The sequence below is a fragment of the Pinus tabuliformis genome, chromosome 6 (genome assembly GCF_031772625.1).
Source record: "Pinus tabuliformis cultivar Carrire ecotype Pingquan chromosome 6, CPIR1, whole genome shotgun sequence".
Classification (NCBI taxonomy): Eukaryota; Viridiplantae; Streptophyta; class Pinopsida; order Pinales; family Pinaceae; genus Pinus; species Pinus tabuliformis.
In genome coordinates, this window is record NC_142292.1 from 480,769,044 (window position 1) to 480,841,132 (window position 72,089).

At 36.3% G+C, this 72,089-nt stretch overlaps 1 protein-coding gene and 1 pseudogene across 1 annotated transcript; one reads left to right on the forward strand and one right to left on the reverse strand.

Annotated features, from left to right (window-relative positions):
- Window positions 1-47,127: 47,127 nt before the first annotated feature.
- On the reverse strand, window positions 47,128-51,486 carry LOC149259384 (eukaryotic translation initiation factor 3 subunit A-like; annotated as a pseudogene).
- Window positions 51,487-63,668: 12,182 nt separating this feature from the next.
- LOC149259385 (uncharacterized) lies at window positions 63,669-64,127 on the forward strand. Its single transcript, XM_089454052.1, has 2 exons — window positions 63,669-63,954; window positions 64,039-64,127. Exons 1-2 carry the CDS (start codon window positions 63,669-63,671, stop codon window positions 64,125-64,127), a joined length of 375 nt encoding a protein of 124 aa, XP_089310178.1.
- The last annotated feature ends 7,962 nt before the right edge of the window (window positions 64,128-72,089 follow it).

A 72,089-nucleotide genomic window follows, 5' to 3' on the forward strand; every position in this document is an offset into this window, starting at 1 on the left:
TTTTTATTGGTGCTCAATTTCCATATGGTTGTGAGTTGATTTACTATTTACTAGATCCATTGGTTGGAACAAACACTATAGTGCCTTGGAACAGCTTGGGTTGAGTTACTAGTCTTGGAGCCTTGGTTGAAAAAATGTTCTAGAGCCCTCAGTGGGTTGAGTTAGTAGTCTTGGACCTTTGGTTGGAGAAATTCCCTTGGAGCCCTGGAAGGTTGTGGGTTGAGTTACTAGTTCCTGGAGCCGCGGTTGGGACACTCTGGAGCTCTGGACATGTTGGGTAGAGACCAATTTAGTTGGTGTTAGTGATGTCCGACTGTGAGGTGGAATCACTGGTTGAGGGTTGAGGTGGTTTGGCCTTTAGAAGCCCTAGTTTGGTTTTGGTTGGTTTATTCCATGAAATCCAACATTCATGCTTGGAATATGGCATAGAGATGATTGGCTCAAAGAGAGTTTTGGTTTATCCCAATCTATGGTCATGTGGTATGTGGAAGTCCCTAACTTGGTTGGATTTGCATATGTTAATAAGATATTTTTTCCTCTTGTATGTCTATGAGTAATTGTACTTGTTATTATGTGACTTTGATGGCTACTTTATCATGGTGTATATTTTGTTTATTTATTGGTTATATTCTAGTTATATGATTTTTATTTACTATGCCTCTTGATGTGTTTTGATTTTTTTTATGAATGGTTAATGAACACATGAGATAATAAATGTTATTGTAGCTATTATGGGATGGAATTAGACCTTCTTGAAAATTCTCAGATAAGTATTAGAACCCTATGTTTAAATATGCATTCATGACGTATAGATTACATGTTCGACATATGTTTGACAAAATGATTGTCATCGTTAGTCCTGGATAGATGAATTTTCTTATAGATTTTTGTATGAATGGCTTTGTATTGATACTATTTGTTGTTTTGGAAAGTCTCATAAAGTTCTGGGAAGTGGTTTAGAGGCTAGCCCTGAAAAAGTGGCTCAGATTCCAGGGTTGTAGGCTCAGAACTAAGAAATTAGGACCTAGTCATCACCTTGCAGAATTAAGCATGTGACTAGGGGCCTATAGTCTCATCGATGGAGTGTTATGTCGATGGATAATAGTCTAGGTCAGTAAAATAACTATCCAACTCTGGATTTGGGCACCTGGAGTGGTTGTCTAGCTCTTGGGGGTCCTGTAGCTCCTGAGGAAGGTGAGTAAAATTTCATTTTATTGATTCCACTCCCTTAATGAAGCTAGGAGGTTCGGTCATATCATTGTATCTCTCCCTCTCATGTTTACCTCAGCAGGCCGGTGAAATTGGGTAAATATGAGAGGGGATGTTACAAAATGGTATCAGAGCTTCTAGGTTCAAACACTTGGACTGATGGGAAAATGTGTTTGTCATGCATGCATTGTGATAATCATTATTGCAGTTTGTGTAATCATGGTGCTCACATGTTAGCTGAGATGGAGCAGGAGAAGCTGATTATTAGAGTGAGGTTGTAGCATTGGACTTGAGGGTAAGAGTAGATCATCTTAAAAGTTTGCATTTTGGGCATGCATGTATGTTGGTTAATGATTGTTATAAGAATTATGATTAATGGTTGTTATATACATCATGGTTATGTATATGCCTATCATTTTATTGTTGTTATGGTTACATGCATGAAAGATGTTAGTTGATTAGTGCAGTCATAAGCACATGCGTCAGATAGTCATGCATGGTAGTTAACTTGTTATATGCATTGGGGTCATATGCATGATGATTATGATAATTTCATTTATGATCTAGATATTATTATGTATCATGTTAATCTGGATTGACTTGTGCAAATGGTTATGGTTATTATATTCAAGTACGATTCTATATATTTGTGACATTGTGTTGTACTAATATGGTATAACTTGTGCAGATGTGATAGCCTCCCCTGAGATATATTGTGGTATGAGTTTAATTATGTTGTCTATTTGGTTTATCTAACATGGTATTTTACATGTTTGATTGTTTGATTAATTGCATGATATGAGTATGTGTCTATAAGCTTTCATGAAGGAATGATCTTGTTTTGAGATAGTAGTACTAACATAATATGTTCTTAGACAACTGATATGTAGTTGAGTGCAAGTGTGTGCTAGTTGTAGTATTATGATTGTTGATTGTGAGTTGATTATGACATGATTGTTATTCTTGGTAAATGTTGATTTAAAATCAATAGATATAATGTCTTGATCTTTGGAACATGTCGCTGATATGTGTGAATAGTTGTAGGGAAACATGCTTGGTATTAGCGTGACATGGTAACAATTGATTTTTTTATATAACTAATACTTGGGTGATGTGATATCTCATAATAAGACTCAATTCCAAGTACTAGTAAAAGTTAAAATAAAGGAATTGGATGAGAATTCCTTTAGCTATGTTTGGAAACTACAATTCCAAAGAATGAGTGCATTGCATGAATACAAGAAGTCTTCTTAACCTTGATTTTGTCTAACATTATGTGGATATGTGCTATATTCATGAACATGTACTTAAAAGGTACAACAATTGGTTTCCAGTTATGAAAGGTTTCATCAAGGAATTGGATTCCCTTAAGAGCTGATATGTACGTGTTCAGTTACAAAGCAATGTGCTTGGCACAACAAGGTGATATAATTGGTATATTTTTTATTTATTTATATATTGACAATTATGTGTTTATGGCAGTATGATACATGGAATTGCATGGAAAAAGAGACTGCCATGAAATCTTGAAGAAGGTTCAAGTTGAGCTTTCCCTTGGAAGCATTGGGAACCCATGGGGATTGAGTCATGGTGAATGTTGAAAGTTTTATGTTTTCGATGCTTTGTGATTTGCTTGTGCTTGATTCACAATATATATATATATATATATATATATATATAATTTTATTTTATCTATTTATTTATTTTTATTTATTTATTTATTTATGTCTGGTGTATGGCCATACCACTTTTTTTGTGGTGTCATATTGATTTTTGTTTTCCATGGTTTTCTTCTTGTTCTTTCCTTTTATGTTTTGAGGGCTTTGGGAATCGGTTGTGGAAAGAGGAAAGTTAATGGAGCTCGAGAAGATATGGATGAAACCCAACAGGTAATATGAGACCCAAATGAAGTCTGGTGCATGAGTAAAGGGTAGCTGAAGGTAATAATATGACAACCAGTTGGATTGGTTAGGTCCATTGGGGTAAATGGATGATGGCAGGACATTCACGAAGAAGGTAACAAGAAAGTTAAAGAAAATCGATTTGAGTCGTCAGATGCCTTGGCTAAAATGGGAACTGTTGTTCTCAAGGTTGTGAATGTTGTGCATGAATACAAAGAGTTATCTTAACCTTGATCTTATGGTATCTAGTAATTGTGTTGTTATCATGATTATGTTGATTTTTATATGTATATACATGTATGTATGAATGTCATTGTATAACAGGTCATTAGTGATCATTATTGTTTTATGCTAGTGTTTACATGTATATATATGTATTTATGTCATTGTCTGACATGGTCATATGGGATCATGCTTGTATAAGAATGATTATTATGCAAGTGAATGGCATAAACAGGTTCCTAGTTTATGAGGAATCAAGTGGGAAGGGTAGCCCTAACATATATATGAGGTTAGTATTGTGTGAATATTATTTGATATTATGCGCTTATACTATGGCTATGTTTATATTTTGGATAGGTAATGTTGAGGGATACAATAGTGGAATGAAAGCAGTGTAATCTGCGACATGCTGGGAAAAACATGGATAGTGGAATGACACTAGAAGCATGGCTTCTTAGTAGAGACAGTGTGGTATTTGGAGGTGAAATAACACTGTTGTGTATATGTTTTACTATTGTACATGTGGTGTTGTGTACATGTGGTGTTATGTACATGTTGTATATGTAGTGTTATTTACAAACGATGCTATGTACATGTTGTATATACGGTGTTGTGTATAGATGGTGCTATATACATGTTGCATATGCGGTGTCGTATACATGTGGTGTGGTGTATACATTATACATATGGTGTTGTGTAAATGTTGTACATGTGGTGTTGTGTACATGTTGTACATGTGGTGTTGTGTGCATGTTGTACATGTGGTGTTGTGTACATGTTGTACATGTGGTGTTGTGTGCATGTTGTACATGTGGTGCTGTGCGCATGTGGTGCTATGTACATGTTGTACATGTGGTGTTGTGTGCATGCAGTGCTGTGTAAATGTTGTGCAAGTGGTGTTGCGTATGTTGTAGGGATTAATACATGCATGGTTATGGATAGAAAAATCCTCTCGAGTCTCCCAGGACCCAAGGCAGAGAGAATTAGTTGACCTGCAACCGTTCAAAGATACATGTACATATTCATGTTAATCTAGAATCGACAAATTAAAAGAGAAGAGTTACCTCTCAATCTCTAGTATATTTTCGCCGGAGATCTCAGTGTGACAAAGCGAGAACAACTTCGCCCACTCCTAGAACATAACCTACACATAGAACATAATTACCGATCAAACGTGAACTATTATCTCAAAACGGGTACTCGAGCCCAAAAACCCCACAAAACATGAAAAAACACCCCAAAAATGAAAATTGTTTATGCCAGAACAATGTTTTTTTAGGGTAAATTTTCAACATTTTTTTTAAATGGAAGTAAAAAACATTTTTGTTTTGAAAAATGGATGAAAAAACACCCTTTAAAAAGTGTTTATTCTAGAATAACAAAAAAAAATCGGGTTACAATTTTGACATTTTTTAGCAATGGAGTTAAAGAGAAAATATTAAGACTTTGAAAAACTGTAAAATTCCAACAATTCTCAAACATGATGTTAAAGATAAATTATCATGTCTCGAATCCTAATAATGCCAACTATTTCCATCCATGTTGTTAAAGATAAATTATCTTTACTCTAAAAAACCTTGAAATTGTAATTGTTTTCAACCATAACATTAAAGATCAAATATCATAATTCAGAAACACCTTAACATTTTCACAAATTTTCAACCTTGTAATTAAAAACCTTCAGTTTGTAACACATTTCAACCATGAAATTATGGACAAATTATATGACTAAAACAATTTTTAAAAATGAACAAGTAAATGAAAGATTCATTATTCCAAGAGTAATTTTTATTTCAAAGGATAAAACTATAGCTCTTTTCAAATTTTAGCCTAAGAAAACTTATCCTATTGTAAGAAAAACCTAAAAACCAACCATCGAAATGAAGTGTTCTTTTTAATGAGCCATTAAAATTTCAACAATTTTAAAACTATCTTATACCAAATGATAACAATAAATAATATCATGGCAATGTCACTGTATAATTTAAAAAATCAACATTAATTTCTAATATTTATTTACTTTTGATCAAAATATCAACTTTCATAGATTGAATATCACATACATTAAAGCATAAAATCCAAAAAACATAGAAATGACCCATAACTTCATGTAAAATCATATGGAAGTAAAAAATATTTATTTCAAGTTACGATGCAAACATCTCTAAAGACATGAATTTCTTTTAATTAAAACATTAAATCTAACAAACATAGAAATGAATCATAACTTCATGTAAGATCATATGGAAGTCAAAATATTTATTCAAGTTACCATGCAAACTTCATTTACAATGTCTTAGACATTTATTCAAAATCATCCATAGGATCTGGCACACCATTAGAATCTAGATCTTTGGGTGAATGACTGGATGTAGATGAAGATGACCCATATTCTTCTCTTTCATCAACTAGAGCCCCATCTGAGTCAACATGCATACCCACCATTTCAGGTTTCAAAAGTCTTCTAGATCTACGACTAGGTTCAACAGACTCCCATCTCAACATTGTTCCTTCTGGTAGCAACTTCTTCAAAATATCTATGGTCTTGAAGCGAAGAGTTCCTCTCTTTGTTAAATTGAAGTCATAGACAAGTATGTCAACATCCTCCAATTTTAATAGGTATGTGTGGCGACAATTTATATTTGTACCCTTTCTTTTTCTCTTTCTGTGAATTTGTTTATCAACTACCATCTTTGGCTTGTACACACCATTGAATGGGTGGGTATTTCTGGCATACCAATGTACCTCAACAACTATAATATCTTCATTTTCTTTAATGAATTTTATAACCTTTGCAACCCAAAATGGATAGCCAAGTGGATCTCCATCTGCTAATATTTCTATCATGAAACCCTCCTTAACATCCTGCACAAAACCCCTGTAAAGGTCTTCCATGGCTTCATGTTGTGCACACGATCTTCTAGAACCAATATAGATTTCTCTTTCCTCTTCCTATTGAGAATTAATAATGCCTTGACATTGTTGTTGTTCAACAATGTGTCTTTCTTCCTGTTCATTTGGCATATTTTAAGGCCAAATAAATGGTCTTCAAAAGTGTATATCAATTTCCTGATATTGAGATGAAATCACTTTGATCATTGAAAAAAGACTCCCACCAAACTGAATCAGCAACATCAAATTAGTCATATGTATCTCTAATACATTTTTTTATTTCTTCCAGACATTCATAATAATTTATCTCTCTCTTATGCCTTCATTCACTATTGAGTTCAAAAACTGATTGTAATAATATTATCTTTGATGCAAATATTGGATGATCTAGAATGAAATTCAAAAATGCTAAACCTGATGACAACCCCTATTCTCCAATAGTTGAATAATTCTTGCCCCATATAAGTGTTTTGCCATCAATTTATTTGATATGAAATTGATGTTGGAATCTAATGTCATTAATTTGTTCAATGCATTTCTCCTCACCATGCGATCCCAAAATAAACCTTCGCATGTCAATAGTTTCTTCCAACACATGAAAAACAGGCTCTGGAATATATGCTTTCTTAATACATTCAATTAATGATGGAAGGCTCCCAACATTCTTCCTCCTCAATGTTATTGAAAAACGACTAAGAATCTAATCAATATGGTCACGAGTGTGCCCAATAATAAGGAAACCAACCTTCACCTTTTTAAAAAATCCCAATTGAACAAGCATGTTTAGATATGTAAAAAGAACTTGATTTTTATTTTCATGGCTTGTGTTGTCCAATTGCAGATACAAAACTTCAGGAAGAATACCAGACCAATGAGAAAGCACATCATGGATTATAGTTATGGTAAGATTTGCATCATTATGAATATTTGGAGCTGTGAAGTAAACCCTTGGCAACATCTTCCCATTAAAGACCATACAACCAACCAAGTGAAATTGAATAAAATTTTCTTCCTGTAAATTTTTTGGTGTGCGGACAAAATGTGGCAGAAGTGTTTTCTTTTGGTCCATACCATCAATTATCAAACCCAAATATTTATTTGGATTATCATAACACTCTTTTTCTATGTTTATACAATTTTTTCTTTCACTTGTTTGCTGATTGTGATGCTCTTGAAGTGCTTTGACAATGGAATCTACACATAAAATAAAATAAATCTATTAATAAATATATTTTCATAGTTGATAACTATCCAATTTTTAAAAATAATGTTATGAATGCATACCTCTTTCTGCCCCTTGAAATTTATCTCTTTTTGATTTAAGAGAAGCACATGTACTGCAAATCCCCATCCTTGTCTTCTTAGGAATACGAACATTGTTGAATTCGTTCCTCCATATCCTTGTAAAATATGAATATGTAATAAAATTACCATCTCCTTCAACACCTTCTGCATATTCTCTGTATAAGTTGTAGATTTCTTGTCTTGAAAAATTATCTAGAATATGTATTGTGTCTTTATTTGACATACACTCTCCATGATTTGAAAAGAATTCTTTCATCCATGACATTGCAGTAATTGCTGATGGTCCAACCTCTCTTTTATAATGTACTTCTGAATAATATGTAGGGTCTTTTTCCAGTCTTTCTTGGATTCTTGACAAACGAAAATTACCAACTGAATGCAACATTTTGAAAGCCTTTCTATAGATCAATACATTCCCAATATGATAATCATAACCTGCCAGTGTAGATTGCATGCAACCCACTAAAAATGATTTTTGCATGCTTTTATTCATTGACAAATATTTCTTCCTTTGCTCCAAAGCAAAATTGAAATCCATATGTTTCAAAGAATCCTTTCGACAACATTCACTTGAAATCAGATCACCAACAGAACTTCTACTTGTGAGATATTTTGTCCTAACCCTTGTATAACTAGAATATTTTGGATTGATATGAAAAGGCCTACTCCTACTCCTAGATACAATATTTGCTTGCAACATCTCCCTCATTTCATTATTATCTGCAGAAGAATTTTCATCATCAGTAGGAGGAATATTATATTGACGAAGATAGTTAGAAAATTCATCACCATCATTAGTTGGAAAATATTCATTACCATCATCACATGAAGGAAATTATTCACTACGAACATCTGCGCTTTTGAAATCTTGACTCAGGCGAAATTCTTCACCATCTTCATCCCTGCTTTTGAAAACCTCCCTTGGAGGACTCAATTCATCATCACCACGACTACCTTTGAAACACTCACTTAGAGAAAATACATTATTGACATTTGTGCCTCTAAAATTGTCATTTGCAAGAAACTCATCATCCTCCCCTTCATCACTGGTGCTCGCATAATCCTTAGGATTATGAATAAGTGGAAAATACGACTCTCTATTCATAGTCAAATTATCATTTTCAATAAATTCTTCATCCTCCCCTTCATCTATGGTGGTTTCATAATCCTTAGGATTAGGAACAAGTGGAAACTTTGAATTTCTATTTAATGGAAATTCTTCATCCTCCCTTGCATCACTGGTGCTCTCATAATCTTTAGGATTAGGACTAAGTGGAAACTTTGAATCTCTATTTACTGGAAATTGTTCATCCTCATTCTCCCCTTCATTAGTGGTGCTCTCATAATCCTTAGGATTAGGAATATGTGGAAACTTTGACTCTGCAAATTCTTCATCCCCCCTTCATCAATGGTGCTCTCATAATCCTTAGGATTAGGAATATGTGGAAACTTTGACTCTACAAATTCTTCATCCCCCCCTTCATCAATGTTGCTCTCATAATCCTTAGGATTAATACTATGTGGAAACTTTGACTCTGGAAATTCTTCATCCCCCCTTCATCAGAGGTGCTCTCATAATCCTTAGGATTATTAATATGTGGAAACTTTGACTCTGCATATTATTCATTCCCCCCTTCATCAGTGCTGCTCTCATAATCCTTAACATTAATACTATGTGGAAACTTTGACTCTGCAAATTCTTCATCCCCCCTTTCATTAGTGCTGCTCTCATAATCCTTAGGATTAGGACTATGTGGAAACTTTGAATTTTCAAATTCTTCATCCTCCCCTTCATCAGTGGTGCTCTCATAATCCTTAAGATTAGGAGGAAGTCGAAACTTTGACTCTACAAATTCTGTATCCCCCCCTTCATCAGTGGTGCTCTCATAATCCTTATGATTAGGAGGAAGGGAAAACTTTGACTCGGGAAATTCTTCATCACCCCCTTCAACAATGCTACTCTCATAATCCTTAGGATTAGGACTATGTGGAAACTTTGACTCTGGAAATGTTTCATTCCCCCTTCATCAGTGGTGCTCTCATAATCCTTAGGATTAGGAGGAAGTGGAAAAATTGACTCTCTATTCACAGGAAATTCTTTTTGTTGCTCTTCATCAATGTTGCTCTCATCATCCTTAGGATTAAGACCAAGTGGAAAGTTTGTCTCTCTATTCATAGTGAAAGAATTCCTATTACATTCATCAAAACAAATAGAGTTGTTGCATGATGAAGATGTCGATGCTAAAGAAAGAAAAACTTTACTCTCAGAAGAATCCATGACCTTCAACCAGAGGATGTCAAATGATACAAATGCACTCTCTCCCAATGACAATATATAACTTAGAGATTGAGAATTTCCATCTAAAGTTCCCCCCCAAATTTTTTTCTTGAAAATTTTCCCTCCAAAGTTTGCCCCCAAAAACTTTCGCTGAATATTTTCCCTCCGAAAATTTCGTTTTTAAATATTTTCCTCCAAAATTTTCATCTATAATTACTTGAAAACATATTACTGACCTTTTGGTTTTGAAAAATTTCACCCTGGTTTCTATTTAAAATATTGATAGAAATTCGAAATAATTTTTCTATTTAAATGATTTAACATTGACTATGTAAGTAAATTAATTTTTATAATTAATATTTTTTTTATCACATAATGAATGAAAACTAACCTAAATCTATTATATATATATATATATTATTAAGTTTAATCCCACAGTCAAGAAACGATAAATCAATCCCACAATCATCGCTATAAAATAAAATTCATTGTTTCTATTCATCACATCACATCAAGTCTTCTGGGTCTTGTTAAAAAATTTGGAGCGATTTTGTGGAGGAGCTGCATTGCTGTAGATATCACATTCAACGAGTGTTTTACGCATTTTAAAGGTTAGTTTTCTTTCTATCTCGACTATTTACCGATGAATTTGTGGAAATTTTGTGTTTTTATGGGAAAAAACACATACAAAACTCTATTATCTATCTATCTATATATATATATATATATAAGGATGAAAATGAAAAAAAAAAAACACATTTATAGGAATTTTATGAGAAAAATTAGGATTTTTTTTTTAATTTTTAGGCTTTTGAAATGAAAAATGTGTGTTATTTTTTATTTTTATTTTTATTTTTTGGGGAACATTAAAATTATTGCATGGAAAAAAATGTGTTCAATTAGAAAAAAAATACATTTATTTTTTAATTATATATTTGTAATTTTTAAATTTTTTGTTTTTGTTTTTGTTTTGTTTTTTTTTTTTTAAAATTGAAATTATATTTATTAAACACTATTAATAACTTTATTATTATTATTATTATTATTCTTATTTCGTTTCTTATTGTAAATTGATTTTTTTTTAATTAAAATATGTATGTTTGAAAATATTCGAAAATTTTAATTTTAATATAATTAAAAAAAATATATTTAGAGGTTTTTTTTTTTTTTTTTTTTTTTTTTTTAAATAAAAATTTATTTGTTATTTGTTTTTTTAATTATTAAAGAATAATTTATAAAAATAAAATTATTAGTTTTTTTTTGTTTTAAATTATTTTTTTTATTATTATTAAATATTAAAAAAAAATCCATTTTTTGTTTTGATTTGATTTTTATTTTTATTTTTTTAAAATTATAATTATAATTTTATAAGTTGTTGTTTTATATTTGTTAAAATTTAGGGTTATGAATAGGCTTAAACCGATTAATATTAATAATTTTTAGAATATTATATATAATAATATTTATTAATAGGGTTAGAAGGGGTTACAAAAAGTTTTAATAAAAATAATTGATTTATTAATAAAGATTAAATTAACATATTATAAGTATTTGGTTTATAATAAAATCCATGGCAAAAAACAAAAGCCCTGGCCCTGACAGATGGCCAATAGATTTTTTTCAACAGTTTTTTGAGCAGATAGGCTCAGAAATTACGGAGGTGGTGGAAGAATCCAGAAGGAAGGGTCAGATATATGCTCCATTCAACGCCACATTTATCGCTCTCATTCCAAAAAAAGATGACCCTGAATCCTTTGAAGATTTCAGACCCATCTCATTATGCAATTGTGTCTACAAGATCATAGCAAAAACTATAGCAGCTCGTTTAAAACCAATCCTGTCCAGATGTATCTCAAATGAACAGTTTGGGTTTCTAGATGGGCGACAAATTCACGAAGCTATTGGAGTGGCCCAGGAGACAATTCACAGCGTTAAGTTAATGAAAAAAAAAGGAGCTGTGGTAAAGATTGACCTATCAAAAGCTTATGACAGAATCAGCTGGACCTACATCCGGATGCTGTTAACCCACCTGGGTTTTAAAATAGATTTTATAAACTGGGTAATGGGTTGCATCAGCAATGTCAGTTTCGCTGTGCTCATTAATGGGGCTGCCTCTCCTTTTTTTAAAGGGAAAAGGGGTCTAAGGCAAGGCTGCCCTTTGTCCCCTTTGTTGTTCCTCCTTGTGGCTGAAGGATTAAGTCAGCTACTGTTAAAAGCCAAGAGAGAAGGATCAATAAAAGGTCTGGAGGTGGCGGGAAACCTTTTTATTACGCATCTCCTGTTTGTTGATGATATACTCCTTTTTTGCAATGGAAGTCTGTTTGAATTCAAAAAGATAAAGGAGGTCCTTGAGCTGTTTATGAGAGCATCAGGAATGCTAGTAAATTATAGAAAATCGCAGCTTATAACAGAGGGCCTAAATAGGCATGAGATTAGCCAGCTTGCGGCCATCCTCCCTCTAGAGACTTCAAAGATGGGAGACCCTTTCAAATACCTGGGGTTTTGGTTGAAACCTGACAATTACAAAAAACAAGACTGGTCCTGGCTAGTAGCAAAGATAGAAGCCAGAATTTCTCATTGGAGCTTCAGATGGCTTTCTAGAGCAGGGAGATTAACTCTGATAAAATCAGTCCTTCTGGCAACACCTGTATTTTGGGCTTCCTTGTCATGGGTGCCCAGAGGAATCCTGGGAAAAATAAGAAGAATTTGCAGCAGATTCTTATGGGCAGGAGCAAAGGAGGAGTCTGTTCTACCTTGGATCGCCTGGGACAAAGTGGCAAGACCCAAAGAATGGGGAGGATGGGGAATAAAAGATTTGAACGCCTTTACAGCCTCCCTGGCAGCAAAATCAGGGTGGAGAATTGTAAAGTTCGAAAACCTATGGACAAAAATTGTAAAAAGGAAATATATTGATCCCTCCCCTTTAGAAGACTGGATAAGGAATCCGGAAAAAAAGGGTGGGAAGGTGTCCACCATATGGAAAGCAATGATTGAGGCCTTCAAAGTTATTGAACAAGGACTGTCTTGGAAGGTTGGAAATGGGGAAAATATTCGAATTGGAAGGGACCCATGGGTGGGCTGCAGTGAGAATTATGCTCTATCCCCGGGTCTGATAAGACACCTTGCTTCTAAAGGCATTGTTTATTTAAACCAGGTAGAGAAGATAGGTTTTTCAACTATCTGGGGTCAAGCATGGAAATCGGGAGAAGAGCTGAATATCCACGCTCGCTGGTGGGATGAGTGGGAGACCTTCAAGCAAGAACTCTTCAGATCAAACGTAAGAATAAAGGACGGACCAGACCAATTGATTTGGGCTTATGCGGACACTGGAAGTTATTCTCCAAAATTTGGATACAAATTCCTCATGTCCAAAAGAGGCTGGGGAGATCTGGATTGGTGGGCAAAATCGCTATGGAAGTTAAAATTTCCAGCAAAAGCAGAATTGTTTTTCTGGTGCATCCTAAAAAAGAAAGTCCCAACTTGGGACATTCTCCAATCCAGACACAAACAAGGACCAGGGAGGTGTACTTTATGCAAAAATGATTTGGAAACTATGGATCATCTATTCATTGAATGTCCAACAACAAAAAAAGTATGGTCAGAGGTGTCAAAGTACATAAATTTATCTATCCAATGGGAAGGGCAGCCTTTAACCGAAGCCTGGCAAAAATGGTGGAACCAAATATCTGATAAGAAGTTAAGGAATATGCCTCCCATCATCTGTTGGGGAATTTGGATTGCCAGAAACAGAAACATTTTTCAGGAAAAAGAAACAGAGGCAGTCCAAATTTCGGTACAATGTTTATCCATATATTCAAATATCCCGGATTCTGAGGATGAGAAGGAACCTCGGAAAGTGGAAGAGGAGCAAATTAAGGAAGGGGTTCCCTGGGCATATTTTGATGGAGCCTCCCAGAACAACAAAGCTGGTGCAGGCATCGTTATCCATTTAAACAATACCCACACTCTTAAAGCATCCATCGGTCTGGGAAGTGGAACAAATAACTTTGCCGAACTATCTGCCCTCAAATTTCTCTTATGCTGGTTGATTCATAAAAACACCCTCACAGTTCAAATTTTTGGAGACTCATTAAATGTAATCAATTGGTTAAATGGACGTAGCAGCTGTCAAAATTATGTTTTACATCCTTTACTTGAAGAAATTCAGCACCTGAAAATGTCTTTTAATCTTATGTCCATCCATCATATATACAGGGAACGAAATGATATGGCTGACAAACTTTCTAAAGATGGTATTGAACAAGCTGTGGGCAGTTGGAGAATAAGGGAGGAAACCAACGGAGAAAGCTACGTCTCGGACCAGCCTCCATATGCACAAAATCTCTAACAAGAAACAGTGGAACAACATACTTTTTTTGGTTTTGTTCTTATAAAATACTGCTGAAACAGTATCCTGGTTTTACAGTCGTTTATGGATGCGAGGTATATGTTTTCTTTTTGGACGCTTTTTGATACAGTAAGCTCAAAAAAGGAAACAGGACAGACTCATGATAATCAAAAGAAGCAAATGACAGTTTGTTGGGGGAACTGATCTCTTCTCAGGAAGAGAAGTTTTACTTTTTTTGAGTAAATTTTGTGCAAGCAAAACTGTTATAACAGCAATAGAGCTGTGTATGTACATGCAACTTTTTATAGCAATAAAAAGTTAGTTTTTTTCTTTGGAAAAAAAAAACCAAAGCCTCGTGGGCTCTACTTATTAATAATATTATTACAAAAAAAAAAAATTAATTAAAAAATTAATTCAATAATATTTTTATAAATTTAGATTCTTTAATTAGATTCCCTTACCCTTTTTGGTCAAAACCTAATTACTAATTTCTGCCCTGAGTCAAACTTGTTGTTACTCCCCAACAACTAGTTAGCAACTCTCTAAAACTATTTATTACAATGCTTGGATTTGGTTTCTCGTCTTGTCGTGAAGATGAACCACACTCTCTGGTTTGAAATGCATCGACGAAAATATCTCTTATGTGATTTTTACCAAAAGATGATGTTATAATTATTATGGACCACAGAAGTCTAAATTCAAAAAAGTTTTTGTTTTGTTTTTATTTTTATTTTTTTATTATTTAAAATTATATATATATATTATTAATAAATATTTTATATAATTTTAAAATAATAAAAAAAAGTTTATATAAAATGTGTAATATAATTTTAATAATAAATTTTCATATAATTTTAAAATAATAAAAAAAATTATATATAAACATTTAATATAATTTTATTAATAATTTTTTTATATAATTAAAAAAAATATATATATAAATTTTTTTATATACATAATTGTTGATTTTAATAATTTAAAATTGAATATCTACTTATTATTATTATTATTTTATTTTTTTATAAAATTTGTTAATTTTGATAATTTAAAATTATATATATATATATATATATATATATATAATTTTGTTGATTTTAATAATTGAAAATTATATATATATGATGGTGCTGCTGGTGGTGGTGGTTATATATATATATATATATATATATTTTTTTTTTTTTTTATATTTTTGTTGATTTTAATAATTTAAAATTTAATATATAATTATATTTTTATAAAAATGTAGATATAAATCATTTAAAATTATTGTTGTTGTTTTTTTTAAATTTAAATTTAATAATTTTTTTAATAATTTCAAAAATATATAAATAAAATTTATATATAATAATTTATTTATAAATTTGTAGATGTAAATTTTATAACATTTTTTAAAAATTACATATAACTTAACTTATTTTTATATTTAAATAACAATTATAGTGTCAATTATTTTATTTTATTTTTTAAAATTTTTAAGTAATATATATGTTTTTTGATTAACTAATTTACATGTATATATATATATATATATTTTCAGGAAGATGGCATTAAGGAAGGTCTCTGTGAGTATGTTTAGAACAAAGACAACAATTCCATCATCTAAAGTTGCAGGTGGACATATTTTGAAGACTCTCGAATATACCAGAACTGAGAAACAACGTAAAAGTCGACCAACTGGGCCATCGAGTGCACTAAAGCTTATTTCTAAATGGATGAATTCACGAGAAATAAATAAAACAAATTGTACATGGCATGTTAAATATGTTGAATCTAATGATAGTACACATCTCTATCTATACTGCGCTATGATTTACCTGGGTGAACCGTATGAGGTGATAGTCAGAGTACGAGACATATGTTTGGTGCCGAATTCAAAAACCGTTTATGTTCTTGCAAAATTACCCAAGTCACATGAAAAGGTTAGATATCGTCTCTCAAAAAACAAGTATGACACATATGAAGAATCTACACGAGTGTGTGAAGGAATCTCATCCAACATTTCAAATAACATTGTAAGTATGCTTATTTATATTTATGTGTAATGTATTATTGTAATGATCATTGAATTTTTTATAAATGATTGATCATTGACATATTGTATTTTCTTTGATAGGATTTTGTTGAGAGTCTTTCAATGATGCTGGAGGGTATTTATTATATGGAACCAAATATTATGCATGTGATCAACAATTTCCATATAGAGTCAGAACAAGAAAAGAGAATGAAGCAAAAATAAACAATCCATGACACTGCAATGGTACATGTAGGGGATCAACAAAGAATCCATACGGTGGGTCAATCTAACAAAGGTAAACATGTTTCTTTTGAAGATGTGGCAGCTGTAGCTCAGCTGAACCTGGTTAGAATTGTTGTTGAAAAGGAGAAAGGAAATAAAACACTGAAAAGAAAAATTCCCATGGATGTCGCTCTTTCACTTGATGGTGATGACATTATTTCTGTAGAAGAAGATATGTTAACTAGGAAGAAGAAGAAATAAAAAATTGGCAAATCTGTTAAAATCATAAGCAATGGTAGAGAACAAAGTGAAAGTTCTAAAGACAACAAATAAATCATAACACCAGGTGTTGATTTAGAGGATGGCATTATGAAAACAAAACAAAATGCCATTCAGAATCACTTGAGGAAGAATAAATTAATTAATGGTGGCAAAACATTTGAGCTTAATGTCACCCAATTCTATAGGTCATATGAAGGACAATCTCAATATCAAATTAGAAAGGCACATCACCTACATGTCCATAATTTGAAAACATTGTTCAGGTACAATCCATATGCACATGTGGTGGATTATGTGGTTCTTGTTGATCCAAATCAAGTTGCCAATGAGGAGGCATTTGATAGGACACAATGTTTTGACTACAAATATTATGTAATTGGAGGGAACCATTCAGCAGAGGCCAAAAGACAATTAATCGAGGAATATCCTGGAAACTATCTTTTTGAAACAATGAAATGCATCATTTATGCTGGTGTTGTATCGGCTATAACCACTCTCCAAAATTTTCCCTTAGCTTCGTTTTGGAGCCTCCCTACCAAATTTTCACAACAGCTTGTCTTTCTTCATCAATTTCACCAGATTCAGTGTTTTTCATGCACAAAGGCAGCCTGTCGATCATAGCTCGATGCATTCCCCTCATAGGTTGATCACCCAGAATTGGTCCAACTGTAGGTTGAGCAGATCCCCCAAGAAATTGTACAATTCTGTAGGGAAACCAACCTTCCCTCTAGAAATTGTGTGATCCTGACTAGAAGCCTACTGGGCTCTAGAATGGTGAAATTCTGCCAATCAACACTCCTAGTAGGAATTGCGCAATTTTCCCGAGTAGGGTTGCTCAGCCTAGAATTTGCGCAAATCTAGGCAGCAGTCAGCCCAACTCCCAGCTAGAAATGCACATTTCCTTCAAGCAGTTGAACAACCTCTTGCATGTGCAGCTGAGTTGACTGGTTCCCTCTAGGACCGAGCAAAACAGACTTGCATGCATGGGCTGCTTCTCCCAAGGCAACATGAAAAGTCATCCCTTGTTTTAGGGATCTATGTTTAACAAGTGGAGGTTACATGCAAGGATCATTTCAGAAACCTCCCACTAAGTTTCACTTTCCCTAGATTTGTGGCACGCGCGTCATAACCTCGATGTTATTGAAACTCATCAACTGGATGATATAGAGCTCATTCCTCACATCAATCTTGCAGCTCTGACATCCCACATCACATCTAGGAGCAGTCGGCAAATTTAGCTCAGCTATTTTGGCGTGAGCCCGCTTCCCATGCTTTGTGTTGTATTTCTATCTCTTTTTGTGTTTTCACTTGTATGATTATTTTTTGCTTGAGTTCTTTGAACGCTTGTTGTTGTTTACATGTATATTAGCTTTTCCTAGCATCGTTTCAGTTTTCATCAACATCTCACTGCTGTCGCATGCATGAAACTGTTTTTCACGAACAGTCGTTGATTCAGTGACTCGCCTCACCCATATGCATGTTGTTCCATTTTTTGAATCTGTCATTCACCATTTTCATGCATTATCGTTAACGTATGCTTACACTTAGTATCAACATGAATTCACATTCACATTCGCGTTCAGTTTCCTTTCGATGACTCTAGCCAACCTTGGCCTGGACTCTCCCTCACTAGACAACATTACGTAATTGTGAGAGGGAAGGCTCTGCCTTCCTCTCCAGAAATGCATATTTTTTCCTAGCAGCTGTTCCCCAAGCCTGCTTTGCTCAATCCTGAGGGACGGTGACTACTGGCAAAGAAAATTGTGTAATGCAGTCACTGAGCCTGCAACCATTGCCAGTTGAGATTGCACATTGCACAATTCTAGAAATCAACAGCCAGACTGGACTGTGTATTGTGTAGTTCCAGCAGCCAGTCAGTCTCCTAGCAGCCCAGACTATGCCTTGTGTAGTCTTGGTAGTCAGTCTCCCGACCTCTCGGCTGAAATTGCGCAACCTTCATGATCAGTGACATAGGTGTGCTGCAAGTCAGTGCTCAAGTTCTGTTTGGTTTTCAACTAACAGATTTCTTTCCATGAGTGTTGCCATGTCTTCAGGTATTGCAGGTCGTCATCTTCCTCTTAGCAGTGCAGGTAAAATGGTTTCCAAGAGGGCAGCATCAAAGACACTATTCAGAGCATGCTTGGAGATGTAGTCAATCAAATGTCTATGAGCTCGCCTACTCACAAAGATATCAAGTTGTTCGTAGACAAGAACATCAAGGTATCACATCAAGAAACATCATAAATAGTAGCTGAAGGCAGCATACCGAACACAATGATTACAGTGAACACAGCGAATGCAGTGAATGCAAGAGGAATTTTGTTGACAACACAGAGGCGGAACAAAGTTGCAAGATCAAGCAGATCCACTGATAATGAAAGCAACTTTGGAGACTCAAGCTATGAGGTGATGGTGCGACATGAAGATCGTGTGAAGACAGAGAATGGAACAAAGGAGGAGTTGCATGTGCTGAAGAAACAACTCAGGAAGAACATGAAGCTGCACAGATAAGCGAATGAGTTGTAGCAGGACACGAATAACAGTGGCCGCAACATGCACTCACGGATGAAACTGCTATACAAGTTAAAGATCCATCCCAACAACTGACACAGAGCATACATGGTGAGCAATGATGTTGATCGCATGCAAGAGATTCAACAACATGCATGTCATTATGCACACACATGCAAGCCGACCCATTCAACACACTCACCAAGGTGAAGACAAGAAGCAAGTCCAACTGGAGCTGAACATGTACTTCAACAAGTTGATGCGCATGACCACCACCGCACACTTGAAGATCAACACAGACACTATGCATTAGTGTGTTGTAGGTTCAACCACACCCAAGAAAACCATGTGCATATTTGCAGACGAGTTAGATGAAGGAGTCGAACCAATGCACCAGTTGCAACGGAGGTAAGAGTTCGCTTCAGCAAGATGTCACCATAAGGTGCATGCACACCATCACGGATGACCAAGCTTGGCATCAGCTCACCACCTTCACCATCACAAGCATTTCAAAGAGTTGGTCTCATCAAAATGGACCGAGTGTCGGTGATGTCTTGCATGGCTTGCTCAAGCCATGTTGTCTCACATGAGTACATGTGCATTGTAATGTTGAGTCATGTCAAGTGTAAGTCATGTGTCAATAGTCGGATGTAACAGTCATAGAGTAGGTGAAGAGTCATGATGGTAGTTGAACTATGACAAAGGGGAATGTCAAGGGTCACCCCACCCTTTGCTATAAATAGTCCCTCATAACTCATTGTATAGGATTTTGGTCAGCCAAGCTTCTGATAAGACTATCTTGGAAAGAGCTTGGACAATATTGTAATGCACCTTGGCTTTTCCACTGCACGGAGTTAGTTCATCTCTTTAGAGGAGCAGGCGGATGTGGCTGTAACGTTCCACTGTTGGGGCTAGCAGGTTTACATGGATGTATTGTTTGATTGGGACTTACACTTATTTATATAATAAAAGCTAGCACATTTTCATGCATATGTTGTTATTGTAGTTAGACTGCTCCTGTTTCTTGGCAATATATGTTCTTTAACTTACGTAGTTGTGTATGAACTGCTTCGTATGTGATTATATGAATCTTGTTACAGATGTGCTATTGGTTTAACCATCACTTTCGATTGCCGAGTGATCTGCTTTCTAGCTTCTGATGCATCTTTGCTCGTGTGTTCCCTTCTCAGTCCAGTACTGCTACAGGTTGCCAAAGGACGCACTCATCTCACCCCCCATGTGTGAGAACCTCTCATTCACCTTCCTTGACTCACTGCAGTTGTCACACCCTTGCTACTGATAGAGTTATCTTACTTGCCTCTGTGCGACATCGCGGTCAAGGCATTAACTTACGACCCACTGCTAGGACTCCTACACCAAAAGGTCTAAGGTCTAATTGGGACTTCTTACCGGGGAGATCCCCTTGACATGTTGGCGGGTCCAGCACCGCCAATGGTTGGTTTAACATAAACACAGACAAAGTTATTTGCATGGGATCATAATGAAGATAATGAGTATATAATGTCTATGAATTTCATCCAAAGGGTTAGACTTATTCGTAATGAATTTTTAGAAAAATGTGGTGGGGATAAGACAAAGGTCAGTTTAAGCTTTCAGAAGGAATGTTGTATGGAAACAGGTTATCAAATTGAGGATAGAATCAAATTAAAAGGTGGAAAAGTAAATTCAGAACTATTCAGAGGCATAGATAACATTTTCCAGTTGGTATTTAGAATAGGGGAGATATGGGAATTGATTGATGACATTTTCGAAATGTGGGAGAATATTGCCATAAAAAATTAGAAGGTTAAAAGGTCTAAACCCATAATATGTACCAACAGTAAGAAAGGTCCTGAAATGAAGCAACTTCCAGATATACCTTGGAGAACATTGCAAGGTGTGAAAGATGACAAACTAGTTATGTCGTGTGAAGTCAGGTGAGTTTTCATTGGAGGAAATGTGCGTAGAATTTCAAAAGTGAGTTTGTTGAATTACTTTTACTTTTTCTTGGATTATAATTTTCTTTTAAATATAACATATTGTTGTTGGTATTATTTGTTATACATATCACTATATTAACAATTTTTACTTTATTTATTTAGTCATAAGATTTATATGAAAATACAAGAACATACGGTTAAAATGTTGAATGAAGAGAGTTGGAATGTTGTTGTACTCAACTACCCAGAATCAAGTTCTACAACACTTAAATATTTTTATCTTGCATTCACAAAGATATGTTGATTTTTATATTCATTTTATTCATATAATTTTTTATTTTATTATATTACTTATACTTATATTTATTTATTTCATTAAATATGTCAAAGAAGGATGCAAATGGAGTACCAAATATTTTCAAAAGTTTCATTGAAAAAATTAAGTTGGAAAGGCTGAGAAAGTAGCGTCTTAGGAATGTTGAACTTGATCCTACTCTTACTCATTTCATTTGGAATGGGCTGGACACTATCCAATATCAAATAATACAAGGTGACTGTGAAGACATTGCAAAACTCATACCTAAAAGGGAATATGCCCTAATTATTGCAGACATTCCTCATGGTTTCAATTTCCCAAACATTGAATATGATAGTGAGCCTTACACTTATCAAGATTTTAATAAAGTGGTTACGGGCTTTCAAGAAGTCACAACATCACCACTTTGAAGATTTGTGACATTTCATTCAGACACACAATTTGCAATGTTATTAAAAAGCTTCAAGGTAAAATCAAACTCAAGGATGAAACTTACATGGTAAGACATTGAAATTGTATGTTTGATTAATGTAATTTTTTTTATGTACAATTGGATTTAACTTTTACTATGTCGTGTTACAGGAAAAAGTCAAATCTTATTTCTTCCGGAGATCAGCCAATTACAAGTGATTGTGAGTTCATCTATGTTGAATATTGGGCAAAATATGATAGCTATAAGTCCATTCTTCTGAACCAAGTAGATGGAAAGAGTCATAGGCAAGTATTGGTTCATGATGTTGTTGTAAAAAGTTAACATATGAGGATAAAGATGCAAAAGGAGAGATAATTAACATCTATCAAAAACCACAAACATTGATTAACTATCTTATAGATTTATGTTCAAATCAAGGAGATTGGGTTTTGGATTTATTTTCAGGTTCAGATAAGTTTTATTTTATCAAATTAAATTTTAATATTTTATTTTTTTGTTTTTATGTGTTTATACTAATTTACTTACTTATTGTTTTTGTGCTTGATGATTAGGTACAACACTAGCATGTTGCCTACAAAAATGAAGAAATTGCATTGTGATTGAAAGAAACCCACTACAATGCAATTTTATTCAACCAACAGTTAATGCTCTTCAATTTCTTCCAAATGCAATGCAAGAAGTTGGTTTGAGGAAATGAGATTTTAATGAATCACATGTGGAAAAAAAGGAAAAGGAACTTCAACGACCACTATATGGAATGATTGGAAAATGACACTTTAGGAGATTTGCAGACATGAAAGATCCATTAGAAGAGGAAAATGAGGAAACTTAAGTAGGAAATATTATGGAAGAAGAAAATATTGAAGATGAAGAAGACGATGAACATGGGTTATATAATATTCTTGATTACTTTTAAGTTATGATTACAAATCAAACTCAATTTTGGGAGATCTTCATTAGTTTTACTTGTAATGTTTTGACTTTGAGATTTTATGAGAAGAATGAACATTTGATTATTGTTGTTATATGTTCAATATTTGTATTATGTGATTTTCACTTTAATTTTTATGTGAATAATTTTTTTTTGTAAAAAACCTGTGATTACTATTATTTTTTGACATAAAATTCATAAAAAATGCTATTTTTTAAAGTTTTTTTGTTAGGATTTTCCCATAAAAATTGTTTATTTGACATGTCATTTTTAACAAAAATTCTAAAAATGTGTATTTTTTTCATTATAATTATATATAAAATGTGTTTCTTTGTCAAATGTTTAAAATTATTGTGTTTTAGTGACAATTATTTGATGTCCATTGAAATATTAATTAACATTACATAAACATATAGAAAATACTAACTTTAAAATATTTACCATTTTTATTTTTATTTTTTTAACTACGCGAAAAAATTAAGATTTCATTACAAAAAAATTTGAAAAGAAAAATGAAAACACACAAACACAAAAACTACACTAAAAAAAAAATCTTACGGGAAGAAGAAGGCATTAGAAAATTTAAAGCGTCAAAAATCAACCCTCTAAAAAAAGGGGTTGATGCTGCATTAACACTTTTCAAAATCAACATGAAAATCACTAACATCTAAAAAAAATGTTCATACTTTATACATAAGAAAATTTAATGTGCCAAAAATATGCTTAAAAAAAAAGGTGTATTTTGGTATCACCACTTTTCAAAATCGGGTGATTTTTTGCTACCTCAAAAAAACGGGTACCAGTTCATTTTCACGTTTGATCAGTAACTATGTTATAGACAAGACAAGAAGTAACCTTAATAACATATAAATCTCGACGACTAAAATCATTAACATACAAGAATATATAAAACTAGCATGCATCTAAGAGAACCATCAATCTGGAATTCACATCAACATATACAGAAAAGAAGTCTCAACATCATCAAGTAGATAGAACATGAGAAGATCTATATTATCATATGAGAGAAGAATGATTACAACCATGGTTGCTAAATTAAGTATTCCCTTAGCTCCTTGGCTCCTTTCCCTCTCTCTCTCTCAACTCTTTGACATCATAATAATACTTGTCTCAATATTCGGATCCTTGTTACAATGGCCAAGCATCTAATTTATAGATGAGGAGAGGTTCTCTCCTTGCCAATTTCTTCATGAGTTCCAATGAGACAAAAGCTTGGATTTTTCCTCGCTTTATTTATCTTTACCTTCCCTTGAAACTTTGTTAGGATTAATAATGTCCATAGTTAGGATTGAGGCAGATGTTTCTTGTTTTTCGAGCTGACATTTGAGTGAAAAGCAGAGTGTCAGTAAGTCAACTTGTGATTTGACCTCCAGAATCCCGTAAATATCCAGTAACACTTCCCTTTAGGAAAAATAGAGTGTTAACCTAGGGACTAACGCCTTTTGCTAAGTCATGGAAATCGTTATAACTCCCTTTGTATGATTGTGAGGTGTGTTACCATAGAAAACATGCCTTCAACTTAGTGCTTTTCTTCCAGTCAAAGTGTCCTTCTCCTCTGAGATGATGAGGAGGGAATTTTGTGTATAACAGATGCCCCCTAAAGTGTGAGGTCAGAGATGAAGATGATGGTCGAAATACTTAATATAAAATGAAGAGAGAGAGAGAGGATTGTAGCTTCGGAAATGCAGAAGACCTGAAAACAACAACATATGTCAGAAATATTTAAACATGTCCCGAGTCAGGCATTCCCATGCTCAGTAGCTATATTAGAGAGATTCCCAGAAGGGGTATGACTGTCATATACACTGATAGGAAAAATGTGGAAGTTGTGTCATAATATGATCAATCTGAAGAGTTGTTTCTGAAAACAATCTACACAGTTTGGGAGAGCAAACAAGGTTGAGTGATGTAAGCCTTCACCCAAGGTCTTGGTCACCGCCACTCTAAACAACATATTGTTGCACATGTGAATAAACAAGTTGAAGTCAAACATGTGAGAAATCATCTGATTACCAGTTAATGATGAAAACTGTTAACAGATGCGAGGATGGCCACTTATAAGGATGATGGTCTCCAAGATGTCTAGTACAATCTACTGAGTGTGAAAAGTTTGTTGTTATTGAACACTCATAGAATCGTTCAACTCAGAGCTAATAGTGAAAACCCTAATCGAACATAGGGTAGCTTTCCACTAAGGACTGCAAGTTCCAGGGTATTGATATGTTTCTAGATTTTCTTCCTAGATAGGAAGAGATATGTCAAAGGTAGGAAATAAGGTGTCCTACATCAGTTGACACAAAGGAAGATGAGAATGATTGTTTTGGAGATAGATTAGAGCAATGGGTAAAACAAAAGGAGGACAATTTCAGGCATATGATGGTATGGTTGATACGTGAAGCAGAGAGTAGATGAATCCATTGAAAAATAGAAGGCACGACATCAAGGTTACTAGGTAGCTTAAACTCATGAACACCAAAGAGTGTTAGGATATATGGATGTAGGAACACCAAAGTATGAAGGATAAACTCATAGGATGGTAAGGTTTGGCGAGAAGCTGACAAAGAGGATTGCTGAGGGGCTTCCATGTTCAAGGGATTGACTACTGCCAAAATATCTTTCAGAATATAGATATTGAGCCACCGTTCTGTCTAATTTTCCCCATTTTATTAATTTTAACAAGTCCAAACAAGTAAACTCGGTTGTCTTTTCATATTTAGAGAGTTTGAAAAGATCTTAAAGACAAATCCAAGGGGTACCTATGTCACGGTTGATGGCTGGGTGTGATAACGGGTTAATAATATACCTAACACATTTCCTTTTCTGTAAGTTAGTCCATTGAGTTTCGATAAAGTGATAAACCTATGTTCAATAGATGTCTACATCGTTTTGTTACGAGTAGGAGGAGACAAAGTAAACTTGATATTCTTCATGAAATTTTAATGAGTCAGATGAAGAAAAACTTGATAGATATTCATAAAATTTTAACGATTCAGATGAAGAAAACTCGATATGTTTTTTTTAGTTTTAGGGAGCAAGAAAAAGAGATAAAAATAATTAATCAGGTCTTCTTTGTAGAAGTTTTACGAGCTTGAAGAAGGTAACTCGGGGGTTTTTCAGTTCAAGAGCAAGAAAATTTACCAAAAAAGAATGTGCTCATATCTTCTTCGTAGGAGTTTTATGAGCCCAAAGAAGGTAACTCAGGGGTTTTTTGGATTAACGAGCAAGAAAAATACCATAAAAAGAATGCTCGGAGCTTCTTGGTCTCATGCTCGATAATAGAAGGGTTTACATTGGGCATTTCCTCATAATACCAAGAGAAAACATTGCGAAATTCCTTAAAAAGGCAGGTGAAGCTCACAATTTCCTGAGGACTACAGTCAGCTCCAATCTGAATGTTTTCCATGATACCTATTTTGACCGAGATATCAATTATCAAACTTAGACCATTTACAAGTATCTAATTTTTAAATAATGGAAATTATAAAGCACATACACCTTTCATATCGATGTAATTAAGGTAACGGAAAATTAGAAAAACAGACCATTCATATCAATGCAATTAAGGTAAAATAAAATTATATGTAATTTTTTTTTGTTGACTAACGGAATCGGCAACGGCGGTGGTATCATACTCGTGTTACACGGGGTCGAATCCCACCGGCTGCCACTATAACCTCTAAGAGGAATTGCTCATCCCACAAGAACGACCCTCGGTTAAGACAAGACTCGAACTCGTGACCTGCACAACGACGTAGATGATTTAGCAGATCGTCTGCTGGCCACGAGTCCAAACCTCTGCGGGCAAATTATATGTAAAATTCTAATGACCAATATCTACCTGAATTATTTTTCATGTAGAAATTACTTTCAAAAAGTGAGCATATCAATTTTGATGGAATTGGAACCTGAGTAACAAGGATAATAACCACTCCTCCCTCCCTCTTCAAGTACACCCACTTGACATTTAATTTACAATTAATGTATGTCATATAATTTATAATAAACTTTAGATTTAATTATTTATCAATCTATTATATTTATTTATTTGAAATAATTGATATAAAATAATCTACATTGTTTTTATAAAAAATCTTAACTTCATCCTTGAAACTTTTCCCTCCACGTTTTTTTAAACTAATCTAATCAAAACCTTGATTTGTTAATTATGTATCCTAGACATCACTCTGTTTATTTGGTTAAGGAACATTTTAGAAATTTTTTTTTGGATTAGAATTTTGTGATGAATTTTAGGTGACATGATAAGTTTTAATGGTTTAAAATATTTTGTCTAAGGGGTTTTGGATAAAAGCCGATTAGGAACTTTGTTAAAACATTCATTGATGTGAAGTCACCCATTCAAATCCCCACCCTAATCAGAGTGATATATTAGACATGATGCAAAATAAAGATATAGCCTTACCAAATTAAAAAAAACCTATTATAGAACAAATATATAAATCTAGTACCAAAAAAATCATAAACATTGAATTTGGATTTCACATTATGCAACCTACGTTGACAAATCCAAAAAATACATCATTAACCTTGTAGCATAATTAATAGAAAAACCTTGGTAGGATGATAATTAACCCAAAAACTAACCAATAAAAGAGGCAAAAACGTATTTTAAATGCTGTTCAATTGAATCGAATGATGTGCTTCTTGCTCAGAATCTGAGAGTGGATGAGTCACCGACCCTCACTCAAGCCAAAAAAAACCTGCCACTCTGTATGTGCGGCAGGCTTTAGCTTGGACCCACGCCATTAATGTCGGAGAATTATTATTTGCAATATAGTAATAAGGGCCATTAATATTTCTGTAGCTATAACTGTACTGGCTCAGTATACTATGCTCAACACTTTTTGTACGACTCCTTATTGGCGAAAAAAAAACCACTGGCACCATGCGCAAACGAGCCACAAGAAAAGTAGCCATACAGGAGGAAACCTATCACAATTTGTTGCTATAAAACTTGTGCTAAATTGAAGTTGGTAATAATTATCATCTAACTTTGATAAACACCATAGTATTCTTGTGTCTATAATTATGCTATAAATGAGTGTTCCCCTTCTTGTAACATCATAAAGCTGCACACATTTAGTTGCAGAGAGGCAAGGCATACAGACTGGTTTGATCCAATGGTTTCTTTTTCACAAAGAGCTGCACGATGCGATAAGCAAGTCTCCATTAATGTCAGTTTCTTGAGATAAAATATCTCAAAATCTAGATCAGAAACATGGAGATCGAGTCGGTAGAGAAGGATCCATCAGAGGATTTCATTTTAATTAAAAAACAAAGAAACTGTGCACACCTGAGTAAGGTGTTTCTGGTTGTGCACCGCAGAAAAAGAAACTTTACACTCTGAAAGTGATGAGCAAAGACGTTGTTGGACGCCAAGGAGGTGCTGCCATCAGATATGCTTCTGTAGAGAAAGATATCCTCTCTACGTTGGATCGCCCTTTTCTTCCTTCTTACTTCACATATTTTGAATCGGATAATCACACTTTTCTGGCTATGAAGTATTGCTCTATGGCAGATATGAATGTGTTACGTCTCAGTCAGCCCAATCAATCCTTCTCTGAATCTGCCTCGCAAGGTATTAAATTTGTTAAGTTACTTCATACACGAGCACAATAGTTTAGATGAATATTTTGTTCAATTGAGATTATTTTGAGTGGTTGAGCGGAATGATTTTTTTCAATTGAGATTATTTTGAGTGGTTGAGCGGAATGATTTTTATCTCTTTGTCTGAGTCCAATTCCCTGAGATTCATTTGATGAATATTTTTGTTCAATTGAACTTATTTTGGGTGGTTGCCTAGAATGGTTGTTATCTCTTTACCCAACCAAGTCCAATTCCCTACCATTCATTTGACTAAGAGAAATATTGTTATAATGGCTACTTGCATATGAATATTGTGGTAGTATTCACCTTCACTCTCACCTTAGGACTTAAAGAGAGAATGATTTTGGATGATTTCTTTTGGGTGGTTTCCTAGAATTATTGTTATCTTATTATCCAAGTTCAATTCCCTGCTTGTGACATGATCATGAAAAATATTATTATAAGGACTACATACATATTGACCCTCACTCTCACCTTAAAAATTAGAGAGAATGATTGAAGATTGTTTCCTCTGAGAAAAAAGAGAAAGATAAATATACTTCAAAGAGAAGCATATTAGATATTGAAAGTCCAAACCCTAATAAGTAGTTTCTTTTAATGGATATAGTGCAGGTTCTATGTTGCTGAAATAGTTCTGGCACTGAAGTATTTGCATGACCATGGAATCGTGTATAGAGATTTGAAGCCAGAGAATGTATTGGTGCAAGATAATGGTCATATCATGCTTTCTGATTTTGATCTCTCCGTCCGTCTCTCTTCTAGAGGACAAATCCCAGCCAACGATGTTGGTTGCATTACTACATAAAGTAGGGTTTTAAGACAATTTTTGGGTAAATTGTCTTAACTTAAGACAAAAAAAACTTGTGTATTGTCTTAAATATTGTCTTTAAGTGGGTGTCTAAAAAATTATTGTCTTAAAAAATATTGTCTTAAATATTATTGTCTAAAAAAATAATGTCTTAAAAAACATTGTCTCTATAAAAACAATATATAACACAAGCATTATTGTCTCTAAAGAGACAATTTCATTTTTGTCTCTCTAGAGACAATTTCATTTTTGTCTCTTTGGAGACAATTTCATTTTTGTCTCTCTAGAGATAACACTCGGATTATAGACAATATGTTTTTAATACTAGCTATTGTCTCTCTAGACACGATAAAATTTTTATTTAAAGATCATTTTTGTCTCTTTAGAGACAATATAAAACAATGAATCTAGAAATATCTCACCATTGAAATAAATCGATATAAAAAACATTTAATTAAAAATAAACTACAAAATAGTTGATTAATTCGTGTTAGCGCACACTCGGATTAGAGACAATATGTCTTTAATACTAGCTATTGTCTCTCTAGAGACGATAAAAAAATTATTTAAAGATCACTTTTGTCTCTTTAGAGACAATATAAAACAATGAATCCAGAAATATCTCACCATTGAAATAAATCGATATAAAAAACATTTAATTAAAAATAAACTACAAAATCGTTGATTAATTCATGTTAGTGCATAGTGGAATCGAACCACCAACCTCCTGCTTGTACGGCGGACGATCTTCCATTGAGCTAGCACATTTCAAAGAATTATGTGAAGAGTTATGGCAATCCTTAAAATTACATTTATAGCCATTGATTTAAAAAACAAAAATTGCAGCTACACCATGAATTTCAGACAATTGTTTTTTGCGTATTTCAACAGAGTTGATGTTGTAACACCCCTCCTCAGGGTTAAATTTGATGGGTCCCCTTGCCCATCATGATTTTTTTTTAATGACGGTTTTATTTTAAAACTTCCCTTCATATGACTTTTAAAATGATCTAACCTCTGCAAATTATATTTATAATTGCTCTTTCGTGAAAATTGCGAATATAAATATTTTTGATGATTTAGAAGTTATTGCTCCAATTTTATTACATTGCATGTAGTGAGCATTAATACTTTCACTAAGCTTTAGATGCCTTCTATGAACAAAAATTTCTCTAACCTAAAAACATATACAACCACAGGCTTGGGAAAATCAAAGACAATATAAATTTTAACTATGTTAATATTCCAACATGCAAAAGATAATATCAGAGCATGTTCTGAATTATATTTTTTAAAATAGAAAAGCCATAATTGATATTGATGAATTGCAACTAGCATATATGCTCATTTCCTCGAAATCTGAACAAATTAGACTTGTCACTACATTAACTGTATTTGTTGAATAATAATCATATCATGGAATTCTAATGGTATTTGGAGAAATCTCTATCATATCATAGTGATATCATGGAATGGTAGTGGTATTTGAGGAAAGCATTATCATATAACAACATATCATCCACAAAGCACTGTAAGACCATCTCAGATGAGTGAAAGAATGAACAACAGGCTACTATGAAATTTATCTCAGTTGGGCGCAACTTGACAATGGGCCTCATCACCAATTCTGTTGGCATTATGATTCTAGTTTGGCTCTCTGGTACAGGTGTTGTACTTGATGGCAACTCACTCAAGTGGCAAAACTCTGTTTCAGGCTCTCAAAATGATGAAAATAAGAGGTTCGCAGGTGCATCGTTCAAAAGGTGCGGACCCGCAGGTTCGCCGTCCAGGAAGTGTGGACATACCCGCAGGTTATCCATTCATAAGGTGCGGTCCCCCAATTCACTCACTCCAATACAGAGAAGCACGCTCACGTGGGGTTTCTTATGTTTGGCCCTTGGTATTTAGCCCGTCGTTCATGATCCTATGGTTTTGGCCCGTCGTATAGGATCTAAATTATTTGAACCCTTGTTTGGATCCCTTGTATTGGTTTTCGATGGTTTTGTCCCATGGTTTGAATAAGGGCTTGCGTATAAAAAGGAAAAGAGATCACTTGGCTAGACACTTGTGAAATTTGAATATCTTAAGATCTGAAATTTTGGGTGATTGATTTTAAAAGCTAGATCTAAATCAAGGGGAAAATTTAAGGCGAATCTATTGATAAGTCGTGATCTCTCGGGCACATGATCAGATCTGTGGATCTGACTGACTGTGGCACATTGAGGATTGTTAATTTGGCCCTAATCAGAGGTTCGCAGGCGATCCACGGCGTGAGTGCGGGGGTACGCAGCGCAGCAGAAGGCGCAGTGCGAGGTACGCAGCGCAGGAGAAGGCGCAGTGCAGAGGTACGCAGGGAAACAGAAGAACAAGTTGCGGAGGTACGCTGTGAGGCGGGCAGTGCAGGTGCGGATCTGAGCAGAGGTACACAGGGCAGCAGAACGAGTGGTGCGGAGATACACAGAGCAGTAGACTGACCAGGTGCGGATCTGCGTAGTTTAGACATAGAAGAGTTGCGGGTATTCGCAGGCCACTATTGGTGAAGTTGCGGACCTATCTTGAAACATTTATTGGCTGTCTTTTATCTATTGCTACAGAGTTCTGGGTTTAGATTTCTGGTATTACTTTTCTGTTTACAGCATTCTGAGAAGTTGGGTGATTCATTGGTTAATTGTAGAAGGAGATTGGGTGATTTGAATGTACTTGATGATTATTTGATCTTCTTGGATCCAGTTTGAAAATTAATGAAACGTGGTCCTAAAGAAGTAAAAGAGCAAACGGGGTTGTAGCTCCCTTCTAGGAGAGACTGGAAAACGAGAGAGAGTTGTAGCTCTCTGCAGGTTGCAGCCTGCGCACTGGTAAAAGACTGCACCAGTACAAAATCCTTGTAAAAGAAGTTTCTAATTGAAAGAAGATAGAGACATATTGCAGCAGGTGGTTTTCACCCACATTGGGTTTCCACCTTATATCTAGTGTTCTTTGGTGTGCTTATCTATTTTTCTTGTTCTTGTTCATTATTATATGGCACTGACATACAAATTAATGATCAATATCTGAAGAATAAATTAAAGTATAAATCTAGAAGGTATATTGAAAAGAATTTGATAATACTGATTCACCCCCCCCCCTCTCAGTATTATTTCCAACAATTGGTTTCAGAGCAGGTTCTTCAGAAGAAGCTTGATCGCTTGAAGAAAGATCTTTCATCATGAGCAACTACGAGAGGGAAGCATCAATCAGGCCACCGATTTTTGATGGGACAAACTTCGTTTATTGGAAGGTAAGAGTTACTGCCTATCTTCAATCTCTTGGTATAGAAGTCTGGGATATCATAGATACAGGTTATACTTTTTCATTAGCAACTCCTACAGATCCGGCTGAGAAGAAGAAATATGAAACAAATGCAAAGGCAGTCAATACTCTATTAGGATGCCTATCTCAATCAGAATTTGTCAAGGTAATGCAGTTTAAATCCGCAAAAGAGATATGGGACAAGATTGTTCTGAGCTATGAAGGAGATGATCAGGTAAAATGAGCAAAACTTCAAACCCTTAGGATTCAGTATGAAAATCTCAGGATGTATAATGATGAAAGTGTGGCTAACTATTTTCTTCGTGTAGATGAGATTGTTAATTGTATGAAAAATTTGGGTGAAGAAATAAAAGAGGCTATTGTGGTTGAAAAAGTTCTAAGATCTCTATCCCCTAGGTTTGAATCTAAAGTTTCTGTAATAGAAGAAAAAGAGAATCTACAAAGCCTTAAAATGTCACAGCTGCACGGAATTCTAACTACTTATGAAATGAGGAAAGGATGTCCATCAGACAGGAGAGAAGCTGCCTTCAAGGCTTCAAGCAAAGGAGAGTACTGTGAGTCAGGACACGTGTCAGAAGAAGAAGAAGAATCAAATTTTATCAGAAATCTTCAACGGGGTACTGGTCGTTTCCGAGTTAAGTTACCTTTCAAATGCTTTGCTTGTGGAAGAGTCGGTCACTATGCTGCCAAATGTCCTCACAAGGATAAGATTGACAAAAGGAAGGAACCTGTTAGATGGAACAAGAAACAGAATGCAACTAAGAAAAGTTACTACACTCATGAAGACAGTGATGGCCTATCAAATAGTGACGAAGATGAACGAGGTAATGATTATAAACTTTTAATGGCCTTTGAAGATGATGATTACAAGGACGCTATAGATGTAGATGGTTTTTATGAAGATATTTCTCGACTCAAAATATGTTTAGAAGAAAAAGATATGATCATTGATACTCTGCAATTCCAACTTGATGAAAAAGAAAAATCTCTTGAGAAGTTAGAATGTGAAATTGTTGGCCTTAGAAAAGAAATTGAGAAAACAAAGGCTCTTAATCTTAAATTTGTTAAAGGATCTGAAACTCTGGATGAGATTATCAATGTACAACGTTCTCCACTAATCAAGACAGGTCTGGGTTATAATGGAGAAACATCTCAAGCATCCACCTCAAAGAGTTATCTTGATGCAACAAGGAGGAATGAGCAAAAGGCCAATGGAGATCACCAAGTAAAGCAGGGGCGAATTACATCAAGAACAAACAAAGACTACTAGGTAAACCAAGGGCAATCCATCTTAAGGGTGAACAAAAGCTACAACCAGCCACAGGTAAAAACTTCTCAATTTGCTTCAAGAATGGATGACAATAGAAATTACAATCATTTGGTTGGTAGATTTGATAATCGCAGAAGTTTCTTTAATGTCCAATGTTTCTCTTGCCATAACTTTGGTCACAAAGCAGCTCAATGTGTTGCCTATAAGACAATCATGACTAGAGAAGCTCAAAAACAAAGAAGTATGACTGGGATTGCGAAAAGGACCTATAACAACTTTTCTGCCCTTGAAAATGAAATTGAATGTTCTATTTGTAATAACTTCGGTCATGAAGATTCTGAATGCAGGAGCAGGTTTCGACAGACAAAGGAACAAGCCTCAAGCACCAGAACATGGAGAATAAAGGAACCACAGACAAAAAGATGTGGGATAACATTTTATGCAGAAGGACAAGAAAATCTATGGTACATCGACAACAGATGTTCGAAGCATATGACAGGTGATAAAGAAAAACTTGAATCATATACTGCTTTAGAAAAGGGAAAGAAAGTTTCTTTTGGAAATGATACCCCTGTAGCCATAAAAGGAAAAGGCATTGCTCAGTTGAAAGAAAAGGTCAAAGCTAGAAATGTTTTGTATGGTGATGGCTTGAAGCATAATCTACTAAGTGTCAGTCAGATGTGCGATCAAGGAACAAAGGTAATATTTCGATCAAATGGATGTAGTGTTCGTGATCTTGATACAGGAAAAAGAGTGATCAAAGGCAGAAGAACTCCAAATAATCTATACATATTTGAAGAAGGACAACAACAATGCTATTTGAGCAAAGATGATGAACATTGGTTATGGCACTGGAGGTTGGGGCATCTAAGCTTTTCACAAATAAGGAAAGCATGCAAATACCAGGCAGTTCGTGGTGTTCCAGATATCAAAATTCCAGGCAACACCATATGAAAATCATGTCAGTTTGGTAAGCAAACCAGAACTAACTTCCCTGAGAAGGAAGGATCAGCCAGCAGGCCTCTTGAACTAGTCCATACAGATGTATGTTGTCCATTTAGGACAAGGTCACCTCGAGGAGAAGAATACTTTATATTATTCATTGACGACTTCTCCAGGATGGTTTGGTTGGGACTTATGAAACACAAGGATGAAGCATTCGAAAAATTCAAATCTTTCAAAGCCTTGGCTGAAAATGAATCAGATCACAAAATTAAGTGCCTCAGGTCCAACAGAGGTGGATAGTTTACCTCAAATGAATTTTTTGATTTCTGTGAAGAACATGGAATAAGAAGGGAATTCTCTACAGCTAGGACTCTTCAGCAAAATGGAGTGGTGGAAAGGATGAACAGAACGATCCAACAAATGGCTTGTGCTATGCTTGATGAGTCTGGGACTCCCACAACCTTCTGGGGTGAAGCTGCTTTTGCTGCAGTTGTTATTCTCAACAAAACAAATGTTCGAGTGAACAACACTCAAACTCCTCATGAGCTCTGGTATGGTGAGACTCCTTCAGTAAAGCATTTCAAAATTTTTGGAAGCAAATGCTATAGTAAGAATAATGATGAACAACTTGTCAAACTTGAACCTAGAGTAGATGAAGGCATTCTCCTTGGTTATTCTCCCCACAGAAAAGCATATAAGTGTTACAATAAAAGACTTGGAAGAATTGTTGACAACATTGATGTAGTGGTTGATAAAAAAGGATACATTCCTAGGCAAGTAAATTATGAAAATATCGAAGAGGATGAAGACTACTCTCCAAATCAGATTGATGATGAAGAAGAACCTCAAGAGGCACCAGAGGAACAGATAAGGATAGAAGAGAAGACTCCATCCAGGTACGTTCAGAAGAATCATCCAGAATCTCAGATTTTGGGGCAGAAAGAGGCAGGTGTACAAACAAGAAGAACAATTGCAGAAGCCTCAAGCTATTTGGAATTACTCTCCTCCACTGAACCACAAAATGTAAGAGAGGCATGCAAAGATGAATGCTGGGTCAAGGCAATGGATGAAGAACTTGAGCAGATCGAAAAGAACAACACTTGGGAGTTGGTTCCTAGACCAAAAGATAAGAATGTCATAGGGACAAAATGGATCTTCAAAAATAAGTTGAATGAAAATGGGGAAGTAATTAGAAACAAGGCCAGACTTGTTTGTAAAGGGTATGCTCAACAAGAAGGAATAGACTTTGAAGAAACTTTTGCTCCCGTTGCTAGACTTGAGGCCATCCGAATGTTCCTTGCTCTCTCAAGCTTTCAGAAGTTCAAAGTATTTCAAATGGACGTAAAATCAGCCTTTCTGAATGGAGACTTAGAAGAAGAAGTGTACATTGAGCAACCAGATGGGTTCATCCTTGGGAATGATCCAAATCTTGTATGCAGACTAAAAAAGGCTCTCTATGGTCTTAAACAGGCTCCAAGGGCTTGGTACTACCGTTTGGACAAATATCTTCATCAACAAGGTTTTTCAAAGGGATCAGTAGATAGAAATCTTTATATAAAAATTGAAAATGACAAATTGCTAATACTTGTTGTGTATGTAGATGATATTATCTTTGGCAGCAATGAAGAAGCTATGAGTCAAAGCTTTGCCTTGGTGATGCAGAAAGAATTCGAAATGTCTTTTCTTGGAGAACTGAAATATTTTCTTGGATTGCAAATCCAACAAAATGAAGGCGGGATCTTCTTGTCTCAAACCAAGTATCTTAAGCATATTTTGAAGAAATATGGCATGGAAGATGCAAAACCAGTATGTACCCCCATGGTCACAGGATGTAGCCTCAGTGCAAATGATGAATCAGTAGCAGTGCATCAACCAACCTACAGATCTATGATTGGAAGTCTACTTTATTTGACAGGTACCCGACCAGACATCATGCATGCAATGGGAATAGTTGGAAGATTTCAGGCAAATCCAAAGGAAACTCATCTTCAGGCAGTGAAGAGAATTTTCAAGTACCTTCAAGGAACTCAAAACTATGGCTTATGGTATCCTAGAGATATTGATCTCACACTTCATGCTTATACAGATGCAGATTGGGCCGGAAGCGTGGACGACAGGAAGAGCACAAGTGCTGGTGCATTCTTTATGGGTTCCAGATTAGTATCTTGGTTCAGCAAGAAATAGAGTTCGATTGCTTTATCTACAGCTGAAGCAAAATATGTGGCTGCTACATCTTGCTGCACTCAACCCCTTTGGATGATGCAGACCTTGCAGGATTTTCAGATCACTTGTACTCCACCTATCTCCATCTTATGTGATAATACAAGTGCAATCAACATTTCAAAGAACCCAGTCATGCATTCAAAGACCAAACACATACCGATCAAGTATCACTTTCTCAGGGAACAAGTGCTTGAACAAAAGGTCAAGTTGGAGTATGTTCCTTCTAAAGAACAAGTTGCTGATATACTCACCAAACCATTGCCCAAGGAGACCTTTGAATACCTCAGGCAAAAGCTGGGGGTGTTGATGCATCATCTTGTTGTTGAATCTCATCTGTTTCAGAGATTGTTGGTTGTACGCAAGTTTCATATGGGGTATACGCGTACATTTGCTGGGTTGCGGATTGGTCGAAGATCGAATGGCACAGGTTCAGGGGGAGCATATATTCTTCTAATAATGCATTGTTGGCATTATGGTAGAAGATCTTGGAGGAAGTACAGAAGGAGAACATGGATGCTGATCTAAATATTGCTGCAATATGTCTCTATCTCTTTCACGGTCATTTATGGTGTATGGTGGATTATGGTTCTTCTTGAAGAAATTTTTCTTTTGCAGATTTGATCTTTAGTCAGGGGAGCATGATTAGCAAAGCAAAGGCCTAAGCATGTTCTCATGGGGAGCATAACCCTTTGCCCTTGATGTCAAAGGGGGAGAATGACGTTGAGGATCTTGAGGTTGCCATCAAGTCCAAAGGGGGAGATTGTTGGCATTATGATTCTTGTTTGGCTCTCTAGTACAAGTGTTGTACTTGATGGCAACTCACTCAAGTGGCAAAACTCTGTTTCAGGCTCTCAAAATGATGGAAAATAAGAGGTTCGCAGGTGCATCGTTCAAAAGGTGCGGACCCGCAGGTTCGCCGTCCAGGAAGTGCGGACATACCCGCAGGTTATCCGTTCATAAGGTGCGGTCCCCCAATTCACTCACTCCAATACAGAGAAGCACGCTCATGTGGGGTTTCCTATGTTTGGCCCTTGATATTTAGCCCGTCGTTCATGATCCTATGGTTTTGGCCCGTGGTATAGGATCTAAATTATTTGAACCCCTGTTTGGATCCCTTGTATTGGTTTTCGATGGTTTTGTCCCATGGTTTGAATAAGGGCTTGCCTATAAAAAGGAAAAGAGATCACTTGGCTAGACACTTGTGAAATTTGAATATCTTAAGATCTGAAATTTTGGGTGATTGATTTTAAAAGCTAGATCTAAATCAAGGAGAAAATTTAAGGCGAATCTATTGATAAGTCGTGATCTCTCGTGTGCATGATCAGATCTGTGGATCTGACTGACTGTAGCACATTGGAGGACTGTTAATTTTGCCCTAATCAGAGGTTCGCAGGCGATCCACGGCGTGAGTGCGGGGGTACACAGCGCAGGAGAAGGTGCAGTGCGAGGGTACGTAGCGCAGCAGAAGGCGCAGTGCGAGGTACGCAGCACAGGAGAAGGCACAGTGTGGAGGTACGCAGGGAAATAGAAGAACAAGTTGCGGAGGTACGCTGTCAGGTGGGCAATGTAGGTGCGGATCTAAGCAGAGGTACGCAGGGTAGCAGAACAAGTGGTGCGGAGATACGCAGAGCAGTAGACCGACCAGGTGCGGATCTGTGCAGTTTAGACACAGAAGAGCTGCGGGTATTCGCAGGCCACTATTGGTGAAGTTGCGGACCTATCTTGAAACATTTGTTAACTGTCTTTTATCTATTGCTGCAGAGTTCTGGGTTTAGATTTCTGGTATTACTTTTCTGTTTACAACATTCTGAGAAGTTGGGTGATTCATTGGTTGATTGTAGAAGGAGAATGGGTGATTTGCATGTACTTGATGATTATTTGATCTTCTTGGATCCAGTTTGAAAATTAATGAAACGTGGTCCTTAAAGAAGTAAAAGAGCAAAGGGGGTTGTAGCTCCCTTCCAAGAGAGACTGGAAAACGAGAGAGAGTTGTAGCTCTCTGCAAGTTGCAGCCTGCGTACTGGTAAAACACTGCACCAGTACAAAATCTTTGTAAAATAAGTTTCTAATTGAAAGAAGATAGAGACATATTGCAGTAGGTGGTTTTCACCCACATTGGGTTTCCACCTTATATCTGGTGTTCTTTGGTGTGCTTATCTATTTTTCTTGTTCTTGTTCATTATTATATGGCACTGACATACAAATTAATGATCAATATTTGAAGAATAAATTAAAGTATAAATCTGGAAGGTATATTGAAAAGAATTTGATAATACTGATTCACCCCCCCCTCAGTATTATTTCCAACAAATTCCAAATCAGACGGGTACTTCGAAATCGGACGGGTGATAGAATAAATAAGAAGAACATGCAACATGTAGAGTAAGTTAATCAAATTAAAACCCTCAGCTCCCAGAGAATGATATCATCAGACCGATAGAGGATTGACACTGGAATAAATGACACACAATATCTTCATAAACTGCTACTCTATAGGGTTCATAAACAAAGGGATTTTCTATTCATAAGGATGCAATGCTTATACAAAGACTCGATGGTCATTGAGCCTATCATAAAATATCAGAGAAACTGGAAAATATTATAGGGTGTATGCTGGAAAGTTCAAATGGAACCTTTATTTATCTGCCTGTGGAGAATATAAAATCATTTTATTTGACCTACCCGGAATGCATTCTAATCGGTTATGTTGTAAGAAATCTAAATGTAATTTTTTTTGTAACAAATTCCTCTCTATAACCGTAACAACACAAGAAAGAATATATTGAAAGGACAAGTAAGAATATATTGAAAGGAACTAAACTGAGGGTTACCTTAGGAATATTTTTTCATAACAACGACGTTCACTCTGTCCTTTGCACTACACACTATATTCTGGCAAAGACGATGGAACTTACGAGAGGCCACCCTTTGGATCCGCCAAGAGTTGGGACCTGCTACTCTCTCAGCCCTCGGGTTGTTTTGAAAAATTAGAACACAGTTATGAGTGAGTTAGGACTCGCAACATTTGAATTTTCAAACAAATTGAGGGCTAGGTGGCGTATAGATTGAGCCCTACAAAAGCCCTCGAGGAAAAAATTGACATATAACAAAGAATATGAGAAAATCTGTGTAAGTTGAGTGATATCAGCTTTAACATAAAGTGAGAAGCTAGACACAAAAAAGGAAAAGTCAAATCTCTAACGTATAGTGCTTTTATTGAAATCTGTAATGTATTATGTTTCGATTCTTCTATACGTTTACATAAACAAGGGAATATTTTGTTAAATACAAGAACACCCATACTTTTCCAAAGCAAGATCTACCTAATGCATAAAGGATTTCTAAGAGACCGTACTTTTACAAAGTATTTAAATGCTTCAACTTAACTTTTTACGAAGAGTTCTTTAAAGTTAGAGTGCTTTTTTTTAACAGGTTGCACCCACTTCTAATTGATTTGAAAGGTCTAAAATCTAGACTTACTTCGCTTATAACTCATAACGAATAACTAAGCCACAATAAAATTATTCTTTTTTCTTAAAGACTCAATCATATGATACAGAAAAAGAAATGGTTAGACACACTTATTTTATGAATCAACTACAGTAAAATAGGTAAACTTCCTCTATCATAATCACATGTTACACAAGATCCATTCAATCATGTGATATGAGATAAAATCAAGAGTAAATAATGGTCGTGGCTTATGAAGATAATCCAAAGTTAAACAGTGATATTTGTATGTAACCATTAGTTCAAAGTTTTCATTGATGATAGAACGTGGAAGAAGGCAAGCTTAGGAAATGGGAATAGGCCATGTTCTTCCCATCTTCAGCATTCAAGGAAACACAAGCCTGCTAATGCCCGCTTTACATGTAAAGGAACATGGAAAGTACAAATTTATTAATATTTTATTAACGTTTAAATTATTCTCTAACAAAGGTTGGTATTAAGATTCTAAGAAAGTCTCTCAAAATACTAACAGATTGTTTTGAAATATGAAAGGTATATGTGTGAAGTCCTAAATTTTTTAAGATGTGGCCGATCTTAATTATTACATACTTTCAGTTTTTGTCTTGTACAACATTATGATAAAATTTTTGTCTTATACTTCAGAATTGTCCAAAAAACCTTAAACACAACAGTTAGGGTAGTATAGGTGAGAACTTGAATACTTACACTTCTCCCAAAAAAATTGATTATGTGAAAGTTTGAGGACCAAAGGTAATGTCAAGTCTGTCTGGTCCGGTGTAACATATTGTTTAATACAATCATCCTGCGAGGAAAATAGTTTGAAAGGGCGTATATATGTCTTCAAAGGTTTGCTGGGGGATAGATCTTTCTTCCCGGATTTTTCAGAGGGCTGAGGCAGAAAAAACCGCTAGGCAACTCGTTACCCACCACAGAAAAATGTTTCGGACTTTGCATTGACATGCGTTCCACATAAGGAGAAAATGATCCTGCACAGTCGTGATACAGAGTCCCTTCTTTCTTTCCTGCCTTTCCCTTGGGGTTAGAATATGACACCCGAAAGTTTGCAATACAGGTGAGTCCTCGACGATTAGGAGGCGAGGTCCCTTGATCATCTTCAAAGTCCATGATAAGAGATGCAGAGCTAGCTTCCTTTACATTATGAAGGAAAAAGCCATTTCTGTGATGAATTGAATCGTCAGTCTTGGAGTTCTTGCCTTCTCTGTATCTTTGTGGTATTGAGTGCTCCAATGAATTTTTCTTAAATATGTTCAAAATTTTGGTCCCATGCTTACATAAAATCTCGGAGTTCAAAAAATAATTTCATTTTGGCTTGAAAATAATATGACATAATGATTCGGGGAGGGAACTCTTAAATTATGTTGTATGGGTCTAGGGAATCGAAGACTGGAACATTGGACTATGGGACTATTTCCATTTTTTACTGGTTGGTGGTGTATTGAATCAAGCGTAATGAAGATTTGATCAGCGGTACTGAAGATCTGCTCAGGGTACCCGCAACACTGAGGACCTGGTCAATTTGTCCTGCAAATACGTATATATATCTATATATATATATATATATATATATATTGAAAATTGCAATTTTTTGATATGCCATTCATTATGACAGTTTTTTAAATTATTAACAAGTCAATCCTAACGTGTTTATTTTGAAATAACCTGTATTTGATGGCTAAAAATAATGAAAAGGTGTAGATGGGCATCAATTTTAAAGCCCGCCCCTCCTTATCAACTTTGATAAGTAGAAGTGGTTATTGAAAAGAGTCAATTCCCAATACAACTTTTTGGGAATGGGATCTAAAGGTCTCTTTTGTTTACTTGCCAAAATTTCACACCCTCCCCCTACTTACCAGTAGGATAAAGCTCAACTGATGCACCATCTGGTAAAGACTTGTTTTTGGTATCTTCTAGACTGTTTTATTTCCCAGAAGGAAATTTGACCCCGTTGTTGTAGTTCTGATGTCATTAGAGTACATAATAACAAGTATCTAATTCACGATAGCATATGAGGCATAATGACATAAAAACAATACTGACAACAAAATAAAAATTTGCACTCAAGTTCAGAAATCTTATTCCAAATTTTGAAATCCCTCCCCATGCAATTCCAAAAATGAATCTGAGGCAATAAAATTTGCTCCAACAATCTCTTAAAACTATAAAATTTGAATTGCCTAAACCTATCGAATAACCAAGAAGATCTAAGACAGGAGCTGGAGGTGGAGTTGCTGTTATGGGTACTTCTTTTGATTGAACATTGGGACCTTTGGCAGGTGAAACATTGATTTCTATCTCAGTGGCTGATAATTCTTCATATGGAAGGTAATAGTTTACTTGCAAGTTTGGGAGGTAACAAGGTACATATGGACCACACCTAGTACATACCCTAGTCCTCAGAATGGAGTCCCCATCTAGAACATGTTCCAAAAGCTTAGGTACACATACCAATGTTACATTGGTTTTTCCCATTCTAATATGGGGATTTTGTTAGAGACTTTTATTTGTTTTCTCTTCTCAACCCACATTCATGCCACCACAAGGGAAACAACAAATCTTTAATCAATTACATTTCACAGTTGTCGATAACCTAACTTAAAATGATATTTTGGCAACCAATAACTCTTTTAATAGATTTTTCTTTGGAATAGTAGGGGATTTGTGAAGCTATAAAAAGAGTGTTTGATGCACAATGAAATTCTCCATATAGATATGTCCATAAGAAATAGAAATAAGACATACATGAAAGAATTAAATGAAAAACAACACAAAATATATGACTTAAATGACACCATAGGCTGATGTAGATAAGATTCAATAATAATAATATTAAAAATAAAAAGGGGTGTGTTGCAAATTTTTCTTGAACAATATGCTAGGAACCATCCTCTTGCATTCGATAATGAGCCTAAACCCTCTCTATCTAGTTTTAATAATCCTCTAACAAACTAGGTCCCCAAATGTCAAAACTCTAAAAAACCGTGGACTTGATGACTTTATCCAAAAGGTCCATCTTGGGAAAAATGTCCTAAAAATGGTGTTGAAAGAAATAATGCTCAAAAAGGGCAAGGGAACCATAGCCCTTATTGATCCAAGGCTAGAGAACCAATCTCAATCCAAATTGAGAGCTTGAAAAATCAAACACCTAGGTAGGTATAAGCTATGGTGATCTCAATCTCCACCTACGAGAAATGGAAAATCATAATCTAATAGGACATTCTTCAAGCCATTAAAGATCATAAACCCTAATTTTCCCAAGGTTGATCCTTTGAAGACCCTCCAAGGTAGATGCCAAGAGGACCACAACATCAATAAGAGGATAATGGAGACCAAGACATGTTGAAAGAAGCAAGGGTTGAATATGCTCCTACAAAAAGGAATCCTGCTCATTGATATATATCCCAAACAACATGGGCGAGAGAGGATGCCCGTGCTTCACCCCAATGGTCTTCTTGATAAAACTAGACAATCCATTCATTATTTGGAGGCACCCAAGAACAAATTAATAGACATATAATAGCAGTAAACAAAATCTTTGAAATTCCAATGTCATCCATGGAACAATGCCTCTCTCAAGATAACATCAAAAAACTTTGAAAAACCTACAAAGTAGAAGAATAATTTTGAAGAGCAATGTCTCCCCTCCTCCATGATGGCACAAAGCTTGAGGATATGGTTGATGGTTCGATATTGAAGTCAAAATCCTTCCTTAACCCTTGAGCCAAAGAGGTCTCTCCTCAAGTATCTCTAATAATATCCTATGAAGAGTCATAGCATTTAGCTTAGAAGGTATGACCCACCATGATCATCTAATAATTAATTGAAATAGTAGTAGACCCCAATTTAGGTTGTAACAAACCCCTTTATCATTATTTATTTATTATATATTTTTTTTTCTTTTTTTGTCAACCACGATAACCCTTTACTGCCTAGTTAGAGCTATGGACCTAAAAGCATACTTTTGTGGATCTAAAATCATACCTTTCAACTACTATTTTGATGATGAGAAAATTTATAGGATCTCCCCACAAATTGATCTGCAAATTGTAGCCACATCTATCCCTGTAGTATCATATGTGCTAAATTTAATGTTGTCTCAGTAAATTGTTGCTGTTACATGTCTCCCAGTGATGCTATAGGTCTAATCCCCATAGAAAATGCATGGTTTTTCTGCTGCAAAATCTGGCCTATAAAGAGCTAAAAGACTATTCTAAAGTAATATAGTTACTATCCATGCCCTTTTATGCTACCAAAGAGTCACAACAACTAGAGTCTCCCCTAGTGGAAATAAGTATGAAATAGATGACACTACAGAAATAGGAGATATGAATCTGATAAGGGTCGACTTCCTGCCACATGTGCCTATAGGAATGAGGGTTTACCCACTGTGCCTCCTATGCAAATTCCATGGGGAAATACTTGACAGTGTCATTGCAAACTCAGTCCTACCATAACGCTTCTAGAGCTAATGCCTATTGATGCTTTCTCCTTACTTTATTATAGGATAAAGATGAGAAGATTAGCCACATATCATTAGATGCCACTGAAGTGCAGCTGACATGACCACCTTTTGAGAGTCTGGATCCATCACACAGATATTGCATTTTCAGACTTGTTTCTAACAATAGGGTATAATTCAAACCTCTCTAATGCTATACTTTGGCATAAGGTCAATTACAATACCATCTTACAGAGGTGTAAGTAAGGCATTAAAGGTTTATGAATATGATGCAATGGAAGGATGTACAAACACCAATTAGCAGATATATATTCTCAGGCTTCAACCATCCTTTTGATCTGTGCACCCCTGTTGTAATGGGTGTCCACAAATTATGTTGATTTGTGCTACTTGATTTCTTCTATATCCAAAATGCTTATCTGGGGCCTACAAACACAAATAGTATTACCTTACTCTGTGATAACATCACTAGAAATATCTAGTGAACACTAGTGGATCTACTTACACCATTAAGAGATGGAGTATATTGATGCATTGAAGACCATATCAACATATCCTACTCAATGAGGCAATAAAAAGAAATGGCTCATATTAAATCTGGCTTGTGGTGTGTTGATCACCTTAAGCAACAATGTCCAAGCAGAAGTAAACACATGTCTGCTCAAGGCTTAGAGGTACTATTACTCTTACATATTGCACTTACATACTCTTGGTTAAAATCAACACACAACGGTTAATCAAGTCATTCTACAGGGCTGAAGCAATTACGACACTAGATTCTCAAGATCAAGCATACTAAATTTATGTAGACTCAGTTTGAGACAATGCCTGTCAATTTCTCAAATAACTGCACTCGAATCTGGACCATCCTACCTTGGTTATGTTAAATATTATAGAAATCGAAGGCTACAGAGATATATCATCTAGAATTACTGTCATGGATGAAATAAGACAACTATATAGTAGCTCCATCCAGGTAACATGCTCCATGCACAGGCCTTAATAGGTATTAGTAACAACAAAGTAACTTACTGTATACCAATAGTAGCATTGTACTCACAGAGGTCCACAACTAGATACTGGGGTCAACACAGTGATCTATTCCACGTGTAGGCCTTAATAATTACTAGTGACAATAGAGTCCCTTAATAGCTGTGTAGACCTTGATGAGGCATAGAATATCTATTGTAGCATTGACACTAATAGCAAGCATCTCAGGAGTATATTTGTAGTCAGTCTTGGTTATTACATATGTCAGCAGAAGTGTTATAGGCCACACTATTTGTTCTAAGTCTACTTTGTGCATAAAATAGATAATTCATTTATGATGGTTTTAGATCACTAGGCATGCTTAATACAAGGGTAGATTCACATCCTGTCTTCACAAGATCCTTCAAGTATCAGATTATAGTGTCTCATGATCCAGGCTTCAGGAGATCTGAACTTTAAGTCATGTAACTATTTCCCTAAGAGTGGATAATAACCATACCTGCATTATGATTTAAGGAGGTACCTTTGGCCTGTAAGTTAATAATAGTACTTAAGGTATTGGGCCCCTCCTACTGCAATTCATAGCCTTGATATATGGATTGTTCAGAAAATTCAATAAGATTTTTATATATGGACTATTCTAATTCAAGGTCTTGCATAAATAAATTCACTGACGAGCTTATATTATGCTCACTCTAAAAAAGTATCCATGCACAAAAGTTAAATCCTCAAAATTAGCAGAAGCTGTATTTTTATACAAAATATTGAAAATCAGAAAATTGTATTACTTCATCTGACTGCCAAACTGTACAATTCCTTTTAAATGGTTAATATTCAACCATACAAAATTGTACTTTATATCATATGCGCTAAGCCTCTTTATAACAGAAAAATCAGAAAATGGTATCATCCTTGACAGGACCATGATTTTCATTGTTTGATACACTTGTGATACTTGGAAACATGCAATGGTTAACTTTAGAAAACCTCAAGAATTCTACTTTTAGAAGAGACAAGGGAATTTGTACACTTTAACACCAAAGTGTAAGAAATATACCAAATCCAAGATTGTCACACCATATGGCATAAAATAGTAGAGACAAATGAACTGAACAAAGTAATAATTAAATTCCCCATCATATTTTGTAAGTTGTGTAACTCTAAAAGTAGGTCACAATTACAAATCACAAGTAGTCACACCACAGAATAATAGAAAGCATGAAACGAAAGTAGGAATTAAATCCCATCACCTGCTGTAACACTCTCAAAGTAGTTAGCCTTTCTAAAGAAGGAATGTGTTTCTCCAATTGCACTTATGGGACCAGAGAAGATGAAGAAAATTTGTCACTAAGCTTAGAGAGCCTGCCTAGTAGTGATTGAACTCTATCAGCAATACCTAAAGGGTGGAAATCATTTTCCAATAGATGATACAAATTTTTCACTTCTTGCAGAACACATGTCATGACACCTTTGGAAACCTAAAACATAATAAAGACACAAGTTACCCACATAAGTAGATGTTGCCACTTTCTTTTCATGAACCCAAAGAGCATTTAAAGTCGATACAATTAACTTATATTCACATATCCTCAAATGTTAACTTATATTTGAAGGTAAGAGTTAACATAAACCATCTTTTTATAAATAATAATGGAGATACGTAGAACCAAATAGTTTGAAGTGAAGATGCTTTTGAATTATTAAAAAATGAAGCACATTATGATTATATGGTACAAAACTTTAGTATAAGCTATAAATATAAGTAGATATAGTAAAATTTGTCCTAATATTGCACCACATTCTATCTAGTTATAATTGAAACCATGTAGCTTGCTAAAACAAAAACCTGTACAAGCATAAAAAGTGCTTAGAAGAATATATGTGTGCTCTGACTTCTCAGCAACATCAAGGAAAGACTTAATTTCAAAAATAAATGCTTTAATGATCTCTATACCTATTACTTACCACTTCATATAGAAGTGTTGAGCGTGAAAACTGCCAAAAAAACATATTATTATTAGACATATTGGAAGAAAACTCCTTGAACTAAGCATAAAATATAATACTTATACTGGAAAAATATATACAAATGCAAACATCTCAAAAAGTGACAGATGAACTTAAGCCTTTTCATTGAAATAAATTATCACTTCTCTAGCATCCATTTTAGAATCCAAACTGAATCCCAAAACTTAAAAGACTGGCCATTCTTGAACTCCTTTCCTTCTTATTTTCCAGCTTAAAATGGTGAGCCACATGCTTGTTATCATAGGGCATAATAGAAATGGCAGCCAACAATCTAGATGATGCCATCAACTGCAAATCCTTCTATGCTAAGTATTTATTGTAGCTTTTCTAGAGGATATAGAGCTTGTTCCAGGCATAAACACGATACAAATGACTTTCTAATATCCAAAATATCTTTGTTAACTTTGAATAACACATTGTCGTCATTTGAGGTTTAGGAATCTTCTTAACCATACACAACGCCATCAATATCTTCTATAGAGTGAAAAGCTTCCTACATATCACTCTATCATATGCCATCCATCATAAGAAATAGTATAAGGAAAAAATATATTAAAAATAAAAAATTTAGCTCACCAACTTGTCAGAGCTCAAGCTCAGTTGCAACCTTTAGTTGCTCAAACCTTGTATCAAGGTAAAGCTACAAACTCTCACGGAGATTCAGGTCATGCCTATCTCTTTGATCCCTATACTTATTGAAATTCACAAGATGTTTGTGTATTATTTCAATAAGCCAACGAAACTATGTTGTCCATTTATATTACAAACAAAACTGAAAGGCTCAATGTGCAGTCATCTGTCAATCCAATTAGGATTGTAGTTAGCCATACTAGAAAAAAGACCTTATTCAAAACACTCTTTAATAGGAAACTAAAAAACAACATGATATTTTTCCTTTATGTAATCATTAGATGTTATATCCACTGCACATGCTAGAAGGAGTGCAACATGTGTCTCTATCATTGAAACATAATATATACTTTGTCATTGAAATAAAATATATAGAACAAACTCTGCCATACTTTCCATAGACAAACATTTAAAGCTCCTAAAACAAGATAGCTCAGGATCAATCAATGTCAGTGCATCCACTGTTGGGATTGGGGCAGGATGTTTGGAGTTGTTAGTGAAAGAATTAAGTGGAATACATGTTAACAACCATTACTATAAAATTATCCAAATTAAGCAATTGTTCCATCTATTCCAACACTAGTTAATATGCACTCACCGCATATGATGCTTCTAGCTTTGAATTGTTACGATTCATTTAGAAACTTAAACCATGGGGTAACCAGTTCCCGATCAGACTTGTCTTTAATTTTCTCTCCACTGACATAACTGAGCATAAAGTCCTTTGGTGTCTTCTTTGCCTCTAAGTCCTCAACATCAAGAGAAATATCAGATGCTTGTGCTTGAGCTTGAGCCTGTTCAGCCTTCTCACTAGAGAGATGGAGGAAATACTTGATAACCTCCTCCAAGGAACTGACATTCATTTGTAGGCATACAATGTTATATTGAATAAGTCCATCCTTTGAAAACCTGCTACGCTCATATCCACATAAAGTTCCACATATTTGAACATTATCTTTTCCAGTTTATTTTTCCATGCTCTGTACCATTTTGATGTTATCAAGTTGTGAAGTGCCTGTAATGCTGCCTGCTTTTGGCCAACATTCATCAACTCTGCATACAATTTACAATAAATCTCATTAATCTTCTATATCATTACTGAAAGAGTTAGGCACATATTTCTACTTCTGAAAACAGATTACCGTGGTTTCATGTGTTCACATCTAGGCACTAAGCACATGCCATTTATTTTTTATAATTATTTCTCTAAAATATTTCAACTCAGACCTGAGATAATGAGACAATCTCTTCTTATGTATTTTTCCTTATGTCAAAGCACAAAAGTGTCAACATTGATAATTTATTATTATTCTCCATAATTGCTGAAATAATACAAGATAAAAAATATTCAGGCACTCTCAGGACATAAATAATCATGACAAATCACCTAAGAATTCTTAATTTTCTATGTAAAATAATAAAAGTTCAAAGACCCTCTCATCAGTTAATGTGAGGAATCATAAGAGTACATCCCTGATAGGAAGTGTATCCTTGCCCTAAGTCACACACTTCAAGTTGAAGTTTAGGTTCAACAATGATTAGGTTCAATTCGAGTTCAATTTTTTCGATGAGGTTCAGATGAGGTTTCCCATTAGGTTCATTTATATAGTATATACATTTTCTATATATATGATACTATGGACTTGGAAACTGCCAGGATAGAGTACAAGCTTGAGCTATGACATGATGTTATTTATGAGCTTGAGCTATGGACTTGGTGAATGACCATAAGGTTCGTCAAACCTCAATTTTTTTTTAAGTTCTCCAAATTTCAAATCTTAATGTTGAAGTTCAGAAAAACCTTGTAACATAGTCCTTGCCTAAGTGGTTTTGAAGTGAAAATACAAAACAATTGTAAAGAAATAAAGAGAAAATGTACTAGACTTGTTATAATTTTATTGTAACAATCAAAACTATAACCAAACAACGATGGCATATCCCTATCTTATTTCTATAATAAAAAATACCATGGATCAAAATAGTCATATCAACCATTAAAAACAACATAAATTAAAATTTATTTTCCACAATCCAGCATAAAAAGGAGAAAACCATTTTAAACAATGGGAACATTAGACACACAAATCAAGAAGTGGAGAGTATTGGTAGAAACAAGTAAAATGATTCACTTTCATGCCAACAACACTAAATTTGATTCAAAAGCTAAATTTTTAGTATAAAAGGGAAAAATAAACTAGATATGTCCTTCACGTCCTAAATACACAAGATTTTTAGTATGTCAAAATTGACATGACCTAAAAAAGTGGCCTCAAAGATATAGACAAGGCTACAGAAAATGAATGCCTATACATACTACCCTAAAATGGTCCTTACAAAAATTCAAGGTACAAAAAATCTGGCAACAAGGGCCTGCTACAAATATGAAGGGTTTAAAGCAATTTCTACAGTGAAAACTTTAAAATACCAAAAAGTCAAGATCAAGTATAAAGAAAAAAATGAAAACAATGCAATGGCTAACCTTTGCAAAAGATACTCTGAATCTTCAGTGCCCATTAGCATATCTATTACATCCACATCTTAAACATGGATTAGATGTGCAATTTTTGGAGAAAATAATCAAAATTTCAGAAATAAAGATAGGCAATTTCAAAACCCAACCCTAGGACTTGATGAACCCAGCTAGTACAAAGAAGCACAAACCCTTCTTAATCTCAGGACCCCATCTAGATGAAAATTTCCTATAATTTCAACACTACAAGAAAATTCATATACATGATTTTATCAGACCAGCTACTGAAGCTTATAAAATAATACAAATTTAACAAATGTTTGCAAAAAAAAATCCATGTAACGAGAAATATCTGTGAATGATACATACCTTCAACCCAATTGAGAGCATTTTCCAACTTGGCAAAGGTTGTCATGATGATGAAACCCCGTAGAATTCAAAACATCACGAACCCACCAACGTTATAGATAACTGCTGGGCTATTAGAAACATATAGGGGATTTATGCAAACCCTAAGTCCCAAAGCATGAAAAAGGAACCAGCGCAGACTAGATAACACATCCTGAGACGATCTAGGGGCCTCACCAAAGAAAACACCTGTGATTTATTTTTTTAGTTCCTGTGCCATTTGGAACTTAAACAAATCTATGACGATTCAGGAGCACAACTCAAACCTAGTGCCTTGCCTTTGTGAAGCTCGAGATTTTATCAAAGACCTCTTACTTTGGGGTTGAATGGGAGAGATACTTTTGCATTGGATAGTAGAACTGAAGAAGTACACTCATGAATATATTTGTCTGTCTTTGGTAGCTTATTAGAAGGAAATCTACACTTTCATTTTTTTTATCAAATCTTACCTATATGCTTGTCATTTTGGCATTGATGGAGGGATAGAAAATGGAGAGTTCCAAATTTCATTGGAAACTAAATCTTAAATTGTGTTGTGTTATTATGTTGTTTTATTTTAATCTTTATTTTAAATACATAAATTATACTTTTATTAATAAAAAATACATGGTACAAATTTTCAAAATGAATATTTAATCTCAAATTATCAATTTGGCTATGAATTTTATTATGCATTAATATTATTCATATACTTATATGAAAATATCAATGTTAAATTGAAGAGCTTGTAGACTTAGGGTTTGGCTTAAGTTGAGATCTCGTGGAACTATTTTTTGAAAAAGTTTGATGATATAAATTTATATGATATTGAACTCACTAATTAAAAATTTATTTAAAAGAACAAGAGGGTGTATGAAGAGAAAATAGCAAAAGGATTGGATAGATTTATAGTGTCAAATGCTTGGCTTGATGATCCTATCAAAATTAGACAATGGGTAAGAACTTAAGGGGAATTCAAACACTTTTCAATTTTAATTGAAGTAGGTTCTACTAGGATGAAAACTCCTAGTCCATATAAATTTAACTTCGGTGGATAGTAAAGGAGGACTATGACATATTGATAAAATATTTTAGGATTCCCTTGGATCCACTAGAGAACAAACTAGAAAAAGTAAAGCAAGCTTCTATTACTTTGGCACATGCTAAGAAGATTAAAGATGAGAAATTTATATATCAGGTGGAAGTAAATTAGAGGATTTGTATAATAAATAAGTGGTTGCTTACCTTTCTGAAGAACCATAAGCTAAAGGCATCATTTTTAAAGAAAATACAAGAAAGTTGTTGTTGGAAAAGGAAGAACCTCATAAACTTGAGAGTAGGGTTGTTTGGCTATTAAGTTGGGATGAAAATACTAATTTTTTCCATTTTTATGCAAGCCAGAAGAGAAACATCATTACTATTTGGAGGGTGGTGAGAAGAGATGGGTCAGTGTCTTCTATTTTTAAGAATATTTCTTATAGATGGGGATATATTATTTTACAAACATCTATAATGTTGAGAGAAAAGCTATTATAGAAAAGGTAATCAAGAAAACTTATTTTTCCCTAGCTTCGTAAGTGCAGTAAAAATGACTTATCTAATGGAAGAGGTGTCCAAGGAAAATTTTAATTTTGTGCTACAAAGTTCCCAAAAAGACATAGGTCTGAATCTAGATGGGTAGACAATGGAGAATTACATTGGAGAATTACTGAATAGGTTTGGCATGGCTGAATGTAACCCTCATTCTACTCTAATGGAAATAATTTGAAGTTCACATTAAAAAAAGGAAATGAATTTAAGGATGCAACCAAGTATATACAACTTCTTAGAAGTCTTATCTGACTTAGCACCACCAAATTATATATTTCATTTTTTGTTGGGATTATTTCTAGGTTTATGCAAAATCCTTGTGAATGACATTGGTTTGTTGCAAAAAAAGTTTTGAAATTCTTAAAGGGATCTCAATATTTTGGATTGAAGTATACCAAGATCCACTCTAAAAGCATCAATTGGATGAAAAATAAGATAATGATCCAATTCGGATCATTGCATTTGTGAAAGACATGGAAAAATTATCTACAATTATGCATAATATTTAAAGAAACCAAACATGCGTAGATTTTGCGTGGTCACAATCGTATCCCTAGATCCTTATAGGTTCATGATAAGGTAAGGATATATCCTTAGAAAAAACACTTTCATTGTGCTAAACATTATAATTTCATCCAATCCCATGGGGCCTTCATCTAATGAACTTGTGACATAACACCTGTGTTAATGGAATATTAAATAATACCTCTAATTTCACTAGGTGTTGATAAATACATTCAAATAGAATTTTATTAAACCTCCATCCCAATACATATTTCTAATAAAAAATCCTTATTTTTATTGGATATCCTTTAATTCCCCTCAGTACCTATAAACCCTATGGTACACTATAACTCCCCACAATACCTATAATACATTGACTTTATTCTTTTCAATTTTGAAAGTCCCTTTATGAATGAACATGGTAAGATATTGGTCAACAAGGAAAAGTCTCTTTGTCCACTCCATTATTGTAAATATTAGATTCTACAGTAGGTTCATGAAATTTCATTCAACCCAAAGCTTCTTCTACAATAGGGTATTCTCCAATAATTAATTCCTACAAGCTCAAACTATATCAACCTTCCCATCTAGACAAATATAATCCTATATCTAATTCAATGGATAACATTTTAGATTTCTAGCCCCCATTCGATAATGATACCTTCTTAAAGGTGTGCCAAAAATCTACTTAACATGACATTATAATTATTTACATCATGGGAAATATGGGTAAGCTCCCAACCAAAGTTAAATGGTTTCTAGAATATGATTTTTCTACACATTTCCCTCATCCCATTTCACAAGTAGGGACACTTGCATCTTCAAATAAGGAGGAAATAACATGGATTTCAAGAGAGGAATAAATTGGAGGATATAATAGTATTTGTATGGTGCTAGCATGGATCCACATTAACTTTGAATATATAGATGCCATTTGTCATCTCTATGTTTAACAAGGAAGAAATTATCAATCAATGCCTATAAGTTTCTTGTTTCATTTATGAAACATATGGCCCATATCATCTACAATTATGCTCTTTTGTGTAACCGAACACACATCCATATGTTTTGTGATCACTATTGTAGCCCTAGATCCTTATAGGTTAGTGATAAAGTATGACTATATCCTTAGAAACAATACTTTCATTGTGTTAAACATCATAAGATTCATCCACTCCCATGGTGCCTTCACCTAATGAATTGTGACATAGCACCTGCATTATGGAATATTAAAGAATACCTTTAATTTCACTAGGTATTGATAAATACCTCCAAAAATCCTTTTTTCAAACCCCCCTCCCAATACATATTGCCAATAAAGCAAGCCTTTATTTTTACTAGATATCCTTTAAATTCCCCTCAATACCTATAAACCATTTGGTACCCTACAAATCCCCATAGTACTTATAATGCATTGACTTTATTCTTTACAATTTTAAAAGTCCCTTTATGAATGAACATGGTAAGATATTGGTCAACAAGGTGAAGCCCCTCTACCCACTCCTTTATTGCAAATATTAGATTCTACAGTAGATTGGTGAGAATTCCTTCAAATTAGAGCTTCCTCTACAATAGGGTACTCTCCAATAATTAATGCCTACAAGCTCAAGTTATATCAACCTTCCCATATAGACAAATATAATCCTATATATCATTCAAATGGATAAATTTTTAGATTTCTAACCCTCATTTGATAATGATACCTTCTTAAAGGTGTGCCCTAGATCAAATCATCATGGCATTATCACTATTTACATAATGGAAAACAAGGGTAAAATACCCACCCAAGATAAAAGGTTTCTGGAAGATGAATTTGCTACTCATTTCCCTCATCTTATTTCAAAAGTGGGGACACATGCATCTTTAAATGAGGAAATAATATGAATTTCAAGAGAGGAAGTCATTGGAGGATATATTATTGCTACTAGCACACATCCATCTTAACTCTAAATATATAGATTTCCCACTCCATTCCATCATTATATCACATGATTGATACAATTTGAAGTACAACTTAGTAGCTTAAGTTTTTTATGTAGTCAAGATGGAGACTCTCAACCTTGTTTGGTTGCATGGCTCTTGGCCATTTCCCAGTATGTATCCAATGGCCTTTTGTATGATATATTCAGAATTTTCATGTGCTCTTTTTTACTTTGTTCAAGAAATGTTAGTTATGGCTCAGCATCCCCTAGACCCCAAACCCCAAACTCTAGCATCATATTTTATCCATCTCCAATCATTGCTTGACTTGTTCAACAATATTTGGCTGAATTTACTTTATATTTATGAAGAATTCAAGATATATAAGCTTTGTTATTTCCATAATATGGGTTTGTAATCATAGAATACACAAATTTCATTGTGTTGTAGATATAGGAATTGGGGTTTTAATAATTATATAATGTTTTTGAGGTGCATAAATGTAGTTCATGGGACCAAGGAGACTTAGTTTCACCACTCACTACATGTGCACATGATGTTTACTATTTTGGAAAAGTCCTACTGTAGATCATTTCAGGGAACATTACCAACATTGAATGCACTGACATGTGAGATGGTGAAGCTTCGTGGCTAGACCATGCCTTGCCACTCATCAACATTTATTACAAGGATAATCTTCCCTAGATCATTAATTCTTATCTCATTTTAGATGAGGATTTGCTAGAGGAAGTTTGGGTTGTGGCTGTAATAGCCAAGGTTTGTCTCAATCCTCGACCATCCAAGAGGCCAACCATGCACCATGACTTGAAAGCTCTTGAAAATCCCCGCAAGATTGTTCATTCTGATATGGTAAATGACAATGTTGCATTGAGGACATCATCACATAGCTCATGGAATTAGGCTTTTGGTACTTGGAGAAGTTCCAACACATACTAGCAACAACAATATCCAGGGATAATTCTAGGAACTTTGAGGAAAAAGTACTTGTCTAGTGGCAATTCCAAGGGCAAAAGTTGTAGAAGAAGTAAAGTCAGACATGGTTCCAATGACATTGTTTCTGACCATAGACAAGAAGGGCCTCCCTGAAATAGCAATTGTAGAGTAATGAATTGAACAACATTTGTAGGAGAAACACCTTCTTGCACTTTAATGTGCCATGTCATTCAATTAAGGGAGAAGCCCATGCAAGAAGCATGTATTTGGCCATTGTCTATAAAAGTGAATCAGTGCTTGCAACTCAGCCTACAATTTGAGGGGTTAGCCTAAGGACTATCTACTAGAATGTGAGGTAAAATTTTTATTAGTTAGAAGATTATGATGACTCATTGTTATCTCTAGAACTGAATCTAATTGCTATAGCTAATCACTCATTATATAAATTTATAACCTCTAATACCTTAAAGGTCATTGTTTATACCTATGGCCAAGTTGCATCTTCTCTAAAATTCACTGAGATCTCTCATGTCATTTCTTTAGCAATCCAATTGACCACTGTACAAACTTAAAAACATTGTGAGTAGGAACTATTCCAAAATATTCAACACGTTCCTAATCTACATACCCCCACAGAGAAGAAAACACAGACGCACTCTCATAGATATGCTACTAGTTAATGGTGTGTTATCCTATGTGCTATAAAAGAAGACAACCCAACCTTCATCTTTCATTGAATATCATATACGAGATTCAACTCAACCAAGATCTCTCAAATAAACCTTTCTCATTAAGATGATATGCTAATGTTACGCAGGACATATCATCACTAGTGGTTCAAGTCCAGGATAGCCTAGCCTCGATAGGGAAAATAATAGGAAGAAAATGTAGAAGCAACTTGGATTCAAAATATATTTGCTCACACTTCAAACAAAATTGGAGCTTTTCAGGTTATAGCTGTTTGCAGGAGTTCATGAGTGGGAAACCGAGGAAACATTTTACATAGCTCATAATGACTTTGTGCTAATGTGGTTGGATCTCTCTAGGAATTGGATTGGCGCCCTAAAGGAAATCAAGATGATGGAAACCAAATTCTCTATGAGTACTTTGTAGCTGGAGCACATCAACCCTACTATTCATGTCACATACTTGGTTTACCTGTAGCTGAGAGAGGTGTTGGGTAGCGCAAGCCCCACGGAATGAGTATGGGGTGCGAAGCCCAAAATTTTGGGTAATATTAGGGTAAAAGACTCTGTGGAAAGCGCGGAGCGTGAAATATATTAGGTCGAGTCAAAGGGTAGTCCGTCTGAAAATAATGTAAAGAAATAGTAATAGAGTCGGCCCACGGAGGGATCGCGGGCCAAGGGAAAGTATAAATAGAGCGTGGCTCTATGAGGGAAAAGTAGTTCTTTTGGAAGATGGAATGTAATGGGTTCTTAAAGGAAATAGCCTGAAAGCGTCTGTAAGTCTGAGTCGAGGGAGTAGGACAGAAGGTAGAGGCTCTGCAGCTGTGTGCGCAGAGGCCTGGAAAGTCCACAGTTGTGTGCACAGACCCCTGCAGCTGAGTGCGCAGGGTGGATCTGGATGTATTGTTGAAGATTGATAATAAAGATAAGTTTCTTCTAAATTCTGTGTTGATTGCGCCTTTGCTATTTTATGATAACTGAACTGTTATGATTGCTACAATTGCTATGATTAAATACATGTGAACTGGGTTAATCTGGATGCATGAAGTAACCAAAAGTAATAAATGTTTGCTTAAAGACCGCTTTAACTAGATCAAACCAGTAATAAGTGATTCAATTTGTAATAAGCGTGATAAGGGTATTTCGATCTGCACGGATCTAGTGTAGCGCGAGGCTGCAAAACAACACGCGAGCCTGAAACCACATCCGAGACATCCCCAGGGTGTGGAAACCTAGTTCTAACACCCTCCCCTGCTACCTCGGGTGAGAACTCAGTTTAGGCTTCACGGGCTTTTGCCGAAAGGGCTGGTAGCTGTAGGATTTGTTTGGCTAAATACTTCTTCCGAACCTGGGTCAAGCCCAAATAAGCCAACAAATGGTTTTATTTCTGGGACTGGGATCTGCCTAAGGGGTGTCTGGTGTGAAAGGTGGGTACGCTAGAGGAAAGAGTAGCGAAAGATCAGGACAATAGTAATGGCGAGCGCCATCTAGTTACCAATATTCAAGGGAGCAGGAAGTGAAGACCCGTAAAAGTTCTGGTTTGTATTGAATTCAGTATGGAACGCGCAGTAGATCACAGATGATAATATCAAGAAAGCCATTTTAGTCAGTACACTGCAAGACCGAGTGGTAACATGGTATATGAAGTATTTAGGCATCAACCCAACGACAGGGATAGCGGACATCTACACTGAATTAAAGAAGGAGTTCAATCGACCAAAATTGGAATCAGAGTCGGTCATAGGTTTCAAAGAAATCACAATGATGCCTAGTGGGACCCCGTGGGATTTGGATCAGAGGTTGAAAAGCACTATTCACAAGGCCAACATGACCCTGACGGATGCACATCATTGTGCTTAGTTCATCGCATCACTAACGCCATATCTGAAGTTGGCCTTGTCACAACAAAAGATCTCAACCCAAGCGGAAGCGCTGGAGACAACAATGCAGCTGCACAAAACCTTGGTACAGGACCCAAGGTTGGGACTTCAAATCCAAGAGTAGGTCCAAAATTTGTGTTTGGAAATACAAAAGCTAAAACAAGATCAGACGCCGGAAGTCCGGAAAGAAGTTTGGTGCATCAAATGTAGGGGCTAGGGACATGATAAAGACCATTGTCCAGTCACAGTGAATATTGTGGTCACCGGGGGACCAGCACCATTACGACTAGAGGCACAGGCAGGGCTGAGCATGATTGCCTCGCTCTGGTGTGCAATCTGTCAAGTAGGAGGAAAACACAACATGAATAATTGCCACCGGTTGCCGAAATACAATCAGACCCCCTAGCAGCTCTTTTGCAACTTTTGTAGATCGGTGGGTCACAAGGACAGAGATTGCCGAATATTGGATCGAGCATCTACCTACCGAATGCAAATTGAGGGGCGAGGTCAAAACCCCAGTGTAATGTTTGCACGTGGTGGATTCTAAGGATGAGGTCGAGGACAAGGTGGAATGGGACCAGGAAGGGGTCGAGGACAGCTAATTTGTTACAATTGTGGAGGACCAGGACATTACGCACAGGATTGCACAAATCCAACTTGAACATCATGTCCCTATTGAGAGCAATACGACCATGAACTACTAGATTGCCCTATGCCGCTAGAACAGATTCGCGAGAAAAGGACAGCACCTCCTACAACGACACAAAATGTGCAGATGATAAGGGCTAAACCACGCGATGAAGAATCTAAAGTAAATATGGTACTAAGGGGCAATGCAACCTTAGAAGGGGATCAGTCTGAGCCATATTAATGTCCCTTAATGTTGACAACTTTTCTAGAAACTTGCATGAAGTTACTTCGCGATAATAGGGCAGTGAAAGGATTCCAGGAGGTGATTAATAGATACGCAGGACGGGGAGAACCTCACATAGTCCGACGAATGGGGAGCCATACGTCATAGACCAGACAAGAAATGTGGTTAACAGTGCGGATTGGTGACTATGAGATGGATCAGGTCATTCTGGACCTCGGTTCGGATGCAAACGTCTTGCCTAAGCAGACGTGGGAGCGTATTAGCAAGCCCCCACTCCAATGGTCTCCAATCCAATTACGGATGGAAAATCAGTAGAAGATCTTGCCCATGGGTAGGTTGCAAGGAATCACCATAGACCTGGATGGTGTGAGCACTAGAACGGACTTTGAAGTTATTGAGATAGTGGACGAAAAAAGCTCGTACCCCACGTTGTTGGGAATAGATTGGGCCATCAACATGAATGGGATTATTGATCTCAAACGGAGGAAGATGATATTGAGAAAAGGTCGCATCACGTAGTTGTTTCGCTAGATCCAACCAAGGGACCCCACTACATGGAACCTGTGCGTGACGACGAGCAGGACGAAGCATTGAATTTCATCTACCAAATTGCTGCACAAAGGCCAATAAAGGGTGAGGTAATGGAGGAACGAAGAATTTCATAGGGTTAAAGGGACCTATACACCGATGATTCGAAGGAAGAAGATGAGAAATGGTGGAACAGAATGAACAGGGCAACTACTTTAAATTGCAATATGCTGACAAAATCTGGGTACTACGTTAAAGCCCAGGACCGCGAGTTTCCGGTGTATGACGGGCTCACAATAGTAAATGAATTCCTGGAGAATTTTGAGAGCGCAGTACCAGAGTACCAGTGGTTTGATGTGCTCAAATGGGCATTGCGCGCGACAGCGGCACGATGGTGGGGTACCCATGAAGGAACCTTCATAGATTGGCAAAGCTATAAGCGCATGATGTAGATACGATTTGGCAAGCCAACACTCCAACTAACGGAGAAATATGATGGACGAGAGAATCCACATATACACCTGAGCAAATGGACCAAAGCTTATGGTGAGGAGCCACAACCAGAATGGATGCACCTATTTTATCATACCCTTGATGTCATCCCAAGGAATTGGTATATTGAAACAAAGCTCTAGCATGGCACAGTGGAGTGGGACATCTTATGCGAAAGGTTTCTATCAACATTTCTATTTGAGGATCAATGGATGGATTCAGTGGACGATGCACTAAAGCTAGTAAAGACTGCTATTTTCAAGATGCTGTTAGAACCAGAAGAAGTCGTGCAATCAGACTGGTCGCGACAGCTGAGCTGGGCCTTGGAATGTTATAATGTAAAAGTAGAAGGTGAGGAGGAGGATCCGTGTGATACCAATATACTAGAATATGAAGGAAGTCGAGAAGTGCAGGGCCCCGAAATAGAAGATCCAGACGTCGCGCCATTAAAAACGAAGCAAGTGAATATTGGAACAGAGGAAGAACCGGAGAATGCTACACTTGGGGATTACTGGGATGACACTACAGTGGAAAAGGTTGTCAAGCTGCTCCAGGAGTATCGAGACCTTTTCCCTACCAAGATTACAGAGTTGAAAGGGATTCGAGGAGAATTAGGAATGATGAAGATAAATCTCAAGCCTGACGCGAAGCCAGTAAAGTAGCAACCTTACCAATTGAATCCAAGATACAAATTAAAAGTACGAGAAGAACTGGAAAAGATGCTGGTAGCCGGGATCATTGAACCAATCGAGGAGTCCGATTGGGTAAGTCTGATGGTGGTACAGGAGAAGAAACAGAAGGGTGAGATCTGCATCTGCGTGGATCTACGGAAAATCAATGATGCCTGTGTTAACGATCCATTTCCCACACCTTTTACCGACGAAGTCTTAGAAAATGTGGGCGGAAGGAAGCGTATTCCTTTATGGATGGGTTCGCTGGATACCATCAGATCAAGATTGTGCCAAAAGATTGGAGCAAGACAACGTTTTCTATGGAATGGGGTTGTTTTTAGTATACGGTGATGCCATTTGGGATGAAGAATGCGCCGACAATATTTTCTCACATTGTGGTAGCTGCATTCAAGGAATTTATACATAGATTCTTGGAAGTCTATCTTGATGATTGGACCGTGTTTGGCCTGGTTAAGAAACATACTGAGAGCTTATGATTAATGCTGGATACCTGCCGTCGACACCAGATTGCGCTCAATCTAAAGAAGTGTACGTTCCTTGTTCCTTTCGAGAACTTTCTAGGTCACGTAGTTTGTAGGCAAGGCCTGATGGTGGATCCGGCAAAAATCGCTATCATACTAGGTCTGCAAGCACCGCGCAGTGTCAAATAGCTCTGCACTACACTGGGACACATGGGGTACTATCAGAAGTTCATAAAAGGATATGCCCAGATCACGGCTCCAATGGAACAATTGTTAAAAAAGGATGCCACGTATTGCTGGAACGAGGAATGTAACAAAAGCCTGGAATTGCTGAAGGAAAAAATGGCATCTGCCCCTATCTTGATCTTTCCAAAATGGGACATGGAGGTCCATGTGTATGTTGACGTGTCATGTATCGCGTTAGGAGTAGTACTTACTCAGGAAGGAGCGGAAGGAGTTGACCACCCGATTGCGTTTAGAAGTCGAAGGTTTTCGAAAGCTTAGAAGAATTACTCTACTACTGAGCGGGAGGGATTGGCGATGGAGTACGCACTCCAGAAGTGTCATCAATATTTTCTTGGAGGACATTTTAAGATGTATACTGACCACTTTGTGCTAAAATACTTAGTGAATAATCCTGTGTTGGGAGGGCGCATTTGTCCATGGTTGCTGTTGTTTCAGGAATATGATTTTTAGGTTGTTGTAAAACCAGGACATCTGAATGCGGGTCCAGACCACTTGTCCTGGATTGAGACGGGCGAGGAACCCAAGAATCTAGAAGAAGGTCTCCCGGATGCCCAGTTGTATGCAGTGCGCATTGCGGATGGCCACTTTGAAGATATAATCTACTTTTTGACTACTGGCACTGCGCTGCAAGGGTATTTCGTGCAACAAAAGAAGGAATTGGTGACACAAGCAGCATATTTCACTGTGATTGTCGACCATCTCTACAAGATGGGCCATGATGAGATATTATGCAGATATGTACCAGAGTTTGAGCAAGAACAGATCCTTGTCGAAGCACATGGAGGGGTTGCTGGCGGACATTATGCGGGCCGTGCCACAGCCCAGAAGTTTCTTCGCACTGGATTATGGTGGCCCACCCTACATCAAGATTAGAAAGCATACTTTCAGGCCTGTGATGTATGCCAATGAATGGGAAAGCCATCGCGAAGGGATGAAATGCCACTTCAGCCACAGGTAACACTACAACCATTTGAGAAATGGGCGATTGACTTTTTCGGGCCTATTGACCCACGAGGGAAGACGGGTGCACACTATATTATCACTGTGAACAAATACTTGACCGACTGGGCAGAAGCACAACCAGTTAAGGATTGCACAGCCACGACAGTGGCAAAGTTCTTGTTCGAGAATGTGTTGACTAGGTTTGGGTGTCCTAAGATTCTCATGAGTGATCGAGGAACACATTTTTTGAACGAAACCATCAGCACGCTCACTGAGGAATTCTAGATATATCACCAACAGAGCACGCCATGCCATTCACAAGCAAATGGGACCATTGAGGCATTCAACAAAATTATGGAAACCACACTGACTAAGATTTGCAATGCGTGATGGAATGATTGGGACTTGCGCATCCCTATTGTGCTATGGGCATACTGAACCATGTGCAAAAATTTGACAGGCCAGACACCATTTCGACTAGTCTATGGTAAGGAGGCCGTGATGCCTATGGAATATATCGTGCCCAGTCTATGGATTGCAGCAGCTACAGGAATGGCAGATCATGGGGCCTTGGAGGAAAGGCTCGCACAACTCGATGAATTGGACGAAGAACAATTTCTTACAGGATTTCATCAGCAGGTGCAAAAACAGTGCGAGAAAACATGGCATGATTGCCATATCAAGGTGTGCATGTTCAAGAAGGATGATCTCGTATTGTTATATGATAGTAAGTTCAAGAAATTCCCAGGTAAACTTTGCATGCATTGGTTGGGACCTTATGTCGTTAAAGCAGTAACTGATGGGGGCGCAGTTCAGCTGGCTAAGCTCAACGGAGACCCCTTCCTAGGAAGAGTGAATGGCAGTCGCCTGAAGCTCTATATGGGCAGGCCGACCGCCTGACTAACCGTTTCGAGGAGAGTCTCATTGCTTCGACTAGTTGAAAGAGAGTGAGGGACGATAAAGCAGTCTGGGGGAAAGATATGCGGGTATCAGGGTGCACGTACAGATGGCCAACAATCAAGGGAGTGTTTCTGCAGATAGAGCCATGAGGATGCGCCGCCCCAAGGAATGATGACCATTAATCCCACTGTTCATGACAAGATTGCTGCATTATGGAAAAAGGGAGCAGGTGACGGGCAATTAAGAGCAACAGTACAAGCCCGACATGAAATGATTGGCCACAGATTTCACACGGGAAGGTTACCCGAGCTGGAATGAGTAGCAATCTGGGCATTTGAAGTTCGCATGGCTTATAAATCACCATGGGGAATTCGCTGGGCAACCTACGCTTTAGAAATATAGATGGAGCTGTTCATCAACTATGCACCAGGCATGCGTCCGAAGATAGTAATTTGGCTGAGGGAGGAGCAGGACTCTTTAGGGGGTCTAGTATTGACAGATGTGGGTATCCCACAGACTGCAACATCACTAGTAGGGGATGTACTGGAAAAAATGGGTTGCGAAGTAGAATTGGTCCGGATGTCGTCGCCCCGCCTAGAGGCAGGATGGTGCACTACAACAGGACAACAAAAGGATGGAAAGATGACGACCATGGGTGGAGATACAGTCAATAAGTCGCCTTTGATGGTTCTTGACGAGTGGGATCCTGCGGACAAAAACCAAGGTATTGCAAAATTGCAACACAGGTTGCAGCGGAAGGTGCAAAGAGAAGATATGATGGTCAGAAAGGGATACGCTGGTACCATGAGGTCCCGTATGCGGCTCCCCCGCTTGCGCTAAAATCATCGGAGGGGGTGTTCTGTGTTAACCAAGCAGAGAAAAATGAGCATCATCGGTTGCAAGATGTGGTAGAAACACTGAAGTAGGAGACAGATGAAGCATTGTAGAAGACGAAGCAGGAGCAGCTAGATGATGAGCGCCACTCAACGGGAGGCGAACCCCGAAGCCAAGGCAGAGCATCTAGCCACACCAGCAGGTGACTTGGGACGAGTCATGATGATTGTGTTGGGGGACTGTTGGGTAGCGCAAGCCCCGCAAAACGAGTATGGGGTGTGAAGCCCATAATTTTGGGTAATATTAGGGTTAAAGACTCCATGGAAAGCACAGAGTGCAAACTATAGTAGGTCGAGTCAAAGGGTAGTCCACTCGAAAATAATGTAAAGAAATAGTAATAGAGTCGGCCCGCAGAGGGATCACGGGCCAAGGGAAAGTATAAATAGAGCATGGCTCTATGAGGGAAAAGTAGTTCTTTTAGAAGATGGAATGTAATGGGTTCTTAAAGGAAAGAGTCTGAAAGTGTCTATAAGTCCGAGTCGAGGGAGTAGGATAGAAGGTAGAGGCTCTGCAGCTGTGTGTGCAGAGGCCTGGAAAGTCCGCAGCTGTGTGCGCGGACCCCTGCAGCTGAGTGCGCAGGGTGGATCTGGATGTATTGTTGAAGATTGATAATAAAGATAAGTTTCTTCTGAATTCTGTGTTGATTGCGCCTTTACTATTTTATGATAACTGAACTATTATGATTTCTACAATTGCTACGGTTAAATACATGTGAAATGGGTTAATCTTGATGCGTGAAGTAACCAAAAGTAATAATTTTTTTCTTAAAGACCGCTTTAACTAGATCAAACTAGTAATAAGTGATTCAATCTGTAATAAGCGTGATAAGGGTATTCCGATCTGTGCGGATCTAGTGCAGCGCGAGGTTGTAGAACAGCGCGCGAGCCCTAAACGACATCTGAGACATCCCCAGGGTGCGGAAACCTGGTTCCAGCACCCTCCCCTGCTACCTCGAGTGAGACCTTAGTCCACGCTTCGTGGGCTGTTGCCGAAAGGGCCGGTAGCTGCAGGATTTGTTTGGCTAAATACTTCTTCCGAACCTGGGTCAAACCCAAACAAGCCAACAAGAGGAAATGTTCAAATACGGTCCATTTTCAACACTAATGTGAATGTAAAATACCCACCTTCCAAATGATAGAAGGTAGGGAGATACTTTGTTCCAAATTAGGTAGAAGTTCTAGAAAAAAAAAAATTTCATGCGAGATCTAGTCAGATAAAATGGGTTGAAAAGATAGAGGAAAAAGGGAATCTAATAAATATACCCACCACATTATAAATTGATCCCTTAATTGCTCAACCCTATCAATCTCTCAATGCATATCAAATCTTTACATGGGCTTGTATATATTACTTTAATCAATTGTAAGCACAAGAAAAAAACTAATTTTTCTCACCTTGTTCTGTTGCTTGGGCCTTGAATGAAGGAAGCACCTCCATATCCTCATATGTTTTCCAGATCTCACTCTCTCCACTCATAAACCATGACCTATTCCTTTCAAGGATCTAATATGAGTTTCTACAAAAATAGAAACAAAAGGTCATGTAAGGGCATCTCATTATCAATGAGGTAAAAGAGATGCAAGAATCCATTCTCTAAGGCTAGAAGTTCCCAAGGGCACAAATCTCATATGAAGGAACTCCTGGCAACACGTGACATAAGTAACAAATCCAATTTTCACTTGAGAGAGAGAGAGAGAGAGAGCATATGTTTAGGCCTCTCTTTCTCTCTCTCTCTCTTTGAACTCACTATAGAGAGCTATTGTGACAATGACCCAAATTCAAATCCTAGCAAGCAATGCTACTCCCCTACATGGATTTTTCCAAATATGGCTATTGATTGTATTGATATTGTTGAGGTAGCTTTCATTTGGATTATTGTATGGTCCCAGGCTAGGTGCCAACAAGGACCATATGGAGTGCATAAGGTTTGCTGGCACCTTGCCTAAGACCATACAATAATCCACATGAAAGCTACCTCAATAATATAAAATTCAGAATCTTGGCCCCCAAAATCCAAGACTTCATAGTGTGTGTTTCCACCACTCTGGTTGTTCATCTATTTTTCAATACCTTTCCACTCATGGATTTTTATTTCTCACATACTTTTTTGGTTCTCCAAATTTTACTTCTTACTGGTGGTTAACTCTTGGTGTCCTGGACTCTCTCCACTGGGGGTATAGTTCTCCACATCTTAGTGGGCACTGCTCACTATGATATTCTCAATTTTGGCTTCAGAAAGCTCTGTTCTCCTAACATGTTAAGTGTTTTGTTGTGTGATTTGCAAAGCAGGGAGCTCTATTTCATGTGTTTGAATCAAGGTTACATTTGGACAATTTGTGTGCAACAACTTGAGATGTAAAAACCACTGTTAGGGGTCGGAATCAAAGTTTCTTTATTGAGTGCCACACTAATGGATTATATTGAAGCCCGAGAGTTTAAAAGGGTTCTTCAAAGACATGAAAAGTCCATAATGTAACAGATCTTTCTTTTTTTAGTGACTTCTAGAGTACATGAAAATGAACACCAGTTCACTACAAAAAATATTATACTTATGAATACTGTGGCCCATCAAACATAGAAAATGAATGTCTTTGAGGCAAAATTTAATATCTTGAAGAATATGGTTATCAATCTTAGTAAAGGCTCTCACTTTGCAGCTTCCAACCACAGGATGTCAACAAATTCAGTGCAAACACATTTTAAGAGGAAGAAACAGTTCACTAAATGATGGAAGACAACGAGTGTGGAAAACCAAACCCTTGTCTTTCCAACAATGGGTAGGTAGAAGTCAAGAGTCATAATGTCTTTCGCTAAATATCGATATTTATTAAAGTAATTAGGAGATTAGGTGGTTTTAAGTTGTATACCCAAGGAATTCTGGGATGTACAACTTTGAATCTCTGCAAGTTTTTCTTTGCAACATATGAGACCTACTTATTTCGGTTGAATACAATGGACAATGGTATTTTGTACTTTTGCTACATCATTTATGATATGAAGTTTCCCAGTTTTGATTTTTCAACAAAAAATGAAATTGTACTTCAAGTAAATTCTCTGGCATAGGTGCATTTTAAGGCTTAAATAATAAAATAATATTTTAGTCGAGGAAGTTTTAGGACACTTTAACAAAACCCAATGGAATATAATAAATAAAAACAAGACTTCGGTAAAATGCATAAAAAAAGTTTCAATCAAACACAGGTTCTCATAAGATATTATCCTTTTCGGCTAGGTAAAATACTTCCTTCAAATAACTCTAGCCCCTATCGAATTTATTTCATAGATGTCCATATTAAATGCGATGTTACATATCTAGTTAGAAGAGAACAAAAAACAAGACTGAAATTTTTGAATTCATAGGATCCTAGGAGAAAGAATGTGTTAGCAAAAATTATTGCCAACAAAAGTATTTTCTCCTGTAAATCTTGGAAAATTTTGTCACTAGTAGGTAGCATTCACAAATATTCTTAACACATGAATTATTGTTGTCTCCAACGTTTTAAGTAGAAAATGATTCCAACTCAAAGAACTCAAGCTTTAGGTCAAGATAAAATTTATATCAATGTAATGCATAATATCACAAAAGTAACATACATAAGGTAAAATACCTTGTTCATACACATGTCAAAGATTTCACGAGAAAAATATCATCTTAATTAGGGTAATTCGGAGACATCTAAACAAAATAACTTCAAACAAATAGCGGCATGGATCTCATTACACAAAAATCGGCAAGAAGATCGTTTCTGACAAAAAAAGTCTTTTTTTAAAGTACGCCAGTGCATGGTAAGGTTCATTTAAGGATTTTTGGGGTTGTGAAGAAATATAAATCATAAGGAAAACATGAATAAGGACTAAAAATGAAGAATACAAAGGCTTCAGAAAAAGATTAATTTCAATTGTTTTTTGTTACAAGACACGTGTACACACAGAAAACTAACAAAAACATAAAAATAAAAAAGCATCATTTAAAACCTAGAAAACTTGCAAGCAGAACGTGAATCGAGATAATGTACAATAAAAATTCAGGATATTATTATCATTATCATGTGTTCATAGTATGGTAGGTCAATGGCAGACTTGGAGGAAGGGTAGTGAGGTTTCCACCGAAGCGGTGGAGTATAAAAGGGAATATATTTTCTTCTATGGCCGCATCAATACTCCTCTCCCTCAAAAGGATCAAATCTTTGGTCGAAACCATTCATTTTGCCAATGAGGCCTTAAATATTTGCAGCCCTATAAAGGCCACATCCTACGCCTCTGCGATGGATTTATTGCTAGCACTAAAGCCATGGTTTCCAGCCAATGTGGCTAGGATTTGAGTATAAAGAGGATCATTGCCTTTTCTCTATTTTTGAGCTCTTTATTCCATTAGCTTAACTCTAAAGAATGAGAAATTTTATTGTCGAAACTAAGGCCGTGATTTTCAACCAAACTGGCAAGGATTTGAGTATAAAGACAATCATTTCCTTTTCCCCTTTTTGAGCTCTTTTCTCTAATAACTTAATTCTGTAAAAGACTGGTTAGTGGCAACTGAAAGAAGGTGCAGAAAGAGCAACAACATGAGAGGCTTTTCCCAACCACATTAGTTCTTTCCACTGCAAGAACAACTAAAAGGACATGTAAGGGCCTTGGTTTGAAGGCACGTTTGGACAATCTCGGTTTTACTAAGACTTCGACACACATAAAGGTTGTTGTTGGCGCATATAGTGTGGGGAGGAAATGTTATAGCTATCTCTTTAATGAACGCAAGGTGGTTTCTCGGCATCAACTTAAGTTATAGAGGTGGTCATTCGCAGGCATTACATTGCTTACTGGAGGTGGGAGTATAATATACATTTCCTTTGATTATTTATTATTCTGAATTGTTCACTCTCAGACTAACTACCCTGCATGGTCTTTTATATCTATCCTATTGAGATATGCATGCTTAGGACGTGCAGTTAATATTTCAGTATTTGGCTGGGGTCTGCATTTTCTAACCTGGATCTAGAATGCCCATTGTTTACCTGGATGACTTGCTCTCCATATTACAATATGAGGTTATACACATTCTGATGATTTTATTTATTTCCAACTATATCCTAATTTGCATGATTAGGAACCATATTCCTCCCTCTATCAGGCGTCCAAATGCCTATCTAGACTGATATCCTTACTCTTGCCTGCCCACACCACAACCAGGGGGAGGGATCTTGTCTGAGTCCTAAAAATTACTATGCGCTCTGGCAACGTTGGGTTAATTCTTTCATCATTTCTAGGCCATGCAAGGAATTTGGGTTCAGACTTTGTAACAGGTGGTGGACTTGTTTGGGGTGTTGTTGTTTTTGTTGTTGTGAAGGATAAATGTCTTGGACCTTCCTTCTTTGGCTCTGGTCGGAGGCTGGGTTGCTTGGATGTTCTGCTATGGGCACTGGTGCACTGTGATTGACAAGGATATTCTATCTACTGGTTATATTTTTTCCAGCGAAATTTGAATATTTGGAAGGGGGGTGTTGGGACTACACTTAATTGAAAGGACTTGGGTCACTATCCACATTATTCTCTGACAAGTTGTTTCTGAAATTTTGGGTATTGGTAACTGAGTGCTGTAGGTCTGGATCGAGCAACCAAATTTTTATATGCACTCATCTAATTATTTCCCCTTTCGGACTGCGATCCGACGACGGTGACCCTCGATTGGCAGTATGCGGGTATAATTTTGCGTCGGTTATTACATTGTGCCTGATGACTGGGGTCCCTATACATTCCTGCTGGGATTTTCTGCAGGATGCACTTGCTAATTGATCTACCACCCTGACATGCTTTTATGACTATGTTTAATCCTCTATTTTTGCAACCCATACATTTTCTATTGCATGGTGTCTATGATGGATCCTTTTGAGTCAGACACATCAGCATATGAGGCTTTCATTCGTAACACGATGGAGGTTGAATTGAATCATCGGTTATTTTCCAGATCGGAGCGGGATGGTGGGCCTTTATGAAATAATACTTGGCACTTGGTGGGTGCCCTAATGGACTTGGTGGGTGGTGGACATGCAATCCCTGGTACACATGGGGAGATACATGACGGCAGAGGAATACGATCCCAAAAACAACATTGATCTATCAAAATATCTACTTTGGCCCTTGTTCTCCGTTTTGGCCATGATGTTTTGATAGACTGGGTTAAAAGTCTGCAGAAGAGGGCACTTGTTGGTAAATGATATTTTATTAAATTAGGTGAAGTCGAGATGAGGCATTGGGTTGAAACAAAATGGAAGTCTCTTCTGGGTTATATGCCTTCGGTGGTACATTTGATGAATGAATGGTATAGTTTCCATTTCCTCAGCCAGGACAATTTATTCAAAATCAAGGCACTTCCATGGATTAAAGGGAGGGGTTTCTTGGCTCTGCATTCTTGGTATGTCAGATTCAATCCCCTTAAGGAGACACCTAAAAATAAACTGATATGGGTTAAATTTCCTAGCTGGTCGATCGAATTCTGGACTTGGCAAGTATTCATGGACATAGGCGATGCGATTGGAGAGTTTGTTGACGTTGACCCACAGTGTTTAGGAGCATGGGATAAAAGAATTTCTTGGATCTTGATTGAGAAGGAATATAATGGAGGCTTCCCAGAGCACATCGAAATTCAATGGGAGGGCACACATCTCATGCAAAAGTTGGACTTTTAGGGTGTTCCCTTCTGTTGTCTCATATGCCATCACATAGGGCATCTTATGGCTCAGTGTCCATGCCGGATGGGTGGACGATGTATGACACAAAGTCAAATTTCTTTGGTGTGAGAGATAAGGTTGGTGGACGTTCTACAAAAGCAGTGACTGGCCATAGGATGAAAAATCATCCGGGTGGCGCATATCACTCTTCATGTAAACTGTATTATTCTATTCCTTTCCCATCCTTTGATATACATCCTGTGAATTGTGTTGATTCCACTCTTATTATGTGTAATGCCCCTTAGTGAAAAGTAACTATTTAGGTTACTTTTACTAGAGTGACTCGGTAAACCATGGACTATGTGGAAAGCCTAGTGGGAAATTTAAATGTTTTAAGTTATTTTAG

What these genes read in the sequence shown, in the direction of transcription:
- LOC149259385 (XM_089454052.1), top strand. Translation starts at nt 63,669, where the DNA reads ATGTGCAAAAATTTGACAGGCCAGACACCATTTCGACTAGTCTATGGT. An exon ending in TCTCGTATTGTTATATGATA is followed by an intron (nt 63,955 to 64,038) that starts GTAAGTTCAAGA and finishes ATGGGGGCGCAG; the next exon opens with TTCAGCTGGCTAAGCTCAAC.